This window comes from Silurus meridionalis, chromosome 6 (assembly GCF_014805685.1).
Source record: "Silurus meridionalis isolate SWU-2019-XX chromosome 6, ASM1480568v1, whole genome shotgun sequence".
Classification (NCBI taxonomy): domain Eukaryota; kingdom Metazoa; phylum Chordata; class Actinopteri; order Siluriformes; family Siluridae; genus Silurus; species Silurus meridionalis.
The window spans coordinates 9,200,024-9,268,739 of record NC_060889.1 but is presented as its reverse complement, the minus strand read 5'-3'; the positions used below and the strand labels follow the sequence as shown (position 1 = coordinate 9,268,739).

The 68,716-nt window shown below is 37.8% G+C and overlaps 6 protein-coding genes across 8 annotated transcripts in view; 4 read left to right on the top strand and 2 right to left on the bottom strand.

Annotated features, from left to right (window-relative positions):
- retreg1 (reticulophagy regulator 1) overlaps nucleotides 1–14,242 on the bottom strand; it is a 16,590-nt gene extending 2,348 nt beyond the window's left edge. The window contains exons 1-9 of one of the 2 annotated variants that reach the window (XM_046851781.1): nucleotides 13,935–14,242; nucleotides 13,105–13,211; nucleotides 12,511–12,541; nucleotides 2,484–2,610; nucleotides 2,307–2,391; nucleotides 2,052–2,174; nucleotides 1,872–1,942; nucleotides 1,664–1,787; nucleotides 1–275 (exon numbers count right to left, since the gene is read on the bottom strand). The exon at nucleotides 1–275 is cut by the window's left edge and continues 2,348 nt beyond it. In XM_046851781.1, the coding sequence (XP_046707737.1) occupies nucleotides 1–275; nucleotides 1,664–1,787; nucleotides 1,872–1,942; nucleotides 2,052–2,174; nucleotides 2,307–2,391; nucleotides 2,484–2,610; nucleotides 12,511–12,541; nucleotides 13,105–13,211; nucleotides 13,935–14,200 (1,209 nt within the window). In that variant the 5' untranslated portion in view covers nucleotides 14,201–14,242. Of the gene's footprint in view, nucleotides 276–1,663; nucleotides 1,788–1,871; nucleotides 1,943–2,051; nucleotides 2,175–2,306; nucleotides 2,392–2,483; nucleotides 2,611–7,235; nucleotides 8,230–12,510; nucleotides 12,542–13,104; nucleotides 13,212–13,934 lie in introns of those variants that run through there. The other variant, XM_046851782.1, reaches the window with a different exon arrangement.
- A 5,420-nt stretch (nucleotides 14,243–19,662) lies between these two features.
- Nucleotides 19,663–21,373, top strand: rnf182 (ring finger protein 182). Its single transcript, XM_046852269.1, has one exon. The coding sequence runs from the start codon at nucleotides 19,809–19,811 to the stop codon at nucleotides 20,538–20,540; it is 732 nt and encodes a 243-aa protein (XP_046708225.1). The 5' UTR covers nucleotides 19,663–19,808; the 3' UTR covers nucleotides 20,541–21,373.
- Nucleotides 21,374–24,231: 2,858 nt separating this feature from the next.
- ranbp9 (RAN binding protein 9) lies at nucleotides 24,232–44,514 on the top strand. 2 transcript variants are annotated; one of them, XM_046850948.1, is made up of 14 exons: nucleotides 24,232–24,861; nucleotides 28,289–28,400; nucleotides 28,497–28,549; nucleotides 32,627–32,794; nucleotides 33,990–34,012; nucleotides 34,533–34,717; nucleotides 35,537–35,649; nucleotides 38,553–38,661; nucleotides 38,740–38,894; nucleotides 38,999–39,140; nucleotides 41,095–41,216; nucleotides 41,387–41,535; nucleotides 41,732–41,843; nucleotides 43,196–44,514. In XM_046850948.1, the coding sequence occupies exons 1-14, from the start codon at nucleotides 24,645–24,647 to the stop codon at nucleotides 43,324–43,326; spliced, it is 1,791 nt and encodes a 596-aa protein (XP_046706904.1). In that variant the 5' UTR covers nucleotides 24,232–24,644; the 3' UTR covers nucleotides 43,327–44,514. The 2 variants fall into 2 exon arrangements, with proteins under 2 accessions (XP_046706904.1, XP_046706903.1); XM_046850947.1 differs by having other exon boundaries at nucleotides 24,235–24,861; nucleotides 41,384–41,535.
- Nucleotides 44,515–45,507: 993 nt separating this feature from the next.
- nol7 (nucleolar protein 7) lies at nucleotides 45,508–54,027 on the bottom strand. The gene is made up of 8 exons (XM_046851181.1): nucleotides 53,817–54,027; nucleotides 52,581–52,641; nucleotides 52,433–52,488; nucleotides 52,319–52,344; nucleotides 52,158–52,220; nucleotides 50,193–50,333; nucleotides 47,381–47,458; nucleotides 45,508–45,850 (listed from the first exon to the last, which is right to left on the bottom strand). The coding sequence occupies exons 1-8, from the start codon at nucleotides 53,978–53,980 to the stop codon at nucleotides 45,783–45,785; spliced, it is 657 nt and encodes a 218-aa protein (XP_046707137.1). The 5' UTR covers nucleotides 53,981–54,027; the 3' UTR covers nucleotides 45,508–45,782.
- A 1,142-nt stretch (nucleotides 54,028–55,169) lies between these two features.
- On the top strand, nucleotides 55,170–57,804 carry epdr1 (ependymin related 1). The gene is made up of 3 exons (XM_046850949.1): nucleotides 55,170–55,541; nucleotides 56,568–56,776; nucleotides 57,095–57,804. Exons 1-3 carry the CDS (start codon nucleotides 55,315–55,317, stop codon nucleotides 57,283–57,285), a joined length of 627 nt encoding a protein of 208 aa, XP_046706905.1. The 5' UTR covers nucleotides 55,170–55,314; the 3' UTR covers nucleotides 57,286–57,804.
- A 1,376-nt stretch (nucleotides 57,805–59,180) lies between these two features.
- stard3nl (STARD3 N-terminal like) lies at nucleotides 59,181–68,402 on the top strand. The gene is made up of 8 exons (XM_046852810.1): nucleotides 59,181–59,367; nucleotides 63,496–63,779; nucleotides 64,568–64,645; nucleotides 64,993–65,070; nucleotides 65,343–65,396; nucleotides 65,713–65,830; nucleotides 66,324–66,422; nucleotides 67,420–68,402. The coding sequence occupies exons 2-8, from the start codon at nucleotides 63,579–63,581 to the stop codon at nucleotides 67,470–67,472; spliced, it is 681 nt and encodes a 226-aa protein (XP_046708766.1). The 5' UTR covers nucleotides 59,181–59,367; nucleotides 63,496–63,578; the 3' UTR covers nucleotides 67,473–68,402.
- Nucleotides 68,403–68,716: the final 314 nt, after the last annotated feature.

Genomic DNA, 68,716 nt, shown 5'->3' with positions numbered 1-68,716 from the left:
AGCAATCGCTGACTCCAGTCGCTCTTGTATAGCAGCAGTAACTGCTGCTGTGATGGCGTTCTCGGCCGTCCTCTGTAGAAGTCCCAAAGCTTGAGACACTGCAGCCTCATCCCTTACAGCTGTCCCTTGAGCATCTCTTTGCTGGGAGATGTATGTGATCGGCAGGCCAATGCTCAGATCCTCATCATCCCCATTCGTCCCTACACCATTATCCAGGGAGGGGAAGTCAGTGAGGCCACCAGAGAACACCTCCTCCTCACTGCGATGATCTAAATCTAAATCAGAGAAGAATGTTTCCTTTCCAAGTGCAAGATTGAGTTAATCAAGTCTCACACCGCATGTACACATCAATCTAGGATTATATTTAGGACATTCTTTTGTTATAGTAAAATCATGAATCTGACCACAAATAAGATGTCCTCCCTCAAAAATAGATGTATATCCATAAATCAAAAGTACATAAATGAAAAAAACTACACCGGTAAATTTATTATGTATAAAGTGATTTTGTTCTTTGCTGGATGTGTCAATCACTTTGAGAAATTAGGCAGCATGGAGAGCCTCCAGAGAACCATGGGGTAACTGATATGGTCTAACAACAGATCTTTAAATGCAATTTATATATTAAGGTCAAATGAGCTATGATTGACATGTGGAATGAAAAGTAAGATATTACACATTAGAATGTATTGCCATAAAAATGTACCAAAATAAAAACAATGCTCAGCTAATTACAGTTACTTTCAAATAACTGTAACAAAAGCACAGTAATGAACAAATATATACATTTCTGTCTACCACTGCATGTTTTACCGATTAGTTCGGTGACTAGAAAAAAACATTATCCAAACACATGGAGTGGGTGAAGGAAAACATGTACCACACAAGTACCACACAAGTAGCTGACAGATTGCATTGCATGCGGGTTCCATACAGTTAAAATCTGCTCACATGATTCACCCCATCCACTAGTCACCACTAATTATTCAGCCATCTGTTGTGACTTTGGAAAGCAAGGAAATTTATGCAGCTGCAACAGAATGTTGGTGTGAAATATTGTAAACCAGTGGTGGACAGTAACGAAGTAAATGTAATTAGTTACTGGAATTAAGTCAGTTTTATATGAGTTATTGTACTATACTGTAGTATTTCCATCTTGGGAGACTTTAACTTTACTACTTGTCAACTTTTTACTCAACTACATTGTGTGAAATCAGTCATTTCTTTTAATTTATGAGCGGATAACTGTTAACTGGTTTTGATTGCTGCTTGGTGGTCTCTACTTAGCACAAGCATACAGTTCAGCATCAGTTCAACATCAAGCAGAATATTTTGAGAGTAATAAATGATGGAAGAAACTCCTGACTCAAACGTGCCTCATCACCCGTGGCCTTTGGTATGCTAAGAGTAACATTACAGTCTTTTCACATAAACTGAGTTAAAGCAAGAGTACTTTGGATATTTAAGTAACTTTGAAGGCAAATGCTTTTGCACCAATACTCAAGTGAAAGTTTAAAAGGAGCACTTTTACTTTGACAGGACTTATATCTTACCTAGTGTATCTCTTCTTTTACTCAAGTACATGCTTTGTGTCCTCCACTTGTGTAAACCCACAATCAAAGAGCAAATCGATATATGAAACTAGAAGGACAGGCTAGCTTACCCTCTGAGTCTTCTGTCTGAGGTGTGTGTCCTTCTGATAAGTTAAAGGTTCCATTATCAGTCCATGTTACTTCAGAGACTTCTGTGTCTGATACAGACAGCTCCCTACACACCGTGGAGTCCAGCTAAAACGAAGCATCTGCATCAGTTCCCATCTTGATTTACATTCAAAAGGCTGCCAAAAGTAAAGTAAAAAAAAGTTTGCCCACCTTAGGGAACATTGAAGACAGATCAGCTTCGATGTTTTCTTTCTCAACTTCTGCTTGGAGCAATCTTTTTTCTAGGTGAAAGAAAGACAGGGAATTGCAATTCTCATTTGTAATAATCAGTTACTAATTAATTATAAATCTGTTGTGCATGTTGGGTTGTTCTGGCTAATCAGATATTACCATGATTCTCTTTAATCTTTTGTAGGAAGTGCCCAATGCCAAAGTTCAGTTTCTGCAGAACCGGTTCCAGCCACATCCCAAACTCATGTGATGACACTAGAGGCCACAGGAAAATTCCTAGCACTGAGGCAAATAGATGAAAAGCACATTAACGCACATCACAGTCCGTAAGCAAACTGTGGAAACTGCAGATAATGTGACAATGCTGTCAGGGAATTCATCAGAAATGTTTTTTGCAAGAATCCATCACTTTACCTATAATATAGGAAATAACAACTCCTGGAATGTAATTGCCCAGTATAGCCAAGAAAAAACACAAGCTGCATACCAGAAGACAAAACTGCAACCAGAAAAAAAATGCAAGTTTCAAATACTACATTCCTACTGCTTAACGTAAATATACACATAGTTCAGTATTAGGCATGCCGTCACCTTTCCTGGATTCTGCTTTTTGAAAGAAGATGTCTCCTCAAGGAACAGTTTGATGCTCATCCAGCAGTCTGTAAGCTGAGCTTCTGCTCCAGACCTGCTCTCCTGACCCGAGTCCACCAGCTCCCAGCTGCAGTCAGAAAAACTGGGCGTTAATTAACAGTCTCATCACAGAAACAGGAACTACAGAGCATCTGGAGAGTATTCACAGCGCTTCACTTTCTCCACATTTTATTATGTTATATTCTTATTATAAAATGGAATAAATTCATTATTCTCCTCAGAATTCTTCAAACAATACCCCATAATGACAACACAAAAGTAGTTTGTTTGAAATCTGTGCAAATTAATAAAAAAATAAAAAAACATCATGTACATAAGTATTCAAAGTCCTTGCTCAATATTCTGCTGAAGCAACTTTGGCACCAATTCGAGCCTCAAGTCTTTTTGAGTATAATGCTACAAGCTGTGCACACCTATTTTTGGGCAGTTTCTCACATTCTTCTTTGCAGAACCTCTGAAGCTCCATCAGGTTGGATGGGGAGTGTCACTGCACAGCCATTTTCAGATCTCTCCAATCGGGTTCAAGTCTGGGCTCTGGCGTGGTCACTTGAGGACATTCACAGAGTCCTCTCCTAGCCACTCCTTTGTTATCTTGTCTGTGTGCTTAGGGTCGTTGTCCTGTTAAAAGATGAACCCTCAGCCCAGTCTGAGGTCCAGAGCACTCTGGAGCAGGTTTTAAACAAGGATGTCTCTGCACATTGCAGCATTCATCTTTCCCCCGATCCTGACTAGTCTTTCAGCTCCAATCACTGAAAAACATCCCCACAGCATGATACTGCCACCACCATGCTCCACTGTAGGGATGGTATTGGCGAGGTGATGAGCAGTGCCTGGTTTCCTCTAGACATGATGCTTGCCATTCAGGTCATTCATGTTTCTCATGGTCTCTGAGTCCTTCTGGTGCCTTTTGCCAAACTCCAGGCGAGCTGTCATGCAGGCCTGATTGGTGGAGTGCTGCAGAGAAGGGTCGCCTCTCTCCACAGAAAAACGCTGGAGCTCTTTTTGAGTGTCTATAAGGTTTTTATATTTGTGACTAAGGCCCTTCTCCCCTGATCACTCAGTTTGGCCGGACGGCCCGCTCTAGAAAGATTCCTGGTGTTTCCAAACTTTTCCAATCCATTTACGGAAGATGAAGGCCACTGTGCTCATTGGGACATTCAATGCTGTAAAAAATGTTCTGTACCCTTCCCCACATCAGTGCCTCGATACAATCCTGTCTCAGAGGTCTACAGACAATTCCTTGGACTTAATGGCTTGATTTGTGCTCTGACATGCACTGTTAACTTTGGGACCTTATAAAACAGGTGTATGCCTTTCCAAAATCATATCCAATCACCTGAATCTACCACAGGTCGACTCCAATCAAGTTGTAGAAACATCTAAAGGATGATCAGTGGAAACAGGATGCACCTGGGCTTAATTTTGGCAAAGGCTGTCAATACTTATGTACGTGTGATTTTTTTATTTTTTTATTTTAATAAATTTGCAAAGATTTCAAACAAACTTCTTTCACTTTGTCATTATGGGGTATTGTTTGTAGATTTTTGACGAAGATAATGAATTTAATCCATTTTGGAATAAGGCTGTAACATAAAATGTGGAAAAAGTAAAGCGCTGTGAATAATTTCAGGATACACTGTAAGATGTACTTCCTTTCCGTTTACCTTTCAAACACTACTGGGAGCAACAAATTAAGGTATAAAATTTCATGGTGAGTAACTGATAGTGTGTGTGTAAAAACTATTAAAAAAACTACTAAATTGATTAAGCACTTTTACTACTTTTGCATTTATAACTATCTAATACTGTTGCTGTCCATCGGCGTCATTAGAATGTGTTTCAGTTTCTGTTTGGTTTGTATACTTCAGAAATTGCTGATCTCCAAGGGATTCCTTTGCATAACAATCCCTAGAGATTATACTGAATAGTGCAAGAAAACAAAAATGACTGGTTCCAATTCAGTGGCTTAACCTTAAATAACCACTGTACACAATTGTGATGAGCAAAAAACAAATCTCAGAAACCACATCAAGATTTTATGAAGATAGGCAACAATCACAAACATGCTTTCTCTTCTAACCTTCATCTGTTTATTTTTGAATTGTTTGTGCTTACTTGTGTTTTCTTGGCAGATTTAACACTGATTTAACATTGTTTAGAATTGAAGACCATAACCTATCCGAGTATTGTTGCTGATCGTGTGCATCCCCTTATGGCCACATTTTTACCTATATTCTAATGGATACTTCCATGATGATAATCCACCATGTCACCAAGCAAAAGCCATCTCATTTTTATACCGGAATATTACAATGAATTTTGTGAACTTCAGTGGCCTTCCCAGTCACCAAATTCAATAAAGCAGGTTGTAGGAGGAGACTGACAGCATGAACCCCATGTTTGTTATAACAATAAATAGCAAAACTGGACATTTCAGACAGGTGTCCTACATTAGCTCTGCAAAGAAACTGCTTCTGGGGTTGTGGAAGCTGAAAACAGTTAATGTCAGTTAATGAAATATACTTCTGTTGGAAATGGCCAGCTTTTCTGAAAACAAGATTGTCACAGATTGTTACTATTCCTGTTTACAAACAGTTTATAGTCCCTTGTGTGGAGCCTCCCCAAACTGTTGCCACAACATTAAAAGCATCCAATTGTATAGATTGAATAATATTCTAATACAAAGCCTTTTCACAAGAGTGGAGGCTGGTACAGCAGCAAAGTGAGAATAAACATTGAAATTGGAAATTCACCATGTACACATGGGTATGTATGATAGTCAGGTATCCACATCATTTTGCTCATATAATAAAAAGAACAATAAACTATGATTATGGTTAAAGTAGATGTGTAACCTTTCTACAGATGTCCTGGATCCTAAATCAGATCCTGTAACAGGTTTGCAGGCTAAACAAGCTCTTTTTTTGGTCCTTATAAGCAAATTCTGTGCTACACTGCTACGGCTTAGCTCCAACAAAAATGGTGGAATGCCTACTGGGAACATGCTCAGAGGCCCTAACCACTAGAGCACCCATGACAAATATAAAGTTTGAAATGAACAGATCCCTGAGTGATACACATTACTATGACATCAACCACAACTCATAGACACAAAACAAAATCAGTATCAAGTCAGATACTCTTTGAATAGCCCATTTAATCTTTACCTATCTAGCTATTATATCATATCAGTGAACTTGGATTCAGAATAAGAACTTACCAGGCTTAGCACACTGAATAAATAAAAATAATTATAATTATTTAATGACCCAAGCTAACCTAAAAGATTAATCAAGAAAATAGCAACTTAATGCTAGATTTCTAGGTAAAAAATTGCACCTTCTAGATTCCCAGAACCCATCTGCAAGATGAGATGAAGTATTTCTTGCTTTTCTAAATACATGCTGTTCTCTATTTATTTCAGTGTAGTTGCAGACTCCTAGTAGCTATGGCTTTCCCCATAACACTCCAAGTGTCACCTATCACTTTCCAGGCCATACCACCAAACAGACACAATTTTCTAAGAAACTGATCACATGGGGTGAAATGGCATGTGTGACTATGAAGCAATGTGGCTCACATTAGCATTTCACCATCCACTGGGAAGCTCAAGCAGCAATACATTAGGTCTGGTGCCAGAGAAGATGGCTTGCCCAACAGAGGGCATGATGGGTGGGCAAGCGTCAATGAGGTGTGATTCCCACATGATCCAAAGCGGCTTGTAAAAGCGTTAGGAGGGGTCAAGTTTCGGTACGAGGAAATGGCAGTTGGAGAAACCTGGCTGTCCTCTGCTGCCATGTGCTGATGTATAAATCAACACACCACAAAATATATATCACACAAACAACTGTAACATTCCACATTAAACCATTTCCATTATAACTTTCAATTTAGCTTGTTTGAATCTGACAACCGTTGATCCAAGAGACGAAAATACAAGCAGCTGCTTGTTTTGTCTCATGTACTAATCTTTACATCAACATTGAAAGCAACACATCTGAGAATCTAACAAGCCTAGTGACAGAAGGCAAAAATAGCCTGAAAGCAACAGCTGACCAATGTGAAAACACTAGAACCCTCGCCTACCTCTCAGCTCACAGAGGACATTGTTATCTATAATCACAATAGAAAGTTTCCTTAGTCCAACGCAAACAGCACACAAACTAAAGCTGATTCTGAAAGATTTTACTTACATTTGGCTTCCTGGCTACATGAGTAATGAAAAAGTATATAAAACCTAAACTACACTCACTTAGACTTTGATGCAAGTCATTTCATTAAAGGCATGTGATGGAAAGAGTACTGTCTCTTGTTGATGTTGTGTAGCTAGCTATAACATGGATGTAATGAAGTTTGTATAGTAACACATTATTAAGTAGAAACATTATACATATCGTAACTTACATATTAGTAAGTTACTATAAAGACGGTAACATTTTAGAACAACTGTACACATCTTACAGAAACCTTGTGTGAGTAGTTCTTATATCTGTGAATAATTTACTATAGAAATTGTAACGATTTAGAACAAGTGGCTTAAAAAACGTTGTGTAGACTACCGTCAAAAACATTTGCAATTACAAAATATATCCACACACATTTAACTTCACCAACTTAGCACCTCAATTATTCTTTCCTCCTTAACCCTTTTTACCTTTTTTATTACTAATAGACTGAATACAGTAGGTTTACCTTAAGCCTGATCCAAGATTTTTCTCCATCATCTTCCAGAATATGACCATCAAGTTGTGAAGAAATAGCTCTACGCTCCAGCCTTTGAGTTCAAACCGAAGCTAAGATTAATGTTCAGGGTACTGTGACCCGCTCTGATACTTTACATGCCAATCCAAGCCTCTGTTTATGTAGACCCCCAGCTTCACTTTTTCTACTAGGCTGGTCTAAAAATACCACAGCTACACAGCGTTCCATAACCATCACACAGAGGAAGACGTGCTGGTTATCATGTAACACACAAACACACCCATCCCCCCCAAACATACACCAATGTATAAGATTTGCAGAAAAATTGCATCAAAGATGCCACTTTTCTGTATCCACACAACTCCGGTCTTGTATATGTTTATGACTCTATGTCGTGTTGCTTATACTCCTCAACTGTTATATTTAGTATATTACACCATTCTTATAAATGACATAAGGGTTATTTTAGTTTGCATTTTAAAGGGATCCATAATTACTACTATATCTTATCAAATGAGTCACACCATGGCACCCACCATGATCTCAAAACAAAGTGAAGAAAAAAAATAATAAAAACGCTTTGTTATTTTAATCGACGTGACAGAATCTACTCATATGACAACTGCTGTAATTATGATGAAGAGGTTGGTAGCTAATACACACTGCTTGCTCATCCTTCCACAAATCAAGGCCTGTGTTATACTGGCACACCACTTTACTGAATAGTATTCTTGCTTTTGATTGGCAGAATTGGTAGGCAGCTAAATTATGGTTAGTAAAAAGTGCAAGCAGTTCTCAGGGCAAAGAAATGGCAGTGTCATCGTAACCATCACACATGATACAGGCTGACAGACTGCCAGGCAAATACATGTTGCACATTTCACAACACTACTGATTCTTGAACACACAACAACATTTGTATCCAATGAGTGTTTTTGATCATGTGAAATACTGGCAGACGGCTTATATTCTAATGTTTTACCTTAAAACTATTAAAACCATAAAACGATTAAATTCCACATTCCACAGATCCCCTCAGTGCATACTTCATGAGCTTCAAAATGTAAATTTGTATAATATAGGGGTGTAACAAGGGCTACACAAAACTCACGGTTTGGTACGTACCTCGGTTTTTAAGTCACGGTGCGGTTTAATTTCGGTACAGTTAGGGGGAAGAAATGCAAAATATTAAATTGCTTGTCCTTTTTTTTTTTATTAACACAGTTTATTCTTAACATTTGTGATCAACATTTGAACAGTTTACAATTTTAAAACAATTCTAAATAAAATGCCAGCTTGGTTATATATTATATAGTTTAAATTTGTTAGACCCAATTTGGCTAATTTAGATGTGTGTGTATGTGTGTGTGTGTGTTTTATATTTAATATTCAAAAAGATTTGATCTGCTTAACTCTACTACTAATTTTAGCATAATTTTACAAATGTCTTCATTCCTTCCATCTTTCATTTATACACTCCCTCAATATGTGGAATTGTCAGGATTTTCTACTTCTAAGAGAAATTACTGAAGCTGGACATAAAACGCTAAAGAATCAATAGCGCTAGCGTTAATCACTAGCCACTTCCTGGTTAGCTGCTAGCGCTAGTGCTACGGATTCTTTAGCTTGCGCAAAACAGATCTTATTTCCGGTACGGGGTAAGTAGCCACAGTGACACTGCGCTAACTCAGGTTTCTTTTTTATACCCCTGGTATTTATTTTTTTTTTAAATGCACTCAAAGTGCGAAGCGGTGTCTAAACTAACTTGCGAACCGCAATTTAATACGTTCCTGAGGAAACTCAGGATTTTACCTAGGATTCAGACATAAAAAGGATTGTATTAAACCCCTGTACCGAAAGATTTCGATACGAATGCATACCGTTGCACATTAGGGTCTAAACTGACATTATTTATTTGCTGTTCATGATTTACTATTAAACGTTTTCAGTCCACATGACTGTCAAATCAGCTGTCTATACAAGCATTAAATATAATATTACACATAATAACTTTACATATATTACCTATATTATATTACTTATATTATATTGATTTCTACAATGGTACCAAAAATAATAAAAAAATCGACTCCCTGATTATGCCTCTTGCACCCTCTTTGAGAACCACAAATCATCAGTGTGAAACTGTGTACAGTTCTTTGTAAATTTCATTGCTGGTATTAGATGATCCATCGAACCAGACAATGTTGCTCTAATTCTATACCAGTACAATTGTAACCTTGTTAAAATATAAACAACACGTGTGATTATAAAGATGAATAGATTTATTAGGTAGATACATTTAAGGAGTAATATTTATTTTAGTTGCAGGTAAATCTTACAAAACCTTGTAGCCAACTAGAGCTGTCCCCAGAAATGTCCTTGATTTTTGCTGTGAATTAAAAAAAAAAAAAACACAATTTAAACATATTCTTATAAGTAAGAGTTAATTACAGGAAAGGTTTATGGTAATTGTGTCATTACTGCTTTGGCCAACAGAGGGGGCTGCAAGGTATTGCAGTTTTTCCATTTTTACTGATTTTCCTCTAGTACTTGCTAAAGAACGAAAAGAAAAAACGAAAGAAAGAAAGAAAGAAAGAAAGAAAGAAAGAAAGAAAGAAAGAAAGAAAGAAAGAAAGAAAGAAAGAAAAAACAAAAGAAACAAAGAAACAAAGAAAGAAAGAAACAAAGAAAGAAAGAAACAAAGAAAAAAAAAAAGAAAGACAAAGCCAGCCACCATCAAAGACAAGATTATTGATATACTACTATTACAACTACCCAATTAACTTGCGCTGTTATAGATTTGCTGAATAAAGTTTTTGTAGATAACTAGTCTCATAATCATCTTGATATACGATTATTACAGTGTATATGAGGCTAATAAGCACTTGCACAATAACTGGACAGAAAATGTAAATAAATGTGAATGAAATGTAAATAAATGTATCACACATGTAATGAAATTAATATAGCTACTGTCTCATTAGCTTTTTTTTATTCTAGCTTGTCTTCTAGGTCTTTGAGAATACCCAGAACCTGTATCAGGGTCATGTTTTAAAATGGTTTTGCACTTTACATGACATGTATTTCACGTTTTATTTCAATTGGATTTACTATTAAAAATAATGATTTGCATATTAAATTACTAGAATCTGGATTGTCATTTAAATGTTGCTTTGCTGTTATGCTTGTTATCCATGTGCATGGCCCAATTTCAGCTTAAGCTGCTTGACAGATGGCCTCATATTTGTCTTAAAAATATTCTGGAAAACATTGAAGTTAATCACTGTTTCAATGACAAGCAAAAATTATCACACTTCTACCACCATGCTTAACAGTTGGTTAGAGGTGTTTGTAATGATACTCTGTGTTCAGTGTTTGTCAAGCATGATGCTGTGCATGATGACCGCCCTAGTCTCAGCAGTCCAGAGGTTTCGTGGTTTGTTCAGATGAAATTTGGCAGACCGAAATAATGTTGCTATGTTCTTTTTTGAGAGAAGGTTCTTTTTCTAACCACTTTTCCATTAAAGGTCACATAATGTAGCTCTTGTGTTTTATTTATTTTTATATATTATATTTTTATATCTCTGAGCAGTTAATAGTCTGACTTTAAAACTGTACTTGCAAAAACATACATTCCTGTAAAGATTTGAACTGTCTTGTAAACACTCTGTAGAAATATGAATTTGTAATTGTTTGGATGGCCTTATAACCCTCCCAGAGTGGTGAGCGGTAAAATTTGCTTCTCCAAGATCATGCCTAATGTTCTTTTTACTTGCCATGAAACAGACAAAAACACCAAAATGCCAAAAGCTTTTTTTTCTAAATTTTTCAACTTGGTCATACAACATAATAGTCATATGTATGTTTAATGAGTGTTTTTTATATTATGTCCTTTACCCACAAATCACAGACATATTATGTAGATATGTAAAAATCGATCAAAATTGTATTCTTGTGTTGAACTTTGGATACAACACACACACATGTTGGACTTGATTAGGAATAGGATCTTTTGGGGGAACTATTAGAAGTGAGGACACCAGATTGAGCCCTGACTGAGCTCAACAGTTGTCTGGATAAACAGCAGGAAGCCTGAAGCAATAGAACAGCTGTGCTAAAGCTTAGCTTTAACAGATACATAAACACTGCGCTGAGGATTACTACACTGGCATCCCACCAGTGCAATACAATGGTGTAACCAGACTTGTTTTTACTGCAAGTCCATAAACAAATCACAGGGCAAGAGTGGTCAGTGTGAAGGTCTACAGTATGGAGCAGGATCATACATAATAGGGAACTCAAGGCTTACCATTAACAGAATTCGATCAATTCATCAAGCCTTCTCTTAATCAAATATCTTAATCAACTTATGCGTCCTTTTAAGCCCATGCATGTGTGTGTGTGTGTGTGTGTGTGTGTGTGTGTGTGTAGGTGGATTATAGAGATGTTTGGATAGCATGGTTGCTTGCTCAGTCGTGCTCACACGCATCAATATAAGGGGTTAGCTAGTGATGTTGGAAATGAGACAAAATTAACCGAAAGAATGTTACCAGGTTCACTTTGGATTTACATTAAGATACAGGTATGGAAAGTCTTTACGGAAATGAATAAAAAGTAATAAACCGCTAATCCGAATTACTTCTGATGTGTATATGCCAGCACCCTCTACACTAATAAGTCTTAACCCAGATCCATGACAAGCTACTAGGAGCAACCTACAAACTGTAACACTAGAAAACTACAATCCCACAAATACAAATAAGTCACGCCTAATATTTACTTTAATGTCTGCTTCTCTTTGGTTCAGTTTAATCTTTTGTCGATCTGTTTATTTTTAAATCATCTTGATTTTTAATTGGCATTTACATGTGTCAAAGTACCTTCACACCTGTTGGCTTGGGACTCGTGCAATATAAGCATAATGAAACTAGCATTAGAGCACCAGTGTAACATGTCTATAAAAAGCATGGATGTTAATGGGTTGTGTGGTTATTAAGTGTGGTGTAAGAATCTTCCCGGAAACAACTCAAGCACCCACAACAGCATCATGGGTTTTATACGCATATGTCATAAGTTTACATGGCTGACCTTATGGCTTGCTGCCTATTACCAATAATGCAATTTAGGTGATGAAGTGCCATCTACTGGTCAATCAGCTGGTTGCATATTCCATAAACAGAAGAAAAACCGGAAAGGTAAAGCACTGGAAAAGAAAACATTGCTAATTTTACAGTAATGCAAATCACTCTTAGTTTAAACATACCTGCCTGTCATACTTCGCCATAAACTGGACCCTAATAGGGAAAAGATGAACAAGATGTTAGGTTCAGTCTGTAAATATACCAAGTTAGCAGTATGTACATTGAAAAAAAGATAAATACCGCAACATTTTGAATGAATACATTTACATTTAGCAGACGCCCGTATCCGGAATGATGTACAAAAGTGCTTTGAATAATATACAAATATAATTGTATATATATATATATATATATATATATATATATATATATATATATATATATATATATATTGCATTTAACCCATAATAAACCAATGACCTATTCAGGCGAACCTTTGCATTCAAGGATGAGATTTGCACTTTCAGCTGCCCTCATAAATGACCTTACTTAGTATTGTAACCATACTTAGTATTGTAATTATGCAACTTTTATTAATTACTCTGTATTGATCCAGTATTGGTCAGGTAATAATGCAGCACTTGTTTTATATGACATTCATATATATATATATATATATATATATATATATATATATATATATATATACATTGTTACATTGTTACACATTAGAAAAGTATTCTCAATTAGTAACTGTATAATACGGTAATGCACACCTCTTGACCTGGAATGTACCACATCCCTCATCAACTGTACCAGCAGCAATAGAAGCAGACACAAGCAGAGAAGACAAACCACCCGGAATGGACTAAAGGACACAAACCTGAATAAGGGGAAAAACAAAAAAAAATTTTTCCAGTTAACTCATTAGGCAGGAAGAGCAAAGTTAAATGCATTTCAAGCATGAAATATCTAAAGCCCTTTAAGGTATGAAATGTTGGATACACTACTTCGTGCCTGTTTGTCCTGTTCTGCTCGGGCCAAAATAAACAATCTTCAATGTTCTTTCTATTCAGGCCATATCTTACTTATATGCAGAAATGCCATGTGCAATATATTTGGTATAAATTCAATAGGTCACCCAATAGGTTGAGCAGATTTGAATGAAGCTCCTTTTTGAATATGAACTATTCATAATGCACAAGGAAACGCCAAGGTTAATCTGATTTACACTCATTATACAAAGGAAGGCAGAAAAAATACAAGATCTCTGACTTGGCTTTCTGACCAGCACTGCATGCTCAAGTAAAGTCTTGCATTTTAAAGGAAATGACTGTCTAAATACATATGTTTAAGCTCAGTAGCATGACATGGAGAAACACTAATGCAGCTACAGACAGGCCTGAAGGTTGGATCTATGCATAGATCTATGAGACACATATACATGTATTTCATTGAAAAGCACGCACTTGAAATCAGCATTTGACACACGTCTGAGCAGTGCGGATTCTGCTAACAACATACGCTACATACGCAACATACGCTAACAATATGTATTTTTTTAAATCTCACGTGGGAGGAAAAACAGCTGCGTCACGGCTCTCACCAAAACGCGACGTTCGTCGCTGCGAAGGTGGCGCATGTCTTCATCGGCCCTTTCCAGCTCGCCAGAGCGGTTGTCGGAGGCGGCGGCGGCTGCGGCGGATGGGGCGGCGGGGTTATCGATGAGGGTCGCTGCGCTTGTGTCGCCTCCTGCTCCGCTCTCTCCGCCATCGCGCTCCGTGACTGAAGTTCGCGCTCCTCCCCGCGAGCGCGTGCTCCCAGCGACAGCTGTCCGCGGCTTTGTTGTTGTTGTTCCGCCGCTGACGTCATTCAGAGACTCTCCCACTTGCACTTGTATTTGGGTTCGTGCTCCAGGTTCTACATGCCTCGGAGAACAAGGTTCTCAAAGAAATATAGTGATGAACATATAACATTAAGGCTGTTTATTCAGTCTCCATGTCTTCCACGTTAATAAACATATTAGTGCATATTAGCCAAACCATTCAAATCACCTGCATAATATTTTGCCAACAAAAACGTCTCTGAACCATCGAGGTTCGGACGCCACAAGACCTCTGAAGGTGTCCTGTGGTATCTGATATCGAGCAGATATTTCACCTTGTGTAATATGTAAGCTGTGACTTCTATAGCGTTGTTTATTTACAGTTGTTTGTCCTGCATTTTCCACAAATGCTTGATTGGGTAGGGATCTGGGAAATTAGAGACCAGCACCGTTATCATTTAATTTTATGTCATATCCGTCAAACCAAAAATAGGTGCCTTGTAGCAGGCCACATTATCCAAAGATGGTATAGCCCAGGCATTTTACCTAAGCATACAGTGTCCTACCTGAATCACTCCAACTCTTAATACCATTGTTATAATGCCACAGCTATAAAAAGCATCCATATTATACAGAAACACAATATAAAATAGGGCTGCATCATAGACAGGTGTCTCATGCAGTAAGAATGAATGGCATTACTAATGCAATAACCCAATGAACACAATTTAGCAGACTCCTTTCACTGCATACATCATCTCTAGCAGAAGCATCAATATTAACCTCATAACATGCATTTTCCATGCATTTTTCTGTGCATTATGGTTTTCCTGGGGATTTGAAATTAAGGCAAATTGTGTGTTTTTGTGCAAAGAAAAATACCGACCTTTTTGGCCGACCTTTCCTCACAATGTTCTTATAAATGTCCTTGTAAATATATATCTGTGACCAAATCAATTTCTTCTCCTCTGTCAGCCATTGTGGAATGAAAAAACGCTTATATTTGAGCTTGTGCAGTTTGCAGCAGATGTGGGTTGTGAGCTCTGACAAGCGAGTTCTCTGATCATCAAATCAATGGGCATAAAAATGCTGATGTGTTTATATGGATGCCTCAGAGTGTCCAGTCCGATTGATTAAAGCAACAGCTTCAAGCGAAATGGAGTTTATGATAATAATTTTTAAAAAGTCTGCAGGCGCTGACTTAGCGCCTTACAGCAATACATGTTGTGATGGTTAAAATCTGATTGGATAAAACTTTAACGTATACAGACACTCAGTGGCATTTCACACCCAAGAGAAACGTTTTGAATGATGAGAATAGACTATTGAGAATAATTTAATACATATTCATGGACAAAAATATATTAAAACGTAAGTCTGTGATTCTGATAGATTTTAGGCCAGCAGAGAAGGCTTTGCTGGCCCTGATGGTCAAAGCAGATTAATGCTAGGACCCAAGGTTTCCCAAAAGAACATGGTTCAGAGCATCACTCTCTCTCTCTCTCTACTGGCCTGCTTCTTTCCATAGTGCATTCTTGTGCCATCCACATGATGTTAAAGAAACACATGATTCATCAGGCCAGGCTACAATCTTTCATGCAAACCATCAATAGGTAGTAATGATTTTATGAACTTCTTTAATAATAAAGTTGAAAACATCAGGCAAAAAATCCAGATGATTAATATAAATCCAAACTATTTTATAAATAACCCTGTAGATAGCCCTGTAATTATAACAGACAATCAATTACAAAGTTTTACTGCTATCCAAGAGAATGACAATTTTATTTATTTCATCACAATCATCAACTTGTATTCCCAATCCCTTGCCTAAAAGTTTCTTCAAACAGTTAGTTCCAAAATTAATTGAACCTGTTCTAAAAAGAATAAACTTTTCCATCAGCACAGGTTATGTGTCTAAATCCTTCAAACTGGAGGTTATCAACCCCCTAATAGCCGGACCTTGACCCTTGTCAGCTGATCAAATATAGGCCAATATTAAACCCCTTTATCTCCAAGATTTTAAAAAAGATTGTAGCACAGCAGTTATGCTAAATGTCAGGGAACCACAGCGCCTCGCCTTCATACTAATCACCTTTACCTGTATCCAATCTACACCCCCGTTTTCCGGTACATGCTGCTTCCCAGCTTCTGTTTGTTTCCCAAGGCTAATAAACGTCCTATTCGTATTCTGGTTTCCGAATCTTGATCAAAGCGTGACACTTAAATCTATTAGGAATAAAATATTTGAAATATATTAGTCAGGATTTGGGCCTCATCATAGCACAGAGACAACGCTAGTTAAGGTGGTAAATGACCTGTTATTGGCCTCTGATTGTGTCTCTTTCTTTGTTTTGATCGATCTTAGTGCAGCTTTTGACACCATTGATCATACTATCCTCCTTGCTAGACTAGAGAATGTTGTTGGAATAAAGGGAGAGCTCTCTCCTGGCTTAGGTCTTATCTGACTCATTGCTATCAGTTTGTTGACGTAAATGGTAAGTTCTCCACATTTAAAGAGTTTGGTGTTCTGCAAGGATCTGTCTTAGGCCTACTGCTTTTCTCTTTGTGTATGCTGCTCTGGTTGAAATTAAACATAAACATGGTATTCGCTTCCATTGCTATGCTGATGATACACCCTTGTATATTTCAGCAAAGCCAGATGAGTGAGATCAGCTTAGAAATGTTGAGTAGGGTGTAAAATACATTAGAGGATCGCCTTCTTTCACCTTAGAAATATTGTTAAAACTAGAAACATGATGTCATTACAGGATGCAGAAAAACTAGTTCAGGCTTTTTTTTACATTGAGATTAGACTCCTGTAATGCTTTACTGTCTGGGTGTTGAAGTAAGTGCATAAATAAGCTTCAGTTAGGTTCGAATTCAGCAGCAAGGGTCCTTACTAGTTCTAAAAAAAATGAATCTCACCCCTGCTTTAATCAGTCTACACTGGCTTCTAATTAAATCGCATTGCACATATTATACAATTGATTATAAAATACTACTACTGACATATAAAGCACTTAACAGTCTCACGCCAAAGTATCTAAATTAACTTCTTTACCATTATGATTACCCACGCCTACTTAGATCAAAAGGTGCAGGCTATTTGTTGGTACCTCAAATAATGAAGACTACAGCAGGGGGCAGATCTTTCTCTTATAAAGCCTGTCCCATAGTTATGAAACAGCCTTCCAGTTAGTGTTCGCAACTCAGACACAGTCTCAAAGTCGAAGCTAAAAACATATTTATTAAGTCAAGCCTTTTATCAGTAGATTTTTTTCTTAGGTAAAGGCGCAGATCTGGATGGATCATGGATATAGAGTGTTTGGTGAACTGGGATATTTGTTTGCTGTCATCCTCTCACTCTCACATGTTCACTCAGGTTTATTGACGGTGGTGTGGTGGCGTCTCTTTTCCTAGAGATCCCATAGCGAGTCTTGCTGGAGTCCCCAAGTGCACAGTGTTCTTAACTTTCATACAACAATAAGGATACTTAATAATCCATCTTCTTTCTCTCTCTCTCTCTCTCTCTCTCTCTCTCTCTCTGTGTCAAGTTAAACATGCTCCAGAGGTTCCAGTGACCACTATTTCTGACCCTCTCCTATCCTCGGATCTGCCTGCTTAGTTCTGACCTGCGTCTGGATGGTGTTTTCTTCGTTTGGAGGCCACTCTGTGCAGCTGGGGATGGTTTCTCATCAATGGCCTGGGGATTCATGAAATTATGGTGTAAGAACAGGAGCTTTGAGGATATGGATTTTGATTCGGACTGTAGTTTATGTCAACAGTCTGCTACACTGACACTGGATCACAGTTGGCATCTGATTACAAAGAACATATTTATGTTTAATCACCACATTATCTGTGTAAAGCTGCTTTGAGACAATGTTCATTGTTAAAAGCGCTATACAAATAAAAATGAATTGAATTGAATTGAATTGATCACCATCATTGCACACCTCAACATTGTTTAGCTGTAATAAATAGACATTTGGTGCCACCCCTATGAGGATGGGTTCCCTCTTGAATCTGGTTCCTCTCAAGGGTTCTTACTATGCCATCTCGGGGAGTTTTTCCTTGAAACAGTCGCCACCAGCTCACTCATCAGGGACAAACTTACACATAAAAATGAATAAGAAAGTTCTTTATATCACCGCATTATCTGTGTAAAGCTGCTTTAAGACAATGTTTATTGTTAAAATCTCTATACAAATAAAAATACATTTTTTGGCTTTCAACACAAAGCTTCCTAATAAATCAACCCCATAACATGTACTACTACTTAAGCCAGATCTTTAAAATTATTTACTTCACCTGTCAGTAGTTTTAATGCAAGTGAACAGTTTGTCTTCAAAGTTAATGTGTTAGAAACAGGAAAAATAAGCAAGTATAAGGATTTAAGCGAGTTTGACAAGGACCAAATTGTGATGGCTAGATGACTGGGTCAGAGCATCTCCAAAACTGCAGCTTTTGTGGGATGTTCCTGGTCTGCAGTGGTCAGTATCTATCAAAAGTGGTCTAAGGAAGGAACAGTTGTGAACTGGCGACATGGTCATGGGCGGCCAAGGCTCATTGATGCACATGGGGAGCGAAGGCTGGCCTGTGTGTTCCGATCCAACAGACAAGCTTTTGTAGCTCAAATTGATGGAGAAGTAAATACTGTTAATGCTTGACCATTCAGGACTGTTTGGGCAGCAATAAGGGGACCAACACAATATTAGCCAGGTGGTCATAAAGTTATGTCTGTTCATTGTATATAAATATATAAATGTATACTGGGACACTAAGGAACAATACACTCAAAATGCCTACAATCAGTACACAATTGCTGATTTACAGTCATTAGTAAAATTTGTAAGGTTTAAAAACACTGACTTACACTTTCAGGTGATACATATTACAGTAAATTTTTATCCATTGCTTATTTAGACTGAATTGTCTTTTTGTTGTTGTTTTTTATTGAAAATTTGGCTTTGTTTGTATAAACTTTTTGGATTTTTTTTTTTTGGATTTTTAATGCTTACAGCTATAATTAAAAAAACCATCATGCATGCTAAAAAAATGTCTTCCAGTTGAGCAGAGAAAACAAAACAAGAGAGACATGACCCTTTTTTTTTTTATAGCAAATTGCAATTTGGCTAAACATCTAGGGCAGTTTTCATTGTAGACTCCTGCACTATTCTAAATGAAAAATATATATATTTCTCACTTAGACTTTGGGTCATAATTATGCAACATGGGACATAATGAAATATTTACAACAAAGCAGGATGGACTGAAGGAAGCAGATCACAGCAGTATTAATAGTGTACCAGAATGACCCTAATTGGACTGAAATTTGCAGACAACAAAAGACCTAGCGAGAAAATGCCAGGCCTGGTTTTACAGAGCCTGCTTTGTTGCTTCTGTGTTTGTTCTCTAGTGCTGTGTTAACAGTAATTGTGACAGCCTCCCTCCCCAGCTCATACAGAGCTTGAAACTTTCCCTACTTTAAACTACAGTATGAAAAAACTCTCAATTTTGCATGTGATCCTGAGCTGGTGAAAGTTTCGGGACAGCCTGTCTGCCTGTCATAGATGTAGCATACTAGCTACCTTGAGACCATGTTTACAAGCCTTTTCTTCTTTAATGCAAGAGCGATATGACCAGTGAAGGATGATTAGTCAACTATCAGAGGAAGTGGTGGATGGTTTCAGCACTGAGGAGCTGGAGTGTAAAATTTGCTATTGTGTTTATAATCTGTCCAGTAGGCGACCCAAAATACTTGACTGCCAGCATCGTTTGTGCTCTAAATGCCTGGCAAAAATCCTCAATCTGGGTGAGTCACCCCCAAACTCAGTGGTCTGCCCTTTCTGCCGCTGCGTTACTGGACTACCAAGAGAAGCTTGTGGCAGTCTACCAGACGACTACAACTTGTTGACTGTGCTGTCCCTCCAAAACGAATATCTAAATGTAAAGGGGAGCCAGGGTGAGATTTTACTCAATCCAGGGCGCCTAAATTCTCTTGTAGGTCACTCAGCATTGGCAACGCCTTCATCATTATGCTCCAACTACGTGGTCATCACCATTATGGAACCAGCACAAGAGCATGCCATTTCAGCAGATCATCACTCCTCCAGCCTGGACTCTATGGCCTCAATGATGCACCACTGCACAGTGTGGAACTGTATGATGTTGCTCTGCCAAGCCTTGGCCAGAGTTTTGGTGTGGGTCCTGGGGATTTTGTACTTCAGCTCTTTGCCAACTGGTGTTTACTTACTTATAATGAAGAAGACCATTCTGGGAGTTTTGCTGATCAGTCTAGTGCCTGCCAGTCTTTTCATGATAATGGTATATGGGATTTGTCGGTGTATGTGCCATGAGTTTTGGGACTGTATGCCACCTTAAGGATCAGAACCTGGATACCTTCTAAGCAATTGCAGCACACTTTGGATATGACAGCAGATTGACAGGTCTTTGAAAATCAGTTATTAGTTAAAAATGACTGAACATATAAATGTGTGAATCATAGAGAATATAGTTTTATTTTAGAATATATTTTCTAACTATGAAGTTAACCTCTAGAATGTATATATTTTTATACCACTGTATTGTTGAATTCTCAAACATGAACATGATTTTAACAGTTGTTGACAGAGCAGTTTACAGCTCTACATTTACTTTATTTATCATCACTATAGTTATCGCTCATACACAACGTGTATAGCAAATGCAATTAATACTGCAGATAATTTGAAATATTAATAAACTAATTCAAAAAGTGGTATAGTATGCTATCCTTTTCATAAGAATAATGGATCATTTTCCCTACCAGCACATCCTGCCCTGGTATATTCTATACTTTACTGATCTACCAATATACTGCATGTACACCATGATGTTAAATGGAAACAAGCTCAAAAACAATGAAAACCCATCAAGGCTGGACTCAAGAAGACATCTGAAGGTGTACTGTGGTGTCTGGCATCAAGATATTAGCATTAGATTGTTTAAGTTCTTTTTTTAGATGAAATGTGGGGACTCCATGAAACTGACTTGTTTTTTCCAACATATCCCACATATGCTCATTTAAAGTGACATCTGGGAAATTTGGGGGCCAATCAATATCCCCACTGTCATTTTGTAATACTGTTACCAGGAAAGGGTGTACTTAACCTGCAATGTTTCGATAGCTGCTATGTGTCAAAGTAACATCCATATGACTGGAAGGACCCAAGATTTTCCAGCGGAACATTTCCCAGAGCTCAGAGAGCTTCTATTATAGTCTTCATAATAAATGTTCATGAATTTTTGGTACAACAGTAGTTCGTCTGTGGGATGTCTTTCCTTCTTATGTTGATTGTGGAATATATAGCACTAATTTCATTAATAATTTCATTTGAGGTCCTCAAAATATGGCATTGTAACCACTGGTGGTCACCATTTTCTCTAGCCTTCAATATAGATTTTTTGGCTTGTTTGTGGGAGTATAAAATATGCAAATACATAAATGAGATGGGTTTGATTTCATTTAGGCCTACAAGCTGCACACTTCAATGTCTCATTATTTGATTATAAAATGTAAAAAAAGAGAGAGCTGACACTTTTAACTTCTCACATAACATACATGAGTTCAACTTAAGTATCATAAGTATCAATCTAGAGAGACACGTAGTCTCCTCCAAAAGTATTGGAACAGCAATAGCCAATTCATTTGGTTTTTTGCTTTACACTTGACATTTATTTTTAGATTACAGTTTAATATTACACAGTATGTCAGAATTTCAGCTTTCATTTCCTTATGTTAAATTACGGACGCAATATTTGCTTTGAGAATATTGATGGAGAAGTATAGAGAAGGTCAGAAGGAGTTGCATTGTTTGTTTATGGATTTAGAGAAAGTGTATGACAGGGTGCTGAGAGAGGAGTTGTGGTATTGTATGAGGAAGTCAGGTGTGTAGGAGAAGTATTTGAGGGTGGTGCAGGACATGTATGAGGACAGTGTGACAGCAGAGAAGTGTGCAGTAGGAACGACAGACTGGATTAAGGTGGAAGTGAGACTGCATCAAGGGTCGGCTCTGAGTCCTTTCCTGTTTGCAGTGGTGATGGACATGTTGACTGATGAGGTCAGACACAAGTATCCATAAACTATGATGTTTGCGGATGATATTGTGATTTGTAGTGAGAGTATGGAGCAGGTGGAGAAAAGGAGGTGGAGGTGTGTGCTGGAGAGAAGGGGAATGAAAGTCAGTAGGGGTAAGACAGAGTACATGTGTGTGAATGAGAGGGAGGGCAGTGGAGTGGTGCAGTTGCAGAGAAGAGGTGGTGAAGGTGGATAAGTTTAAGTACCTGGGGTCAGCAGTGCAAAGTAATGGACAGTGTGTTAGAGAAGTGAAGAAAAGCGTGCAGGTAGGGTGGAGTGGGTGAAGAAGAGTGGAAGGAGTGATTTGTGATAGAAGAGTATCTGCATGAGTGAAAGGGAACGTTTATAGGATTGTGGTGGTTCCTGCGATGTTGTATGGTTTAAAGACAGTGGCATTGAGTAAAAGACAGGAGGTGGAGCTGGAGGTAGCAGAGCTGAAGATGTTGAGATTCTGATTAGGAGTGACGACGATGAACAAGATTAAAAATAAGTTAATAAAAGAACAGCGAATGTTGGAGACAAGGTGAGAGAGGAAAGATTGAAATGGTTTGGACATGTGGAAAGGACGGACATGGGGTATATTGGTAGGAAAATGCTAGGTATTAGGCCACCAGGAAGAAGGAAAAGAGGAAGGCCAAGAAGGAGGTTTATAGATGTGATGAGGGAACACATGCAGGTAGTTGGTTTGAAAGAGGCAGATGTAGAGGACAAGGGGGTATGGAGAAAGATGATCTGCTGTGGTGACCCCTAATGGAAGAAGATTTCCTTATGTTAAACAACTTAGTATCTGGCACCTTTGGTTTTCTGACCAGACAATACTTTGGTAAGCAAAAGTATTGGAACAAATAGTATCAAAGTAAACAACACTTACTATTTGATTGCATATCCCTTGCCTACAACACCTGCTTCACCTTTACAACACCAAACCGCTTTCTTAGTTTGTGTTTCTTTTTCAGGCTCGTACTTGTAGCTTTATTCATATGTTGTTTGCTTCTGGGGGGTTCTCCCTTTAGTCTCCTTTTCAAGAGGTGAAATTCATGTTTACTATGGTTAATGTCTGGTGATTGTCATGGCCTCTCTATAACCCCTATAACCACTTTCTAACCTGATGAAGCACTTTGCTCTGTTGGCAGTGTTCGATGTCATGTTCTTGCTCAATGATAAAGTTTCTCGCAATTAGATTGGATGCATTCTCTGTAAAATGCCACGCTACTAGCATTCATTCTGCCGCCCAAACCGTACCAATAGCTCCTATGCGCCTGAACGAATAAGCTTGCATGTTTTAGGTCATGAGCAGATCTGTTCTTTCTTTCTGCACAAACCTTATCACTTTGCTAGAGTTTAATCACAGTTTTACAGCTTGGCTCATCTCCTTATGGTGAATTCCAATTCTCACTGCTCGTGAGTGGCTTCGTTCGGCCTCTTTAATTCTGCAAAGTGGCCAAAAAAACAAACAAAATATTGTCTCTTGTCACTATCACCTTCATGTTTAAACATGCTAATTTGTTCCTCTTTAACTGAGAAATGGAGTTTACTGGACCTGTTCTATAAGCTAAGCACAACTGAACCTATCAGCCTCAACACCCTGTAAAATGCCATATCACTGTTGCTGGCATGCTACAAACAGTTCAACCCAAATGTCCCTGTTAGTTTATAAACAGGTTACATATTGGCACTGCACAAAATTTCAAGAAAAAAACCCAATTGGTACATTGGACAGTTTCATAAGCAGAGCAAGATTCAGGATAATCCTGTCCACCATGTGCCTTGTTGTAGCTCTGTACATATCTGTTAATATGCTCATGACTAAGATGAAAGATCTATTTAGCTGAGACGTTCCTAAAATAAGTGATTAAGTGATTGTGTTTCCATGTAAGCTCATGCTGTGGCACAAGGTGCACAGAGGACATGTTATTGATAGGTTGTGTGTGTGTGTGTGTGTGTGTCTGGGCATGCATCAACTCCTGGAGAAGTGTGACTGGACTCCGCCTCAGCCAATCAGATCGCCGCATTTCTCACCAACAACAAACAAAAGATCGGACTTCTTCTGTCGATGTCTCGGAATTATATTGTAGATAGAGATAGCGGGAGATCGTGGTTTGGGGGGTTTCGTTTGTTCACCTTTGTGCATCGTCTTCGCTTCACTAACCTAGTCTTCTAGTAGGAGAGCTGTTTGTGCCTTGATCTCGAAAAAGCTAGCCAGCTAGCTAAACCCCCTTCGATAAAAAGCGAAAAAAAAAAAAAAAAAAAACAGGATCAGTTGGCGTTTTGTGACATCATATAGAGGACATCGCTGGAGTCTTCCAGAGGGCTGTCCAGCTAGAAGTAGCTGGTTAGCTGTGAATATTAGAGGGACGAATCCGATCGCAATGTCCGGACCGTCATCGGGCTGCGGCTTTCTGATGTCGGTTGTTGTTCACGGAGACTCCGCTCTAAACGAGCAAGAAAAAGAGCTCAACCAGAGGCTCAGACGCCTTTACCCGGCCGTCAACGAACAAGAAACTCCGCTCCCCAGATCCTGGAGCCCGAAGGACAAATTCAGCTATATCGGCCTTTCACAGAACAACCTACGGGTGCATTATAAAGGTAACCGGGCTGATTAGCAAACAAAGCTAGCTAACCCCCACTGCATGTACTGTATACGGAGACAGCTGGGAGCTCTACATGTTATTCACAGTAATCAGTTATGAGTTAGAATAGCTAAATAAATGTCTTTACCATCTGTTATTTACCAAAAGGGGCAGAAATCAGCCGCGATTACTTTTAGCACTTATTGTACGCGCGTCACGGTATAATGCTATCTCTACACGTTTGACAGCTTTGTTAAATGATGGGATATCTACAAATATTCAAGCGTACATTAGTTTTAAGTCTTATTTTCGCGATCCCCCATTTGTTTAATCAGTTAACGATTTAATTGCTACGACAGTGGCTAGTTTTCGACAGCCCAAGTTTTTTTTTTATTTTTAGAACTAGCAAGATGTTTTTGTACACCCGTATTCCGGGAAAACCCCGCCTTATTTCTAATATTTGGCAGCTCATTGGCTAAACCCGTCCATGTTACGTGGGTTAATAGTTGACGAGGCTTTTCGCTTAGCCAATCAGAACACTGGATCTTACGCAAAACGGGTAGAGAAAAATTACATCAGAGGTCTCTTTCTTACTGAAACCCGGAAGTAGCGTTTAGATAAATTAAGGTGTATTTTTAGCTAACCTGTTTTGCAGTTTGATAGCTAGCCAAACCATCGAAATCCTGAAATTGTGCGCGGTTGTTGAAATAGTCCGATACGTTTATTAGAGTTAGCCATGTTAAATGAACGTGTCAGATCTTTTGACTATAAGAATCATGTCGGATATGCTAAGTGAAGCCTGTAGGCTAATAGCATTAGCTCACCAAGGCCTGCTCGATAATGCTGCTTATTTCCTTGGTAGTCAGAAAGCAGCAGTAATGAACATGGTGCTGGTGAACATCTCGCTCCAGACCTGTTTGTTCCACAAGTTCAACAATTTCCCACAAATTAGTGCAGAATTGAGATGTGCTGTAGACATATATACACACACACACACACACACACATATGTATAGAGATATATACGGTTTTCATTGCAAAGTACAGAAACACAGCGACGAAATGCAGTCGAGCATCTACCAGAATTGCATATAGGAGATTTGTGCAAACTGACAAGTGCAAATAAATATGTAAATATATGTACAACAATTAAGTATAAAGGCTGTGGGCTATGAAAAATGTGCAGAAGCTGTTGAGCAAGTGCAGTGTATGTGTGTGTGTATGTATGTGTCTGTCTATCTATCTATCTATCTATCTATCTATCTATCTATCTATCTAATATACACTCGCACAAATATTCATACAAACACAAATATGCATACATGCATACACATAATTTATAGGAGAGAAAACTTATACATATGTATGTGTGTAACATTATTGGCTTTCGAAAGGCAAATCTCTTTGTCTCTGGGTTACTTATGAGTGTAACATAAGAATGAGGCAATGGATCACACTTGAGGTCAAGAGGTTCAGTTAATGGTACCAAATGGGCTGCTTGAATTATTTCAGAACCTGCTGATCTCCTGGGATTTTCACACCCAACAGTCTGTAGAGCCTCCCCATGTTGGTGTGAAAAAACAAAAGACATCCTGTAATTAGGGGGTACTGTAGGGTGAAAGACCTTGTTGATGTAAGATCAGACCAGGCACAGCTGACAGGAACTTGCTAGTAACTCTAGTAACCACACTTTAACAGGGAATTTTCAGTGGTGTGTATATATAATAGAAAAGAAAAAAAAATAGTCATCCCTAATTTAAGGCCTAATAGTCGGATTTCACTGCTGGACCTAAAAAAAAAAAAAAACATACATACACATTACATATCATATTTTATATTTATAATACTTTTTATGACAAGACCCGAACTTTTCAGTTTTCTAGTTGAATGAAACGATAATACAATGAAAACAGAAACAATCCCATTATAATAGAGTACAATAGATACCATTATATTAGGCACTGAACTCTATTGTACACAGCAATTCAAGCTATAACTCAATTCACTTGTATTTGTATAACTGTTTTAACAATGGACATTGTCCCAAAGTAGCTTTACAGAATTAAATAGATTACGAATATAACTTTCAAATTTATAAATCAGTCCATATAAGTTTATAATTTGTACCTAATGAACAAGATATTGGAGACAGTGTCAAGGAAAAACTCCCTGAGATGGTATGAGAAAGAATCATTTAGGCAATACAATGAAAGGCTTCTATAGATAGCATCTTATAAATAAGAGATACGAAACTGGTAATTTTTTTAGTTTTTCCAATTTTTGATGTAGCTGACTTGCTGACAAAGTCAGGATATTATGTAGGTTAGAGTCAGTTAGTTTGCTTTTCAGTTTACACTTGTTTTGGTTTATCAAACTGAAAGCCTGCTTATAGAGGAAGGTGCTGCCAAGATTGTACAGCTGAAATATGAAGCACAAAATGTTAGAAATGAAGATCTGTGTCGGTTGCACCCCTATTTTCCACTCTCTTCTCATAAATGGCATGGGGCCCAAGTTTGGGCATCTCTGGTTTAGAGTGTAGAGATAATGAGATATGATATGGGTGCAAAACTAAAGCACGTTGTTGCCTCTTTTTAAGGGGCTAGTAGCTAATGCTAGCTCAGAGAAGTAGCTATGATTTGCACAATGACATCATAAACATATATTGTTATTATTTGAATTGAGTCGCTCTTATTTGCACATCAAAACAGTAAATGAAGAAGGAAGATTGTCTCAAGACATGTGGTGTGGAAATGTAGAGTTTATCATTACAAATATATATATATATATATATATATATATATATATATAATGTATGTTAACATTTCTTATGGAAACAAGTCATCTTTGGTCAAGGAACCACAATCTGTCGATGTAATTAGAATATAGGAAATTATCATATAAAATAATTAACATTTCTGTTTACCCATCTAGAACCAATGAATTAAAAAGACAGGCAAACAAGCATTTTCATTATTTTAGGTTTATGGAGAGAATTGGAAGTCTGGTTCATGAATATCATAGTCAGTAACTGCTGGCTGGCAGTGGCAATCACACAGAATCAGTTGGAAGATGGATTTTTTTTAGGTGATTTCATAGCAGTACATTTTTGATGGAATCCGTTTCCCTGTTGGTTGTCTAATGTCCACATGACTGACCTTATATTCGAACTGTTGACCTTCAGGTGTTTGAACTTGGCTGATCTCTGAATGGCACAAAAGGTCACCAACTAAAAAAGCCACATTATATCTGTTTATTTATCATTTGTAAAGTGATTCATTAGTTGTATTCTTTTTTATGCAAGTAGTCTTTTTATGTCTTGAATTTGAATGTATTATAGGAACATTTTAATATCACACGTTTTCTATTTTATTGGATTACCTTGTATTGATTTTAAACCCAATCCATTTACTGGGGCTTTGATTGTATATTTTATCTGATTTTCAGGGCATGGAAAGACACCTAAGGACGCTGCATCTGTTCGTGCGACTCACCCTATTCCAGCTGCCTGTGGTGTCTATTACTTTGAGGTGAAAATCATCAGTAAAGGACGAGATGGGTAAATAAGCTGATCAACATTTATTTAGCACAATCCAGAATATTTAAAGAAATAAACCTCGTGTATGTAATTTTCTTTCTTTCTCTTTCATATCAGGTACATGGGGATTGGTCTGTCTGCCCAGGGTGTCAATATGAACAGACTTCCAGGTAAAAAAAATAAAAATATACTATTTAATTAGATTTGATGAGGAAATTGTCTGTCTAAAGCAGTCTGTGAGCTGACGTGTTAGCTCAGTGGTTAAGATGTGTGAAGTCTGATCGGAATATCATTCGTTCAAATCTCTGCACTACCATGCTGCCGGGTGCTTGAGCAAGGCCCTTAACCTTCACCTGTCCAGTTGTATAAATTAGATGAATTTACCGTAATTTCCAGACTATTAAGCGCACCCACTGAATTTTACAAATATTTTTATTTTGAACATAAATAAGCCGTCTACACTGAAACTAATGAACTTTACACAGGCTTTAACGAAAGACAGTGCCTGTTACACGGTGTAACGTGAAATATGTTGTGGCTTCTTTAAGAGCTTAGCAGCATTTTGGGAATAGCCTGCCGCCGGTTTTGTCCGGTATTACTGCATGTGTGCAAGACCGAGGATTATGTCCTTATTATTTTCTGATGCTCATTTCTAAGTTTCTTTGACTAACCCATAACGCTGTTGCCAAGAAAAATAAAAAAGCACGAGTTTTGGAAACCTGTCTGTGCTTATATGATTTCTGTTGCAACTGGAGTTAGTGAGCTATCCCTTGACCCTGATACAACACGTTACAACGGCTTGTATCTGAACAGTAGCCTACCAAGAAAGTCATTGTTCACTGTCTTCCTCCTTCCTTTCACAACAATTTCTCTCGGGAGTTTATCTTTTGGCATCGTTTTTCTCCCGATGCCGTGCAGCTCAGGACACAGGTGAGGTGCGTTTTTTTTTTTTTAATTTTTTTAATTTTTTTTTTTTTTTTAATTTTTATTTTTTTTTTGTTTCCGTTCGGAAATTTCATTGGTCTAATGTTATGTCGCTCAGTTTTTTGGCTTGAAGTTTGTAAAACCGGGAAAAACCCAGGAAAAATCCATAAATTAGCCGATTTGTTGTTTAAGCCGCGGGGTTCAAAACGTGGGAAAAAAATAGTGACTTATAATCCGAAAAATACGGTAAGTTGGTAGTTTTCTGCCAAATGCCATAAATATAAATGACTGCATCACACAGGAAAAACAAGATGTGTGTTTATGTTAAGTTTAGTGGAAAGACAGATGCTTTCACATTTGGATAAACTGGGATGCTTGGAAAAAGAAAATCTTGCTCTTACACTCCATTTTCACAGACAATTTCATTATAGGCATAGAATTATGACTTTAATAGATGTCTAGATTCTCAGTAGTGCCTTACCATTTGTCATCAAACTATTTTTATTAACACCAAACAATCTACTGCAGTCTTGATTTTTTTCCTGCCACTACCAATATTCCCAAGCTATAAGAATTTGAATACCAAATTGTTTCCATTCATTCAAAATTGGTATTATAGTTCCACTGGAAAACTCCAGCAAGTTGTGGCCTGAGGGAAAATGTAAGTTATTTACTGATTGTATCTGTCAATTGACTGAGCAAAGTAGTGCAGGTGTGACTATTAATAATGTGTCGAGACTTTGTGCCGTACTTATAAAAAGGATCTATGTAAAAAAGGGTGATAACTACAATTTGTTGATTTACATGTTGTTTATTTTTCTGATTAGTGGAGGTGGTAGCTCAGTGGTTGAGGCATTGGGCTTTGGATTAGAAGGTCACAGGTTAAAATATACTTAAAAAAAAAAGTATAATTTAAAAAAAAATCATTTCTAACTGCTACGGATCTCCTTTACCAGGGCCAAATTCAATAAAATGTCACTTTATAATACAACATTACTAACATTTCTGAAACACTTTTGTAATGGGTTGAGAATATTTTTGCTGACGATCTTCCCCTATATGAGTGCAAGGTCACATTATTCTGTCCTACTGTTTCCACAAACATTTCTGCGACTACGTTGAACAATGACCAGTCGATGAATGTTCTAAATCACTGGGAGAGGTTCCTGTGTGAAGTCCTGACATGTCTGGTTCCCAGCAGTCAAATTTTACTCACTTTGCTTTTACAAAAGCCAAAGAAATAAGATGCATGTCTAATTATTTCTCACATTCTTGACTTGATATGCTACCTCCTTATGTCTTGAGGCAAATATTGAAGTGTAAAGTGAAGTGTTGGCCACAGCATTTCCTCTGTTGTAAATTTCATAAAGTTTACTGACATCTAGCTGCATATAACATACAATAAAACATAGGTCAACTGAATGATGGAAATTGGTCAGACCTTTTGTTAGGAGTAAAATAATAAAGTTAGCTCTCTTTTAGCTATCAGTAGGTGAACAAGTAGAGGATAGTCAACAACCTGAAAACACAAACAATCAAAAAGCTTGAAATGAACATGTTACTTGAAAACTTGTGCTTTTATTTCTATGTTTCCTGCATGTGACTCAGTGCACTTCCTCTAGTACAACAAAGACAGATGCCAGTGTTGTCATTGTGTGACAGATGCAGTCAGTCACAAAGATCCTGTAAGCAAGCATGAAATATATAGAATTCCTGGATGTATTCAGTCAGCATGCCATTATACATTTTGAGCACTGTTTCAGGACGACGATTTCTGTATATGTATGATTTCATTTAAAATTGACATTTACAGCATTTGGCAGATTTCCCCCCCTATCCAGAGCAACTTAAAATGATCTCATTGATACAGGGCCTTGCTCGGGGGCCAAAGTGCCATCTTGGTGTGGATGTGATTTGAACTCATGACCTTCAGATCCAAAGTCTTAATGCCTTAACTACTAAGCTACCACGTCGTTTATAGCTTCTGAGACATGCACTATATGGACAAAAATTTGGACACCTGCCCATGAGACTTGTATGTGGTTTTTGAACATCCCAATCTCCATTTAGTCCCCATTTGCTGTGGCGCCACTCTTCTGCGAAGATATTTCGCTAGATTTTTGAGGGCGCTTATAGAGATCTGCGCTCATTCAGCCACAAACGGGTTGGTAAAATCAGGTACTGATGTAGGGTGAGAAGGCAAGGGGGGTGCAGTCAGCGTTCCAATACATCCCAGAGTTGTTCAATATGGTCAGAGCTTCATAGCAGGCCACTCAAGAGCTTCCACTCTGACTCATGTAAACCATATCTTCATGGAGCTGGTTTTTGTGGGATTGTCCTGCTGGAACAGGGTCTCTTAGTCCAGGTGAAGGGAAAATTCACATCCAAACAGAATTGTGTGCCTCCAGCTTTGTTGTAACTGTTTGAGGAAGAGCCACATATGGCTGGAAAAGTCTGGTGTCCCAAAACTTTTGTGTGTATATAGTGTAGGTAAGTCAATCTCTCAGCTGAAAACAACTTTGAAATGCATTTTTTTCATTATTTCACAAATGTATTATGTAGGTATGTGAAAGAATGTGAAATGCTCTTCGTTAATGTCTGTCCTTAAGTATGACATTTTAAGAATTCAAATTTTATGGAAATTTCACTTCTTGGGAAACTTTTTTTTTGTTTTTTTTTTTTGTTTTTTTTTTTTACTATAAAATGGACACCTGAGCGTTCTCTTTTTCTCTGTGGTGCCATTAGTCCATTTGTGTGTTTGTCTTCGTGATGTTTGACAGTGGGCGTCTTGATGCTGTTCAGAATGTGTGAATGCTTTGTGACCGTCAGGGTGTGTTGTATAGAAACTCATTCTTCGCTTTAAAGGGACAATTATGTAATGTTCATATGTGATGTCGGTGTTTTACGCTGACATCCAGGGTATATCCGGCAGGCGGGGAGGATCATTTGTGGCTTGCTTGAGAGATAAGACTTTAACTGCACACGTTCCTACTCCCTGGTAGGCACGTTTCCATAATTGGGTGCATCTCAATTCCTGATAATCTTGTTTTTTTATTTTTGTGTGTGAACGTGCCAAATATATCAGTTCTATCCAGACGTTTCGGTGAGTAGACAGCCATGATGAATGACGTTTTTTACTGTCCATAGTGCAGCGCTAAAAACGATTGTGGTCAGAAGGAACATTCACTGGAACTGATGGCACACAAGAATTAGTGTCCGGGTGCCTTTTTTATTATTTTTTTTGTCAAAATTATATGCTGCAAAATAGGTGAATTTTGTCCCAGCATGTGCTCTTGCTGATTACTTTACATTTGTTTTCTCAGGCTGGGACAAGCACTCGTATGGCTATCATGGAGATGACGGGCACAGTTTCTGCTCTTCAGGCACAGGGCAACCGTACGGCCCTACGTTCACCACAGGTGACGTCGTTGGCTGCTGCGTCAACCTTATCAACAACACCTGCTTTTACACAAAGAACGGACACAGTCTAGGTACAGGACCGGTTGTGTGGTGTCTTACTGAGTATTAACATTCACTATTCTGTATATCAACTTCTTTCCACACTTCTGTCTATCAGCACTTTGGCGTGCTGATTTTCTCAATTGGTGTGGGTTTTTTTTTTATTATTATTTTTTTATTTTTTTTATATATAAACAAATGTTTATCACCTCACCACAGTGTGCACCCCAAAAACAGCTATCCAGTTGAGTGTCTATATGTTTAGAAATCCCAAATAATGAACACAATCATACAACAATAATATTCAGTATAGAATCTTTCCATTTTCTAATATTTTTGCAAGAGCATTTAACATTTTTTTCTTAATACTGTTAAATAATATATTTTACACATATCTTTGCAGATGTTAAGTATTTAAATCACAGACAGTGCCCAAATTATTATAATTATAAGACTCAAAATAATGGCAAGTATACTGTCCTTTATAACATGTATATTAATTTCCAACACGCTGATAATTAATGAGGAAATTTAAATAAAAATAAGACACTTCACAAGTACTATTATGTTTCTGGCTCTCAAGAAACATTATTGCATGTGTCTAGGTTTTTAGCCTGTAGATTTCTAATAAAGATAATTGTAACAGTGTTTATTAATTTCCATGAACAATATGCCTTTGACAATCATTCGCTTCTCTTTATGTTAATGTGATGGTCCAGATAGAATCTTGCTTCTATAGTAAAACTAATAAAAAAAAAGAACCAATAATCATTGATATGGTGAAGCTTAGTGTAGAGATGTTTTGACAATATGCTTCATTGTCAGTGCTTTGTAACTGTCAGAGGTTTCCAGGAAGCCTTTTTTCTTTTTTTTTAGAACAGATTTTGTGCCTTGTGGTTTCTTGTGTTTTTCTTTAAAGAAAACAAACCTTTTTTGTTTTGTTTTATTAACTTCAAACATAAGTAGAAAAAGAGACTGGTGGAGGAACGACTGCTAGTAGCTGTACACAGGAAGTGAAACAGGAACTTGTCTAATGGACCTTCCAAAACATTGAACGTAATAGTGAACGGATAAGATCTTGTCCTTTAATAAATACATTTGCCATGGTTGTAAAACATTATTGGAATTTAATGCTATGGTTTGTACTTTATGTAGGAATTGTTAGTGACAAAAATTAACTTTTACATTAATTTTATTAATGTTTTTTGTTTTTGTTTTCTTTTCTAGGTATAGCTTTTACAGATTTACCAGTAAGTATCTTTCTTTCTTAAAATGTTTAGCTGTATATATATATATTTTCTTTCATCCATAATGTTGGCATGAATAGTAGTGTCTGTTGTAAATATTACTTGTATGTTAACCTGCGCATTCGACATATTGTTTTAAGAGACTTTTGATAAAATGGTTGGACTGCATGGCTTTTTACTACAAAACAAATGTCTTTTTGCGCCTAAACAATCAGCCATTGAGGAGAAAACAAAGTCAGACTAACTTCAGCATTCATGTTTCTCTGATTATGCTGTAAAGTGCGTTGGCTTTTCTGCTGTGACCTTTCGTTTTATTGGATCATGAAAAACCGTTGCTTCATTTTAGTTATTTCTCTGTATTTCTCCTTATATCTTTTACAACCAAGTGATTGAACCATATGCATTTTATTTCCCAGAAACCATTTAATGTAGAGGCATTTTTTTTTTTTTTTTTTTTTTTTAACACCATAACCTTGCTGATAACAGAGGAATTATTTAACAATAAAATGTTGTCTATCTCCAGCCCAACCTGTACCCGACGGTGGGTCTTCAGACCCCAGGAGAGGTGGTGGACGCAAATTTTGGGCAGCATCCATTTGTATTTGACATAGAGGACTACATGCGTGAGTGGAGAACCAAGATCCAGGCTCAGATTGAGCGTTGTCCTATTGGCGAGCGAGAGGGCGAGTGGCAGGCAATGATTCAGAAGTAGGTGGCTTTCATTGTTTTTAATTCTTTATAATGTATAGCCACTGAAATTAGGTTGGTTTTATTACAGTTCACATTTTTAATAGCAGCCAAGTTTGTAGTGTTGGTATTGCAACACCACTTAGAAAACCTAATTGGGCAATAAAAAAAAAAAAAAAAAGCATCTTTAAATTGAAAAACTGCATTTGAATGTATATTATACCACAATGCATTCAATGCTTGAATTTGATTGGTCAGAAGGCGTGCATCATTTTAGTATAACTGCACAGGTTGTCCTGGCTGTAACATAAACATTAATATTAATTCAATTATTCAAACTATGGTAACAGCTAATATATGTAGACTTGTACAGCGAACAGTTAATATTTAATACATTAAAATGTATTAAGACATTTAATAAGCTGATTTAAAACCAGGTTGTTTTGTCTAAATAATTGTCAATGTAATGAAGTTTTGCATTTCAGGAACATTTCCCTGTCACTTATTGATTAGGTCTCTGTATGTAAGAGAAACGGTTAGAAAACAGGAGCTAAATTGATTATTGGCTGTTCCACACCTTTTTAATCTAAAAATAGACTGTTGAAATTAATGTGTTGTTCTTAATAAATACATTTTAATCTATGGTAAAATGTTGCGATGTAAGCAGAAAAACACCCGCAAATCTGTTGCACAAAAATGGTACAATTTGTTTATGGATGTCGGGAATTACATGACCCTCTACCGGGTATTTTATTTGTATTAAAGCACAGTCTGTCAAATGTTATTAAATGCTGCAGTATTGCATGGACACAGGCATTGAGCTCTGCTCTTTGTTCACAGAATGGTGGCCTCTTACTTGGTCCATCATAGTTACTGTGCCACGGCTGAAGCTTTCGCCAAGTCCACCGACCAGGCCGTGCACGAGGAGCTTGCTTCAATCAAAAACAGACAGAGTGAGTTTGCTCAAATCAGTCATATGATCCAAAGTACTGATTTCTTCAGTATCAGTCCCATGCAGAAGTTTTGGAACACCAGCATGATAAATATGAGTTTATACATCAGAATTTTAGCCTTTATTTTTTTTGCTTGAAATATTCAACTGTGTTAAAAAAAGAAAACTAGGAACATGGTACCTCTGGTTGCTTGCAATATTTAATACATTTGACAACCCACTGATATGAGCCAACTGTTACATTGTCCTGTTGTGGTGCTTTTCCAGGCTTGGACCACAGTATCTTTTTAGTTATTAGTTTTATTAGGGGGTAGGAGTTGGTCTTCTTGACACCTACTTCATGCAGTAAATTGTGACATCTTCATCCCAGAAGGATGTTGGAGAAGTCACTGAGTGTTGTTTCTTCACAGACCTCACAGTGTAGTTGTCATCTACTGCTGTTTTCCAGGGCCAAAGTTTTGATGTATGGTCGCTAGTACAACAGTATTTTTTTTTTATTTCTTCAGGACATTGTTTTATTGGCTATGCCCAGTTCAGTGGCTCTGATCAATATTTCTTTCTTTTGTCAGCTTCAAAATGACTTCATCATCTCTCTGCCTAATCCTTTAACAGCAAATGCATACTTCACAGGTTCTGAAAGTCAGTGCTCAAACTAAAATTAGACATTTATATCCTTTTAATTGCTTACACAGTCAATCTATCGTTTCAGACTTTTCAAACACCTGCCAGAATTTTTGGTTCCAGTATTTTTCTTCACTTTCTTCACCAAAAATTTAGTGGGCTCAAAAAAATCTAACTTCTTCTAACTTTTTAATGCATCAAGATTTAGATTGAAATTATGATCAATTGTTTTATATTTGTCTGTTGAGCTTAACCCTCAGTGTCCTCCATGTAATGCAAAAATGAAAGATTCTGCCTTGTTCCAATACTTTTGGAGGAGACTGGGTACATTTTTAGTCATGAAATGCTCATTGAAAGGAGAATAAACAGCACACATCTGGGGTGGGTAAATAAGGACAGATCAGGAAAAGCAAATTTTGTGTTTGGGTTTTGTGTTTGTTTTTGCAGTTGTTTGGCATGCAGGTAGATTTAACAAACAGCCCATCCTTTTATAAATTTAGCAAAAAGAGAAAAATTCATTCGGTTTTATTCACTATGGTGCAATACACCTTATTGTTTTTGTCTCCCACCAACTGCCGCACTAGACACATTAGCAGATGCATAGTGTGCTCGATTTTTAGAACAATCAACCATTGATTAGCTGCGTTAATTAGCATGCATGGATGCCAGATCTTTTTGGAATCAGGAGCACACGGGAATGTGGAAAATGTGAAACCGGAGTTAAAACATAACTGTCATGTAAAACTGTTGCTGAGTACACACAGCCACCTCACAATTAAATAATAACAATACTATGCTACATACACTATATATGGACAAACGTAATGTATTTCCAACCCTTACCCAAACTGTTAACACAAAGCTGGAGGGACACAAATGTATAGGATGTCGTTGGATGTGGTAGCATTATTAAGTGTTTTTCCCTTCAATAAATTAGGAGACTCAAACCTGTATCGGCATGACTGTATCCCTGCGATTGCACCCAGGCCTCCCCACCCTACAGCACTACCTGATTTAACTAATGCTTAAACTTAGTATGCTACATTAAAAATTTGGTTAGAAGAATCATAAAGGTTGTGTATGGTGCTTGTCAAAAGTTGGGAAACATCGTCTTTTATCATTTTAGAAAGACACGTTAAATTTTCTTTTGTTATGCGCAAGAAATTAGGTAATTTAACGTTATGAAGATTCACTTTGACCAAACAAATATATAAATATACAGATATTAAACTTTATTTTCTTAGAAAAATCCTCCATTACCATTAATTCTTCACACTCTTGGCAGTTTCTCCAGACATTTAGCTGAAATAAGCCATGCTTCTTTTAAAACTTGCCAAAGGTGTTCTAGTTAGTTATTAGTGCAGTTCAATAGGATTTAGGTGTGGTGACTGGTTAGGCCGTTCTATAATGGATAACACTCCAGCTGACTGTTTGCTGTCTAATTAACTCTTACAGAGCTTGTACATATGCTTTGGTTTTTGTTTTGTTTTTTGCATGGAGAAGTTGGTTAAGGTTCCCTGGTGGTCTAGTGGTTATGTTGCGGTGCTCTCACCGGGTTCGATCCTAGGTCCCGGGTTCGCTCCCCGGTCAGGGAACCAACCCCAGCCGCTCTTAGTGTCGGTCCCAAGCCCGGATAAATGGGGAGGGTTGTGTTAGGAAGGGCATTCAGCGTAAAAACTTGCCAAATCTTGCATTTATCCACAGTCCAGACACAATTGCAATGCCGTGAAGTATGGAATGGGAGCCATGTTGGTTCAATATTCCTTTTAACCTAAATAGGTCTCCAACCCCTAATGGGAGCAGCCGAAAGAAAAAGAAGAGGTCTCCAACCTTGCTCAAACCATAAAGCTTCCACTTCAGTGTTTAACTATGGGTGTAAGGCATTTTGCTGACTTATCTTTTATGTTTTTCATCTGTTCGAGCCAAAAATGTCAAATGTCAAACCCAGAATTGTCCTCTAGTCATGCCCTGTCCAATTATTGTGTTGTTGCCTTTTCCCTAGTTTGTTGCATATAAACAATTGAAACATGCACGTGTCTCAAAAACCATAGGACTTGGGGTTTCCAAACCTTTTACAGGCACTGTTCATGCACTTAACTATCCAATTGCATTTTTAGCTTAGACAATTTGTTTAGATGGAACAAAACACCAGACTTGGTGCTTTTACTCACTTTTTCACTTTCATTTTATGATGAATTTATGATTTGTTAACTCTAACACAATTTAGAACCAACTTTATTACGGATTTTCTTTCTTTCTTTCCCAATTCATCTGTAATTTTAGAAATCCAGAAGCTGGTTCTGTCTGGTCGAATGGGGGAGGCCATCGAGACCACTCAGCAGCTCTACCCTAGTCTGCTCGAAAGGAACCCTGATCTGTTATTCATGCTAAAGTACGTGCTTCTTAATGACATTGTCGGTTAAATGTTTTACGAACGAGTAGGCATGACTCCTCATTTTTGCACACATAGAGTGAGACAGTTCATTGAAATGGTGAATGGCACTGACAGTGAGGTACGCTGTCTCGGTGGGCGGAGTCCTAAGTCCCAGGATAGCTACCCTGGTTCTCCCCGCCTTTTCAGTAGCCCCACCCACAAAGCCACTGGCTCTCAGGCTTACCAGTCAGGTATGTATTCCCAACATGTCTATTGCTTGAAATGTATTCTGATAACTGTATGATAATCATCATATGTTCTGGATCAATGTCTTTGTGATGATTTTTATTTCCAGGTTTTGAAAGTAACTGCTGTAATGGAGTGTCATCCAGTAAAGCTCACTCCTCAGCACACAGCCACAAACCATGTCCCGTAACCACAAGCAGCAGTGAGCTGGGAGTTCTGAACGGCAGCCGCACACAGCAGTCCAGCATAAGGTATTTATCAATAATGCCACATAAAACGACTTGATGCTCTTATAATTTATAGTCGTTTACATTTAAAGCAGATTCTAGAAATGATAATAATATGAATTTTGCACTCAAATGTATCTTCCTCCTAAAAAGCTTCTCAATTATTAGCAATGCAATCTGTAAACTGTTTTTACACCTCGCATTGGTGTATGCCACTGTTAAACCACCCTCAGATTCGTGGCTTGTGCTATATAACAATATTATCATCTCAGCATGATGTTACATTATCACGATATTCAGTGATGTTTCTACTGATTTACATTTTATTTTTAGTGCTGTAGTCCCTTTTAGTAATTAAGAAAGTATAAAAAATGGAAAGTAAATTTATTCATGTTAAACTAAATCTGTTAATAGACACTATATTGACAATATAGGTTGAGGTGGGATTCCATCAAGGATTGGCTCTGAGCCCTTTCCTGTTTGCAGTGGACAGGTTAATGGACAGGTTAATGGACGAGGTCAGACAGGAGTCTCCATGGACTATGATGTTTGTGGATGATATTGTGATTTGTGTTGAGAGTAGGGAGCAGGTGGAGAAGAGCCTGGAGAGGTGGAGGTATGCGCTGGAGAGAAGAGGAATGGAAGTCAGTAGGAGTAAGACAGAGTATATGTGTGTAAATTAGAGAGAGGGAAGTGGAGTGGTGCGGTTGCAGGGAGAAGAGGTGAAGAAAGTGAATGAGTTTAAGTACCTGGGGTCAACAGTGCAAAGTAATTGTGTTAGAGAAGTAAAGAAAAGAGTGCAGGCTGGGTGGAGAAGAGTGGCAGGAGTGTATCTGCATGAGTGAAAGGGAAAGTTTATAGGACTGTGGTGAGACCTGAGATGTTGTATGGTTTAGAGATTGTGGCATTGAGTAAAAGACAGGAGGTGGAGCTGGAGGTAGCAGAGCTGAAGATGTTGAGGTTTTCGTTGTGAGTGACGAGGATGGAAAGGATTAGAAATTAGTTTTAGAGGGGACAGCGCATGTAGGACGTTTTGGAGACATGGTGAGAGAGGCGCAATTGAGAAGGTTTGGTCATTTGTAGAGAAGGGACATGGGGTATATTGGTTGAAGAATGCTAAGGATGGATCTGTCAGGCAGGAGGAAAACAGGAAGGCAAAGGAGGAGGTTTATGGATGATACCCTAGACATGCAGGTAGTTGGTTTAAACGAGGCAGATGTAGAGGGCAGGGTTGTATGGAGACGGATGATCTGCTGTGGTGACCCGTAATGGGAGCAGCCAAAAGAAGTAGTAGTAGTACACTATGTTGACAAAGCTATTGGGAATATGTAGTTCTTCCAAGCTGTAACCACAAAAGTGGAGGCACATAATTGTATAGGATGTCTTTGGAGAATAAAATTTGGCAATGTCTCTGTGCACAAAGCCAGCTCCATAATGATATTCTTTACAGGAAGATCTTGGGTGTTCTGCAGTAGGGTTGATGTCAGACCTCAATAGAACCCCTTTGGGATGTATTAAAACATTGATTGCACCCCAAGCCTTCTCACCCTACATCAGTACCTGACTTTACCAATATCCTTATGGTAGAATGAGCAAATATCTTCACAACTACACTCCAAAATCTATTGGAATACCTTCCCAGAAGAGTGGAGGCAAACTGGGACTGAATGTGAAATAGTATATTTAAAAAGTGCATATAAAGCTAACATAAGACGAGTGTAAATATAGCATCATTTAACTATATTTAATAGGTATGCCACATTAAATGGTTTATAGCAGTTTTTTTGAAAGAAATATTCAAACATTTAGCCTCATCAGGGGTAAAAAATTTTAGTCATTGCTATGTAATGCTGCATGTTTGAAAACTCAGGTTTTTTTGCCCAAAATTCCTCTATCATTTTTTTTCTTTCAAAGTATTTATTAATATTGTAAAACTTTTATTAATATTGTAAAGTTTTAAACGCTTGGTTTTATGCAGTAATGATGTAGACATGGAGGTGGACCACATCTCTAACGGAGTGTCCGAGTCCTCCTCGAACGGCTTCTTGAATGGGAGCACAACGCACTCGGCAGACATCGAGGACTGCGAAGGGGAAATGGGTGAGACTGCTAATAGTTTTTTATTTCTTAAGATCCATTACAAACATAATTTGTAATAAAACAAATTTCTTAAGATCCATTACAAACATAAAGAAATGGCGTGTAAAAAATTTGGGGATAAATTCCATAACCATCATTAGATAATCACATCGTTGCCTTGCACGCAGAAGTAGAGTCGGCTCAGTCCAAGAGGCAGCTCTGCGGGGGGAGCCAGGCCGCCATTGAGAGGATGATCCATTTTGGCAGAGAGCTGCAGAGCATGAGCGAACACCTTCGCCGTGAACATGGCAAAAACTCAGCCAACAAAAAGATGCTTAAGGTAGCAATGCCAACTATGTGTTATAAATGTAACGTACCCGTTGTGCAGCTATGCTTGGATTTAAAGCGAAACTATGATGAAAAGGGAACACAAAGTTCTCCAGTTTGAATTAATAGAATAGTAACCTTTCTGCTGGTTTTGGTTGTTCAAATTATCTTTGCAGCTTTAACCTGTTTGTTTGTGTGTGTGTGTGCAGGATGCTTTTAGTTTGTTGGCATACTCAGATCCTTGGAACAGTCCTGTGGGCTACCAGTTGGACTCCATCCAGAGAGAGCCAGTCTGCTCCACACTCAACAGTGCAATATTAGGTAAGACTGCAATACATATTTAGAGCAAGAACATTTTTAGACAGTGGTTTTTAGAAGTTAAAAGCAGGCAAACTTGCCACCCTCAAAAAAAAAAAAGTATAGTGAACTTGCAACAGGATAAACCATGTACACAAGTGTCAATTCTAGTGAAGGTTAGCTTGGCTTAGACCTGGAAAGGCCATTCAAAGCCACTGTGCTATTATAGAAAAAGCTTTTGTAGCTTTTGTAAGAATAAAAACATTATCTAAGAGTTTACTGTGAAAAGCGACAACAGAGGAGATCTGAAATTCATGTTTGCAAGCCCTTGTAAGGCTTAATGCAAGACAAAATGTAATGTAAAGCTAAACAGCAGTTTGCTCATTTTTTAAGTTTTGCCTTTATTCATAGACTTAAAAATAAAAACAATTTTAAACCGCTAATAAAACCTTCATTTCTGGTTTCAACTTTGTCCTCAGGCTCATCATTATTGCACATCCTCGTAGAAAAGTAAACAGCAACAAGTTTCTTTTAGGAACAGTCCATTTCGAATGTCGCCATTGATCATATTGTTAGTGGACAGTTCTATGTTCAGGCGTCTACTGTATGTCAGAGATATGGTTGAGTTGGTTTCAATAAATGTGGGAAAGACCTATGAATGTTATCCATAATATCAGTGAGTGGAAATCCTTGTACATCATTTACCAAGCATTATGTCTACCTGCATTACACTGAAAGGTAAGCGAGTACCTGTAGATCTTGACATGCCAATCATTTAGACTTTGTACATGGCTTTACTGTTTAAAAAGGTTTTTACAAACAACTGATAATGATATAATAAAAACTGCCCTTGATTTTACCAGCCTATTGACTTCAAAAAGCCTGGGATGGCTGCCCAGATGAAATAAACCGATGCTTTAAGATGCATTACCATTGGCAATGGTACACCCTGAGCTCCATGAGTAGATTAAATGTAAACTAAACTACAAGACCAAGGTCAATTTTTTTTATTTTAATTTTTTAATGTGCCTGAGATCCTCAATTTAATTTCAAATAGTGTTCTTGGTCAACTTTTTTGTAAGCAGTTCAGATCTCATGGAAAACTCAGAACAAGTTATGAGTCATTATCCTGGAGCAGTAAAAAAAAAAAAAAAAAAAAGGAGTTCATGCAACCATTATGGCTGAATGTAGTACTGTGCAAGGAGTGGCCTCCTTGTCCCAAGAGAAAATTTTGGTCAATCATGAGTTGGGATGGTGTAGTGTAATTTGGAATGCTCATAAAAAATGAAAAAAACTGGTCCACAAAAGTATATCCGAAGAGTGATCTGAGTGATTACAGTGATCTGATGTCTGTCCCCTGAATGTGTGTGTTGCAGAGACTCATAACCTGCCCAAGCAGCCCCCTCTGGCTCAGGCCGTGGGTCAGGCGACTCAATGTCTGGCACTTATGGCTCGCACAGGCATCGGCTCCTGCGCTTTCGCTTCAGTGGACGATTACCTGCACTAGCCCATAGAGAAGAAGTAACCCTTTACAAATGGTCATGCAGCACAATCTGCATCACCTTGACTCAACCTGGTCTCCAGAAACATCGGGCCCGTCTCTAATCGCGACCCGGAGCGCCTCATAAGCCGGACCATTCCAAATCCTGACTCTCGCTCTCCTCTAAGAGACTGGATCCTATTTCCTGCAGGGCATCTCGAGTCTGTAGGACAACATTTCGAAGGATCCCCCGAACCAAACCAATTCCTGAACCATCACACCTTTTTGATTTTGATTTTTAATTTGGGATAGGGGAGGGGTGTGTGTGTGTGTGTGTGTGTGTGTGTGTGTGTTGCAGGCTCCGATTGTTTGTTTCCTAGTTTGAGGCATGAGACAAATTTATTCTGATTCTAATCAATGTTATAATTAAACTTGCATATAAGATTCTATTTGTTCTCGATTGAAAGCTGGCTAAAGTGAGCACCAAGGCCCCCCCACCCTCTTTACAGTTAACACCTAGCTGTTTTTTTAAGGTGTCTGCTTGTGTATTTGTTACACCCCCACTTCACTCCTACACCTATTTTTATTTTTTTTTTGAAAGCTATATTAACATGCAGAGTGGAATATTTTAGTTATCTAAAGAAAAAAAAAATGCAGTCCAACAAATCTGGACTCCTTCTTAGTGGTGGTATTTAGTATAGAGAGTTAGTGTGAGCTGTATTTTGAGTTAAGCCCTTCTTTGTGCAAGCGTGCCCTCCCTCTGCAGAGTCTGCACAGCAGGTTTGATTCACGTTTGGACACTTGGACTTGTAACCGTGTGGATGTCTACGGGTGTCCTGAAGTCTGTCTCCGAACTGTTTTCATCCAGGCTGACGCTCAACACACTCACGTTTCTGTACAGTGCAGCTCTCTGAAATATGCCTAGGCTTGTATTTATCGATCGGCCCCCTAGTTTTGGATAAACCTCCATTGTGCATAGTAACAAAAACATTTGAAGATTGAAAGGAAAAAAAAAACTGTTTATTGCTCATTGCTTGATATATACAAGCCCTGGCTAAAATTAGGAAAGCCTGTTCCTGGTTTTCTCCTGTGTTTCACCAGCCAGCCCTTATTGACCATCACTACGTTACAAAAGCAAGGAGAATGATACAGTATTGTCAACAGCACTGTCTTATCATTTTCAGTAATAAAATACAAATACCCAGGTGGACAAGACTTGTGTACGGACTGCGTTCTTCTAGACACTCATCACGCTTGTAGTAATCAGATGCATGTCTTCGGTGGTGGATGATTATATTTTTTTTGTGTGGATGCATGAACCTCATCAACAATAATCCACTGGAAGGGATGACCTCAGGTTGTAAATTACTCTTACAGTCTATGCATATTAAAATTGTGACTGACACAGCTCTCCTAACCGAATCCATCCAATCTCAAATATTTATTGTCCCACAATTTCTGTAGAAACACTGCATTGGGTTGTTCAAACTCTTTTATTCACTTATGAAATGAAGTATTTACATTCAGCCTGAAAAAAAACAAACAGAAAAAAACAAAGCATTTGACCTGGTCTCTAGCAGCACTTGCTATAAAGATTGTACATTTACATATTCCCAAGGCCTTTGCAAAATAAAAAAAAAATCCACCATGAAAACACACAATTTTGGTGCTAATAAGTTACTGTATATTTCTAATATGGTGACAATACATACAGTATAGGGAGACATTTAACTGGTGGTTAATGGGAGAAAAAATCCTCTAACATAACCTTTTCCAGATTCACTGTTAGATCCCAAAAGCAAAAGAGGAAAGGTTTTCTACACTCCCCATTTTTTATATTCATGAAAAATTCAAAGTAAAACTGGTGGAGATATACATAGGTCTCTAATATGCTGTAACAGCACACTATGAGAAATCAAATGAGAAAAACAGTGGGATTGAAAAACTTTGGGAACTAATCTGTTCCAGCAGAACATATGGATGAGAGAGCTGGCCAGATGGCAACGTAAACACTACAGCATCGCTTTCTCCAATTGCAGAAGAAGCAAAAGGCACATTCCTACAATCATCAGGTAGTCAAATAACAATTGTGTATAAAGTAGGATACTTTTTACCAACATGTAAATAAAAGCCATTTAAACAACAAAAATCGGTGAAACAAAGTAAATATTAGATGTTTTTGAAAATATCATGTTTAAAAAAAAAAAAGTTTTTTTTTTTTTTTAAATACTCCATAGAATGCTAACAATAACGAAAACAAGTCTGTTCAAGGTTGGTGATGCCAATGCTTAATGATTCGTTTAGCGACAAGCTGCTTCCAGACACAAATCAATGAGACAGTGTTTCACAGCAGTGTGTCTCAGTTTGGTCTATACAGCAGCGTGTAACAACGCTGACTGAAACAGCGGAAATCTGAGCAGGCAGTCGTTGTCATGTTGCTGCACCAAAAGAAAAAAAAAGAAAAAATCAAAAGCGTGTCAGCTTTAGAGGAGCTTCTGTCTGTGAATAAACCTCTCGTTGCACTTTACTGCCTTGGCCTTCTGTTCAGCTCCTGCACAGGAAAGTTTAATGGTTAAAAACAGCATAATTCCAAATGTACAAACTATATATATATATATATATATATATATATTTAAAAACAAAACTTTCAGCAAATGTCTCTTGCAGTCTCTTTCACACAAACACTTTCTCCCTCCCCCTTTTTTATACATGATCATTTATGCTAGATAAACAAAAATTAGTTGGACACCTGACTTTTCCAGCTATATGTAATTCTTCTCTAAACTGTTAACACCAAGTTGGAGGCACACAATGGATCCAAATAGGATGTCTTTGGATGCTGTAGAATTACAAATTTCCCTTACCTAAACTAGGCGACCCAAACCTGTTCCAGCTTCACAATATCCCTGTGCACAAAGCCAGCGCCATGAAGATATGGTTAAGTTTGGTTGGAGTGGAAGTGAGTAGCCTGATTTATAAGCTCTGACATCAACCCTATTAAACACCTGTGGGATGAATTATAACACTGACTGCACCCCAGGCCTCCTCACCTCAACTACATCAGTACCTGACTTTACGAACGCCCTTGTGGCTGAATGAGCAAAAATCTCCATAAGCGCACTCCAACATCTAGTGGAACTTCTTCCCAGAAGAGTGAAAATATGGATTGAGATGCTTGAAAAGCACATAAGAATCTTATGGTCAGGCATCGGCAAACTTTTGTCTACATAGTGTACTTGCATCATAACTATTGATCACTCCTCTTGGGTTCTGGAATTCTGAGTGATAAATGCTATCTGAGGAAACCTCATGTAATGAACTGGGGAAAAATCATTTTTTAAAATGCTGGCTTTACACTGTTCAATTTTGCAGTAGCAGCCAATAAACCTGCACATCGTAAAGTAATTATTTGGCTGCGAATTCAGATTGACAGCCTTAGATGATAATGTGATGTGTTCACTGGTGGCTGGTTCATTCGCTTGTATAGTTGAGAATTCCCTCGGGCTGAATGCAGGGTCTGGCAGTGTCAAAACTCTTTGGGTTTAAATCTCATGTGAGAGCATTTCTATGCCATTTACCTAAACAAAAAAAGCAATAGAAGAATCGCTTTGGCATGATTCTTACGGTTATTGGTCTTAAAAGAAGAACAAATAGTTGAATTGTAATAATGGAAAGAAATCTCTTTAATATGCCTCACTATACATAGCACACAATGCTCTTATCTATTGTTATTACAAGGGCTAAATCCTGATTATATAAATCCGTTGTCTGGATAATCCTGGTTCACTTTTGTATTCATGGATCTATCTTTAAAAATGTCATCTTTTAAGTAATAATCATGAAAACTTGGTCTAATTTACAGTAATCCTTTAAATTTTTCCCGTTTAACAAAACTTCTACCATCCAACATGTTACACCCTTCAGAGAATAAGACATCAATGGATCAGACTCCGAATGTTGTGTAGCCCTGAACTGTTACTATTAAGTTTGAGGTCCAAGATATTCCTGAGAAAGAGCCTTTAGCGTTTGCTGATTTTTGATTTTAAACTGCCAGAGATGAGCATTCCATGTTTAAACTTACCCAATTTCTTATCCACAAACTGCACTGCAGCTCCTTGATTGGGTCCACGTTTCTTTTGTAGAGAGAGAAGTTCAGCATCTAAAAAAGACACTAAATAGTAAGCAAGTAACAATAACCAGATGACTAGCACATTTCACACTAATCATGAGCTGGGATTCTTATAATGGCCACATTACAAACTGTAAATACAGTGCATCTGGAAAATATTCACAGCTCTCCACTTTTTTCCCCAGATTTTGTGTTATGTTGCAGCCTTATTAAAAAAAATGGATTAAATTAATTATTTTCCTCAAAATTCTACAAACGATACCCCATAAGGACAATGTAAAAGAATGAAAGAAGTATGGTTGGCACCAATTACAGTCTTTTTGAGTATGATGCTACAAGCTGGACACACCTATTATTGGGCAGTTTTTCCCCATTATTCTTTGCAGAACCTCTCATGCTCCATAAGGTTGGATGGAGAGCATCAGTGCACAGCCATTTTCAGATCTTTCCAGAGATGTTCAATCGGGTTCAAGTCTGGGCTCTGGCTGGGCCACTCAAATACACTCAGAGTTCTCCTGTAGCCACTCCTTTGTTATCTTTGCTGTGTGCTTAGGGTCATTATCCTGTTGGAAGATGAACCCTCAGCTCAGTCTGAGGTCCAGAGCGCTCTGGAGCAGGTTTTTATCTAGAATGTCTCTGTACATTGCTGCATTTATCATTCCCTTAAAGCTGACTAGTCTCCCGCTGAAAAACATCCCCACAGCATAATGCTGCCACCTCTATGCTTCACCGTAGGGATGGTATTGGCCAGGTGATACGCGGTGCCTGGTTTCCTCCAGACATGATGCTTGGCATTCAGGCCAAAGAGTTCAATTTTGTTTATCATGGTCTGAGTGTCCTTCAGGTGCCTTTTGGCAAAATCCAGGCGAGCGGTCATGTGCCTTTTACTGAGGAGTGGCTTCCACTATACAGGCCTGATTGGTGCAATGCTGCAGAGATGGTTGCTCTTCTGTAAAGAGAAATGCTGGAGCTCTTTCACAGTGACGATCGGGTTCTTGGTCACCTCCCTGATTAAGGTCCTTCTCCCCTAATTGCTCAATTTTGCCAGGCGGCCCCCTTTAGGAAAAGCCCTTGTGGTTCCAAACTTCTTTCATTTACAGATGATCAAGGCCACTGTGCTCATTGGGACCTTCAATGCCTCACAATTTTTTTGTACCCTTCCCTCTAACCTGCACTGTTAACTGTGGGACCTGATATAGACAGGTGTGTCCCTTTCCAAATCATATTCAATCAACTGAATTTACCACAGGTGGACTCCGAACAAGTTGTAGAAACATCTCAAGGATGATCAGTGGAAACAGGATGCACCTGAGCTCAATTCTTTTAATTTTTTTTCTTTATTATTTTGGAATAAGGAAGTGAAAAAGTGAAGCGCTGTAAATAATTTCCAGATGCACTGTAAGAGGTGTGATCTGTAGCTGCAATTCGAATGCAGTGTCTCTCAGCACTCACAACTAAGAGTTTCTTACAAAAAGGTTCACACACACTCAGTTTACAGTATGTATGCAGTACATATTGTGAAATTACTACATTTCCATATCAGTGTTTATTTTGGCCATGAACCATGCCCTATCATTTTAATTCCGCGGGTGTAGCACGGCAAAAATTGACTTCGCTTAAGAAATAATTACTGAACCACACTAGTCATGCTGTATCCATGTGTAGATGCCAAAACTAGATCATGGGGGCCAATGCTTGGCCCGACATGCCATTTTTACCGAGTACAGGGGGAAGAAAAAAAAAACACAATGTAGGCAAATCCTACTTTATTGTTTTATTTTATAAAACAATCTTTGGGACCCCATTAAGTCTATTTCTTTTACTCGTCAGGGTAATACCTTATGGGGGGGTCCTGGATCCTCGCAACCCCCCCTCAATTCGAGCACTGGAAGTAACCTATTACAAGCTTATAATTGTATTGCCCCAAGGATTCTTCCTCATACCATTTCAGGGAGTTTTTTTCTTGCCACTGTTGACACTGGCCTGCTCATTAGGTATAAACTCAAAGTCATTAACTTATATGGAGCGATGTATAAATGTGAAAGTTATATTTGTAATGTATTTAATTAAAGGTTTAAAAGGTACCTTGGGACAATTTCTGTTAAAACCTCTGTACAAATGAAACTAAATTATAGGTTGAATAGCTATATTAGGCATTGTACTATTATAATGGGATTATTTTGTTTTCATTGTTTTATAATTTCATTGAACTAGAAAATGTTAAATGTAAAGCTGCATTAGTTGAGCAGATTAGAGCAATGTTTTAAAATGATTATGAAATGATAAATAGGGGGAACCATGTCAACTTTTTTTTTTTCCTTTTCATAGAATAAAGTAAAAAAAAAAAAAAAAAAAAAAAAAAAAGGTTCGGGCGTCTCTGTTTTTGCTACAACTTTATATTATATAAATAAAAAAACAAATGACAAAGTAATAAATGAATGTAAATTCATGTGGAATACACTAACACACATTAAAGGGAAAAATGCATGTTGAGCAACTTTTATATCAAACTTGTATAATAATATACTAAGTAGACCTTTTAATTCGAATTTTTCTATTCTAACTATACAACCTGCAAGGGTTATGCTCAAGATAGCTGAATGCTTTTGTCCTGTAAAAAGCCACTATGAACAAACTACTAAATATTTGCCTGAAAAAAAAAAATCTTTATGCACTTCACAGATATTTCAATATAACCATATTTAACATGTCCCCGAATGCAGTTTTTGGTTGAACATATATGCATTAGCTTGTGTTTCCTTACTGGTTGTTCTCTGGCTTCCAGGGCCATACAGACGTTCTTTGATGAAATCCATAGCCGACTTCTGCATTGAGGTATCGGCAGAGCTGTCCTTCACCCGCATCACCTTGCAGTTGCCCTGCAACCTAAAGCAAGCTGTGAGATCTGCACATTATTGTGTCTGTGTCATTTTAGAAACCAGTAAAATTATGGGGAAGAGCAGAACTCGGAGCTGAACTCTTATGACAGTCAGGTATGATTACTAACATAGAAGAGTTCAGTTCAGGCTTTTCTATTTAGCACTGGAGTAAATGGTAGGTGGTCAAGATTTTCACGTTTTCCTCAGCAAAATGCGACCTGAAAATTACAGCTGAATCACAAAAAGCTTCTCTCATGAATCAACATCAACATTATTTTATTTTTTTATCAATTCTTCCAATCTCATTATTTTGACACAACACTAACATTTGAGCTTTAGCTACGAGCACCAATCAAATACCGATATCCTCACAGCAACAGTGACAGCCTTCTGTAGTGATTTTATGCCAAAATTCACAGGTGTGTTGGCAGTTTAATACAAATTGTGTCGCTGTGCAGAAACACTGCTGTGCCAGTCAACATCACATGCATTCTAGGCACATGGATTGGATTGAACATATCAAATGTTCAGTGTGTCAAATGTTTTTCTGGTTTTTAAAACATGCATTTTCCTTTTATATCCAAAAAAAAAAAAAACGAGATAAAAAGCAAACACACAGAATTGAACAGGGGATGACAGGGGAAATTGTGACATTTTGGCTCCAACAGAAGACAGAATAGGAGAGAAGATATTAGCAGACTGCCTCACATTTACAGTCAAACATGGAAGTGGAAGTTTAATGGTTTGGGGTTGTTTTAGAGCAGAAAAGGTTGGAGACTTATTCCAGGTGAAAGGAATACTGAACCAACATGACTACCATTCCATACCTCATCATCATTCAATTCTGTTTGGGCTGCAGCTAATTGGAACCAACTTTAGTTAAGTGTTAAGCAGGTGCACACTGTGATTTTGGCCAAGATTTGGTCATCCGAGACATTTTTTAAATCCTAAAAAGATTATTATAATCTGTAGTCTCTGATTGCTGTTTTGACATGTTCACTGACAGCCAATTAGTAGCCGTCGCGATAACGTTTTCCTCCGCTGAACTTCTGGCAGTGTGACTTATCCGACGATAAAACGAAGAACCGATAGGAGTGCCGAACCTGATAATGCAATTAGCGCGATGACTTCGAACCATCACAGGAAAAAAATTCGAAAGCCAGCAGGTTTGTATGACATTTGTATTATCAAGGCATGTCATGAACAAAATGAATGCTTGGTTGTTTGCTGCTAGCTACCATCAGCATGGTCTGAACGTTTTACGGAGCAATGACGGAAAAACTTCCGACAAGTTTTTTCTTGTGTGTGTGTGTGTCGGTTTTGACATTATGATCAGCTTTATGATTAAGATGCTACAGTGTGATGTTGGGACCATGTTCATACAGTCTGCGAGCAACAATCACAAAAGACTATTCAAAGTTGCCGAGTCACTGCACCGAAATCCGATTGAACTGCTCTGGAAAGAACTGGGTCACAAAATCATAAAGAAATCTTCAACTAGCAAAGAGCCCCTTTTGGCTAAGTTTTACATGAGACATGGCAAAGTTTTTCAGCAGTTTGTAGAGTGTGCCAAGAGTGTGTAAAGCTGTTATTCATGGTAAGGAAGAATTAAAAAATATATATATATTTCTAGTTTACCATCTGTACATTTATATATTTGTTTGGTCAAAATAAATACAGTTAAATGACCTAGTTTGTTGCATTTACAAAAGAAACATGTATGCGTTTCTCAAAAACCATAAATGTTTCCAGGCACTGCAACTATATTGTGTTCATGGTTGTGTTCTGTAGATTTCCTCATAAGTGAGCGTATGAAAATCTGCTTCGAACATTAGTCAATTTTCACCTACCTTTTAGGGCCTTTTTCTTCTTCTTCTTCTTCACCTTTTCTGCCTTGCTCTCCTTCTGATTGCCTGTAGGTAAATGTAGCCTTAAGCAAACTCACACCCAGATTACAGAGATGTAGATGATCAGAGATGGAAAACAAGCCAGGAGTGTTTTCAAATCTTACCTTTCTGCTCTGCCACCTGTGGTTCTCTAGAAGGAACGGAAACAACGAGAAAACTCGTTAAATAAAGCGAATGTAATTAAATGTGCGCATATTCTTAGTAGGAGCATCACTTACTTTTGAGCCACGGTCTCAAATTCCTTCAAAAGTGTTTCTGGTAAAAGTCTGCTTTTCTACACAGCCGGAGACATTATATTAGTGAATAAAATTCATCCCATTAAAAACATTCAGCAATAAATATGATCTCGGATGCACATGTTTGTACCTTTTGCTCTTGGAAAAGCAACTGTCTTTTTCGCCTCTTCTCTTTCAGCAGCTCTTTTCCTCTGATAAACGGAGAATAAATTAAATAATAATATTACAAAAGTCCTGAGATGGCATGCATTATAATATTTTTTTCTCGTAATCTCACCATAAAAGTTGTCTTCTCGTTATCACAAATTAATTTCCTAATTTTTCACGTGCACGCTGCCACAAATGGTTATTATCCGTGATGCTGCCTCTAGAACAGGGGTCACCAACATGGCCACATGAGTAGCCCACGAGCCTTTTCTAAAAATAGCCGTTTCCTACTTTGTTAAATCAGTGTTGATAATTATTGTGAGAAATCATTAACATGATCAGTGTCTTACCATAGATGAATATCATTAATTAATAATAACAACATATAGTAAAAGGTACATCGAGCAAATTTGTTATTTCAGATCAAACTGAAAACTGTTTACATTAACCGGTACCCAAGAAGTAGCTCTCAGTTTCAAAAAGGTTGGTGACCCCTGCTTTTGAACATGGGGAAAGTGGCAGCTCAGTAGCTAAGGCATCGCCAAGCTGCCACTCTGGGGCCCTTCAGCGAGGCCCTTAACCCTCTGTGCTCCAGTGGCACTGTATAATATCTAATCATGCGCTCGAAACCCAGGTTTCAAATGCAAAGAAAAGGATTTCACTGGACTGTAATGTATGTGACAATTAAAGGCCATTCTATTCTTCTAAAATGCTCTTATGCCGCATAGACAGAAAATTTAAGTCGTGACCACGAGAAAAATGATGTCGTGATGACGAGAAAAAAACGCTTTCTATTGATTTGGAATCAAGACTCAAACTTTTTTTTTGTTTACCAGGTTTTAATTAATAATCAGAATTTTTGATGCCTACGGGTAAAGTGTAGATTAGAAGGTAAAATATCCCATTCCAGTAGTAACAGTGTAGTGTTGATTGAAATCTATTAATAAAGGCTGTAACTATATATTTCGTTCAAGTTTAAACCACACTGCACATGTAACACGTGCATAAAAATGCTTGCTCCACTTTATAAACACGCTAGGATTGAACAGTGGGCCTGAGTTCTATAATCTCTACTACCCTAGATAGTTTTCCTACAGAGGCTGAATATATACTGTTTACATGTGCTGGGTAGTGCACTACACTACTAAACACGAGTGATTTGGGATTGAACCTAGATCAGCGTGCTATACGTAGAGAGAGCAGCGACAAACCGGGGTACCTTTTAACTGAATCCCTCGCGTCTTTAACGCTCTTCAGTGCGGTTGCTTTCGAGTCGATAAACGTGACTTCTTCCGGAGCTTCATCATCGCTCAGATCCGACATTTTCTCGCCTAAGTCCTTTTCCGATTTAGACTCTGCCTTCCCACGTTGAAGTATCGCCATATTAAAATCGACGAAACATATTAAAGACGAACAAACTACTGCAAAATGGAACAGCAGGTACATTAAATATTGCCCTCTAGCGGTATGGAGTGGGATTGTCTTTTGAACTATTGATATTTTTTTTGTTTGTTTTTATAGGAGGGTATGATTAGCTACGTATATATTTTAATTATATACAATTATATTCAATTATACTTATTCATGCATTCGCATATATAATATAGAGGGAAAGCAGTGAGCCTCGAATGGTTTTCATCTAATGGTTTCCGTCTAACCATTAAAACCATAACCAAAATAATTATAATGGAATCAAAGATTCAATTTAGCTTGTAAGTACATACACAAATAAATAGAATATGACCACAACTAGTGACTCTGAGGTTGTGAGGTAGCAACATGCATGCATGCATATCTATCTATCTATCTATCTATCTATCTATCTATCTATCTATCTATCTATCTATCTATCTATCTAATATAATATAATATAATATAATATAATATAATCTTCTTCTTTCGGCTGCTCCCATTAGGAGTCGTCACAGCGGATCATCTGTCTTCATACCCCCCTGTCCTCTACATCTGCCTCTTTCAAACCAAGTACCTGCATGTCTTCCCTCACCACATCCATAAACCTCCTCCTTGGCCTTCCTCTTTTCCTTCTTCCTGCCGGCATTCTCCTGCCAGCATTCTCCTACTGATATACCCCATGTCCTTCCTCTGAACATGTCCAAACCATCTCAATCTCCCTCACCTTGTCTCCAAAACGTCCTACATGCGCTGTCCCTCTAATAAACTCATTTCTAATCCTGTCCATCCTCATCACTCCCAACGAAAACCTTAACATCTTCAGCTCTGCTACCTCCAGCTCCACCTCCTGTCTTTTACTCAATGCCCCTGTCTCTAAACCATACAACATCTCAGGTCTCACCACAGTCCTATAAACTTTCCCTTTCATTCTTGCAGATACTCTTCTATCACAAAACACTCCTGCTATCACTCTTCTCCACCCACTCCACCCTGCCTGCACTTTTTTCTTCACTTCTCTAATCTGATCTAATCTGATCTAATCTGATCTGTTTTTGTGTGTCGCAAAAAAAAAAAAAAGATGCACGTTCTGAAGCATGTTTCAGTGACTCCATTTTATTTGACCAATCACATTCCGAGTTGCCGCTGGCACGCGCTGCTCGGACTAAGCTCCTCCCTGTCGGTCTCGCGCTCCTAGTTACATCGCTCGCGCCTTCCCTGCACCTGCGCAGGCGCTGTCTGTACTACGCAACTAATCGCAGTTGTTTTATTACTGTATTGCTTTTGGCAGGTATTTACGTTGCAGAATGCGGATCGGCTCTGTGCATGTGTTAGCGGTGTGTGTGTGGGCGGTAGGGGTGAGCTCGCTCGGGCTCCCTGAGCAGCCGTGTGTCGCCCCGCTGCAGTGGGAGGGCCGCACCGTGCAGTATGACCACAGCACCGGGAGAAACACGCGCGCCGCTGTGGCGTACGATGCACAAAACCAACGCATACGAGTGTTAGAACAGAAGACGGGACACACACCGTGTAAGAAGTACGTACATCAGATTTCATCTTCTTATCATTACTACTCTGAAGCGTCTTGTTTAACACTCAACACAATACAAGATGTATTATCATGTTTCATTTTTTTAAATGAAATATTAATGTTTCAGTCTCCCTAAACGTTTAACAAGCTATTTCACTATACACAAAAAAAAGCGTAATCCCGTTATGTCAACGAGTCGGCTCTTTGAATCGACTCTTTGAGTCGGCTCTATATAGTGAACCGAACCTTGAGAATTGACTCGTTCTTATAGGTCTTTTTTGTAGTATATTTATATTAGGACTTTTTAATGTAAATAATCTCTAACTCTAACGTGTGTGACGCAAATCATTGTGTATATATGGAGTAGCTGTATGACAGGCAGGATCTTAAATCTGCTGAGTCAGGTAGGGGCCATCATTTATCAGGATAAATGTTTTAAATGGTGTTTAGACCCAGCAAGCACAATTATTTATGATCCACAATAACATGAATGAGGTGTTAATTAGATGTTAATGTTAATTAGAAGATGATGACATTCATAGGTCCTGTTGAGAGCTGTAAATAACTGTTAACGTGTCTATCATGTTATTGTTAACTTTTTGATGATTGTTTTTAATACATTTATAAAAAGTACTGATTAATAAAGGACGTGCCTTTGTGTGGACAGCAATGCTTTCTAGAAAATGATGCTATCATGCACTTCTCCCATTACAACTAAACCCTTGAGTACAGCCCAAGAACTGTGATTAAATGATTGTTTCTCCCCTGCGAAAAAATGAACTGATGTGCAATTGTGAATTACATTGAGTTCAGACATTAATTGAGCTTACTATTGACATAAATGCAGTATAGTATAAGTTTTGCTTTTCACTGTGTCATTTTGTGTTCAAGGCACATATGAAAACTGTTAGTGTAGAGTATTTCACATTTTCCTCCAATGCGTTATCTTTTCCTCTCGAAATCTTCTCATAATACCCGTCCTGCAGTTCACATAAGCTTGTACCTCAATTAACGTTGTCACTCTTTCCTAAGGTTCTTTGAATACATCTACTTGTATACCAGTGGCGTGTATTTCCAGATTGAGCAAGTCACCAAGGCGTGCTCTAAGCTCAATTTGACTGAGGTCTGGGACCCCTATGACATCCCAATGAACTCCACATATGAGGATCAGTATTTCATTGGTGGGCCTGGAGATATGATTGAGGTCCAAGAGTGGTCCGACCGAAAACATGCTCGCAAAGGTTAGTCCAGAATAATAAGTTATTACTTCGTCCATCCTGCTGAATAAATTTCAAAATACAAACAGGGTCACAGCGAGGTCAAATGTCTGAAATAGTTTTTCGGCAATATCCTTTTTATGATTCAAATCTACTTTAATGCTTTACATTAAGGTGTATAAATTAGTGACTTGTTAATGGATATGTCTGTATAGACATTGATAATGTCATTGTTGCATTAAATCTAGTTTTGGTGGAGTTTGGTTATTGACCCAGAAATGTCACATTATGTATATCTTTCTAAATATTACCACAGTGCATATATTTGTGTCTTCCTCACAGATGAGACCTGGGTGGGAGTTTACACCCTGAAAGACTGCTACCCCGTGCATGAGTCATACACCAAGAACAGCAGCGTGACCACGACCACTCGCTTCTTTGACCTTGAACTAGGCATCAGTGACCCTGAAGTGTTCACCCCACCCAGCACCTGCATGTCCGCTCTGCCTGAACGTATGGCCTCTGACTGCTGAAGCTTTTATTCTCAGTAATCAGGTTTGTGCAGTCTGCACAAGTAAAGGAAAGGAGTAACCTGTACACAGTAGATTTTCTAGGTGGAAAACTGCTTCTGGGCTGAAGTCATTGAGACAGAATGAAGTGTAGGCTTAACTACCAGAAAAGCACAGCTGTATCTTTATGCACCAAGGACCTCATATTTGGGCTCAAATAAGAGTGTGCATGCCATTGCTAGTTCTTTACCTCTAACGTTAGTAATTTAAAACAGTCAGAATGTTGACTTTAGTACACTTTACTACCTCCTTCTAATTTTGTTATTTTTGCACTGTGCCTCTACATCTGTTTTAACAGTTAATTTAACTTATATTTATTTTATGAGGTGGAAAAGATTAATTGTGTTCCGGTTTGTTTAACTGACACTCGTACTTGTTTAATTTGATCCATTTAACTTATATAATATGACCGCTTCAGTAATCATTGCTTCATGCTAAAATCCATAACACTAAGACATTAATAAACCAATGTTACCAAAGGAATTATGCACATTTTGTCTTTTGTTTATAATACATATGCAATACAACTATGGAAATGAAAAACATTTAGAATTACATGTATGAAGGTTAAAAGCCACTCAATTAATAACAAACAATTTCATTCAAGTACCAATTATGTCACATTTGTATTTAAATTGTTTGGAACGAACCTCAATGGAATGCAGTTTTTTTTTTGGTACATGTTAAGAGATGCAAGTTTGCAACTTTTTTTATTTTTAATTAAGCATCTTTGTTAGTAAGAGCTTATGGCCATAGATTTAGCTTTGGATGATGACAAAAAACAAAAAAAATGTCTGAAGTATGTTCTCACTCGCTCTCTTTCTCAACAACCTTGGATGAGAAACCAGGCCACTTTTGGTAACACATTTCTAATGTAGAGACATAATCCAACTTTTCCTTTCACAAGCTTTGATTTATTTACACCATGTCTTAACATTATTAGATTTAATTGCCATGATTTTGTTTTATAATAGCTATTATTTGCTATGAACCAGATCTTGGTGACTGCTCAGTCTTCGTAACTAGCCCACATCTCGCAACCCTGTTAACTGTACTGTCCTTGGCTTTTTCCTCCAGTATGGAGCAGAGGGATTTCTGCCCCATTTAGCCTCATCTAGCACTTAGTGCAGTTCCCATTTTTAATAGCAACTTTAGAATAGGAGCAAAATTATGAAACCTCTGCTTTGGTCTGTTAAATAGTTACTTGAAAACCCATGTAATATAAAAGCGATTAAAACTGCATGGAGGTACAAATGAAGATATGATGAACCTTTTTATTATTTTTTTTAACAGGATATAGGTTGTGGGCCTATCTGGTTCTCTAGATGAACTACCACTGATTTACTATAGGTAAACATATGAGGCAATACAATATATACATATATATAGATAGATAGATAGATAGATAGATAGATAGATAGATAGATAGATAGATAGATAGATGTGTATGTATGTATGTATATATGTATGTATATATGTATGTATATATATATATATATATATATATATATATATATATATATATATATATATATATATATGTGTATGTATATATGGGATATTAATATTCATAATAATATTCAATAAAAATATTCATTATTTAAACCAAACGAACTTAAATTAGAAAGAAAATTTGTATTATTTTGGGTAAATATGCCTCAAAAATGGATTCTACGGAAATAAATAACTGACTAACTGCAATTGACGGGGAAACTACACGTCCAATAAAGCCCTAGGCCGAAACGCTGCTAGGTTACTTCCGGGTTGGTCACGTGACCGACGTGCCGGAAAGAAGTTTCGATTTGATGCTGACTCCAGAACTGCGGTGCGCGACTTTAACCTGCGCTCAGCCCCTGCACCAGAAATTAAGAACTGACCTGGGATCAGCATCCCGGCAGCCCAGCATGGGCGAACAGACGGCGCAGCCCCGTGTCCACTTACAATAACATTCACATTATTACACGGGCATTCAGCAGGTTTATTCGAAGGGTTAGGTGAAGGGCTGGAACCTGAACTAGTTGTACAGCGGACTAACAGTAGTGTAAGGTAAGTAAACACTGCAGCTTTTCTCAATATAAAACACAGTGTGATTTGACCTGGCGACGATGAAATAGAAGATGATAATGACCACCTAATCAGACCTGGTTAGAGGTTTGTTATTCAGCGTCCATGTCCCTAGTTTAGTAATTTATATATGTAGTAATGTAGTGATCAGATATCTGTGTGCACTAGGATACTATTAAACTTGTATATGAGTTGGTTTCCTTGTGATAACGCATTTATTTTTCAGGATGTACATTAAGGAACAATCTTCTAACGTGCACCAAAAGCAGAAGAATGGCAAACACATTGTTTTGGGGTTTTTTTGTTTTTAATTTATTGTACCATCATATTTAGTACACTAACATCTCAGTTTACTCTTTATTACTACCGACAAAACTTCCTGTAGTTGTTGTTTCGATTGTGGTTATTTTTGTGATTCACAAACGGGCACTTTTTGTCATTGTCACCGCTTATAAAGCTTTCCTGGTTTCCGCGATTATTGTTATTACAACACAACACAACACTAACGATCTGATAACCAAAAATGCCTCCTACATAAAACCGCACTGCATTTTGATAGACTGACTTGTGATTACAGAATGCCTGCAGCTATTGAATACGAAGTGCGCATGCGCAGAAGTGCTACCTTAAGTAGGGCGTCATGATGGGGAATGACAGCTTGTCACACACAAATTTGTGTAGATACATAGATAGATAGAGAGAGAGAGAGAGAGAGAGAGAGAGAGGGGTGCCAAACACCCCAAACACATTCTGGAGAGTCTCTGGGATCTACATGTTGTGCTTCATATTCTACCAATAATATAACCTGTGTTTTCAGGCATGCTGAAAGTCCCTGCTGAATGTGTTATTTCGCTTTGTGTCATGCGAACAGACTGGTTTTACGCCTTCCTTACCGATATCCTTGCTGTGCTTGTTTTATGGCGAGGAAGTGCAAGTTTCTAGAGCTGAAGAACATTTTCTAGAGCTGAAGTATAGGTAAATGATTTACATGGAATCTCGGTCTGATTAAGGTGCTTTTTAAGGATTAGTCTGATTAGTCTTACCTGACTGTGTGTGTGTGTGTGTATACGACACAAACCTAGAATTGAAATGCTAGAGGAAATACTACAGAATTAGATAAGATACCAGGAGGTATAATAGAAACAGAACATCAAATAGAGAAACAGAGAAAAACCAGAACATTGAATAGAGTTTACAGGTAGTTTACAAAATGACAAGAACATTTTAACTACTGGTTTTTGTGTCTAAATATTTAAAACTGAATATGGATAATGTTAAGTAAGTTACTTTATGCAGGTGGATGTTATTTACAAATGGGTTCTTCCAGATTCATTAATTCTTTCAGACATTTTTAGTAAACACTGTACCCAGGTCAGGCTTGTGGTGGATATGCAGTCTGTTCTAGTAACACTGGGTATGCGGTGACAAAACACCTTTGATGGGACACTTATCTATCTCAAGGATATTACAGTGAATTGACATGCCATTAAATGAGCTTTTTATCAGAATCAGATGATTATGTGTCTTATATGTGGCATTTTATTGGAAAAATGGCAATTGGTATTGTCATATTATTCCACACATTTTATAATCTTTTGGCCTGGATCATAGTTTGTTCATAGGTCAGTGGCAGCTTGTATTTTTTCCAATAATGGAAGTGTCTGTTTATTTAAGTATCTACACTGTATAGCTAAAGGTTTGTGTACACCTGACCATCACACCCATATGTACTTTTTGAACATCCCATTCCAGATATAGTTCCCTGTTTTGTTCTTTTGAGAATTTAGCCACAAGAGCATTATTAAGGTTAGACACTGATGTTGGGTGAGGTGACATGGCACATAGTCAGAGTTAGGTTGATACCAAAGGTGTTCAGTGGGGTTGAGGTCAGGGATCTGTGGAGGACACTCAAGTTGTTGGCAAAAGGCCCTTGTGGAGCTCACTTTGCACACAGAGTTACTGTCATGGTAGAAGAGGAATGAGCTTCTTGGTTTTAGTGAAGGGAGATCGGAATGCTTCAAGCATACAAAGACTTTCTATTGTGTTACAGTTCCTAATTTGTGGCAACAGTCTGTTAAAGAACCTCATATTGGTGTGATAGACACATATATATGTATATCTCTTTGTTTCATTTGATCTTATATATATGGTATTTTATTTATTGGTCTGGCCTCCCAATCGCTTAATCTTCCATCTTAAGTAATAGTATCAAAAATCAGAACCAGTTCAAGAACGTTATATCATATAATGACAGCTAGAAAGTATGCAGTATATTTACAGTTGTAACTGATTACAGCTGTTATGGACTACTGACAGACACTCTGTGACACTCACTGATATTATTCAGTTTAAGATGTTGTTTATGTTTATATAAATTTCAGTGATTCGCAGTTGTTTATTGGTTCCACCCCATTAAAAGATCTCCCAATCATGACATGTAGAAATTCTCTTAATAAAACACAATGTATACACTGACCAGGAATAACATTATGACATGATAACTAGGGCTGCAGCTATCGATTATTTTAGTAATCGAGTTTTCTACCGATAAGTTCATCGATTAATCGAGTAATCGGTTAAATATTCAAGAGAAAATAAGTTTAAAAAAAAAAAAAAATCAATTTCAAATGACTTGTTTTATTTTGAAATGATCCCAAACTTTGGAAACTTTCTGTTGTGTTCTTTGGCCTGAATTCCCGATCCTCTATTTTTCATTCTGCAACGTCTTCTGTGTTTACCTGTCCAGGGGTCTCATTTATAAAGGTGGCGTTTTCAGCCTTGTTTTGTGCGTACGCCACCTTTTATAAATGAGACCCCTGGACACTTTTTACGCAAAGGTTTTATTTACACACCTGTAAGGAAACTCTGAGCCCTGCGTACGCAAAACGTGAAAACGCAGAAGGCGAGAAGAGGAATTAGCGTGTAAAGTAGCGACAGGGTCATGGGCAGCTGAGGCTTATCGATGCACGTGAGGAGCGAAGGCAGGCCCGTGAGATCTGATCCAAAAAACAAGCTGCTGTAGCTCAAACTGCTGTAGAAGTTAATGCTATTAATGCTCGAAGGGTTGGGACTGTTTTAGCAGCTAAAAGAAGACCAGCACAATATTAGACAGGTAGCCATAATTTTATTCCTGGTTTATATCTGCTATATGATTTATTAGAAGCTAGCGGTTTCTGGATTCCTATTGTCCAAGACTTCAATAGAGATATTTTTTTTCTAGGTTGTATGTAATGCTGCACCTAACTGTGCCTGTAAGTTGGCAGGCTAGGTTAGCTAAATACAGAATTAAAGACTGTGTTTAATCAAACAACCTTGGCCCAAATAAGCCTCTCAGTGCTTTTCTTTTTCACATGATCAATTTTAATAGGTATGAAAGGAAACCCGGTTTGTCTGAAATTCCCCATTACTTCTATTTAGATGGTTCATTTTGCAGCATACAGAAAATATATTGATCAAGGCCCTGCATTTTTTCTTTGGCATATGCCCTAAAGAGCCCACTACATCCAATGCAATAAGCATATGATGTCTTTTTAGTGTGATGCAGCATCTAATGTTGGAGATATACAGGGAAAACAGGAGGTGCAGGCAGCATTGTTCATTGTTTGGTATCCTGAATATGGAAGTGCATTAATCATGGATGTGTCTGCCCCAAAACACACAGGCAGTGTGGAATTAAATGCAATAAAGTAGTACTCGGTCCTGCTTGTTTTCTCTCAGTTATACACTGAAGCAGGTCTTGGGCTCTTTTAATTGCGGGTTAGAGATGAGCCAGTATCAGCCTCTCTATGGTCCTTAACATTTTTTTAATATAGTATTTTAAACCTAAAACCAATCTTCAGGAATAACACATTCACTGAAGCAGAGAGCCATCATATTACTGAAAATAGATTTGATTTGTGCGTGTGCATGTGCATATATTATATTCTTGTTAACTTGACTACTCATTTTGTTTGTCTTTTGTTTTAAACCAATAATGCAAAGCAAGAAGTTTCCCCTGTCAGGCACGTCTTGCCACTATAAGAGCAGTTGCACTTGTTCTTGGCCACTTCCTGAAAGAAGTCTGCTTCAGTAGTGTGAAATGTTTTTGCTTTTTGTGTCTCTGTGGTTTAGCTTGACCAGACATGGCTGCAAGGGGCCACTTCCTTGACTGGTGAGAGAAAGCAGTGGGTCTATCCTGGTGTCCTTCTCAGGTCATGGCCAGTCAGTGCAGCAGCGTGGACTCGAGAGCCACAGCAAGGGCTGTGGGCTCCATCAACTCCACTTCTGTGTGTGCCCGCATCGATTCCTATGAAGGGGTGGAAAAGAAGTGCATCTCTGACCTCCGAAGAACCTTCTGCCTCTTTGTGACATTTGACCTACTCTTTATCACTCTGCTCTGGATCATTGAGCTCAATGTAGGTTTGCACATGTACATGACAGATGACTAAAAGTCACTAACACAGAGATTTTTAGGTTTATATAGTTGGGATTATATAGTTAGTATTTACTAACAATAGTAGTTCCTTATTGACAGGAAAAAGCAAAATAGTTCAGTTGCTAGAAAGAATGAGAATGGCCAAACTGGTCCAAGCTGACAGGGAGTCAACAGGAACTACCATTAACAGCTGTGGTGAGTAGGAAAGCATAGCAAAATGCACAACATGACAAACCTTGAGGCAGAAAGGCTACAACAGCAGAAATCCACATTGGATTTCACTCCTGTCAACTAAAAACAGGGCTCTCATACAAACGTGGGTCATCAAAACTGATTTGGGCTTTTCCCATCATTCAGTTGCTCATTTCCAGTGAACCTTTAATATTGAGATATATAAATCTTAATATTTTTAATTAGTTGATAGAAACTTGATATTAATTCTAAAGTCATTTGCTTCTATTTTATGACATTTTAATTACACTTATAAGGCAGTGGTTAAGATGGTAATCAGTAATCTCTACATCTACGCCATCTAGGCCTGCGGGTCAAAGTTGGCTTGTGGTGACCTTTGATATTGTCTGCCATGCCATATATATAAAAAGGGGGAAAAAGTCCAATTTGAAAAACATTAAAAAAAAGGACCTTCTTATTTAAATTTTTTTGCTGTTTAGCATAATTTAAAAAAGGATTTATAAAATAAATCCTATTATGTCAGAGAAGTGCTTTGCATTAATGTGTGTGATTTTCTTTTTGTGTTCTCTGTTTCAGGTCAATGGAGGAATACAAGAACAGCTGAAAAAGGAGGTGTTAGAATATGACTACCACAATTCTTTTTTTGACATTTTTGTACGTAAGAGTTATTTTTTTCCTTCTATTTTTATTAAAATTCTGCTTTTACTTTGTGATACTCTTGCTGATGCATTAGTTTTCAATAACTATCATTATGTGTTTGTATATGTGACCCTATTTAGTGCAAATATGGTTCAGAAACAATCTGCTAATAGCCTGATCTCCTGATTAAGATTATATTACAGTGCTTTTTGACGTTCGAAACCGCTAGTGTTCAGTGTTCTCTTGCTTGCTCCCTGTCTGCGTATTGTTTTTTTTATCCAAAGAAACTATTTCACCTAGTGAACAGTTGATTTATTATATATTTCTAAAGCACATTTTCACATTCTTTTCTTTTTCTCTAGTTATTGGCTGTTTTCCGATTTGCAGCCTTGATATTGGCTTATGCAGTATGTAGATTGCGCCACTGGTGGCCCATCGCGGTACGTCCAATTCCACACAACATACCTTAATGTTCCACTTATTGACACCAGGGGGTATTAGTGGTCTGTCTTATGGGTGTCATGTGTCTGCCTTCTATGTTGAGCGACATAAGAGTCGCTAGATTTTCAGTCCTTGTGTAAAGGAGCTTTAAAAATATATATATAATTTATTCACTAGGATATAAAAGATTGAATGCATTGCAAACAAAAGACCTGCCATTTATGACCAGTGCTATTTATAAATCTTTTATTTTCGTTCTTTTTTTCTGCAGATAACAACAGCAATCACCAGCGGTTTCTTAATTGCAAAAGTAATTATATCAAAGGTATATTTTCTCTTTTCACTGGATAAACCACACACTCTTTTTGTAAAGCCAAAACTATTACACAAACCTGCTCTGCTGAAATGTCTTGCAAAGTAATATCTGAAAAAATCACTATAATAGTGCATAGATTATACAGAATACCACCTGAATAGGAGACCATATCAGTGCTTTATTCGTCAAATTTGTATGATCTTTGTTTAGCCAGCTGTAGAGTTTGGCAGTGTAATGTCTATTGCCGGCTGATATGAAATGCATCTCAAAATGTAAAACAAAGCATTGACATTTTAAATGCTTAATGCTCCATGTCCTTGTCTAGCTGCTGTCTCAGGGGGCATTCGGTTACCTGCTACCCATCGCCTCATTTATCCTGGTCTGGATAGAGACGTGGCTCCTAGACTTCAAAGTTCTGCCACAGGAAGCCATTGATGAAAACAGTGAGTTTGTACCATCACCGATGGTAACGTACACTACATTGTATACAAGTTTGTGCACTCCTGACCATAAGATCCATTCCACATGAAGTCTCCATTTGCTGTTACAATACAATACAAACTCCACACTGCTGGTTCCGCTAGATTTTGAGAGTGTGGAGATTTGTGTTCATTTAGCTACAGTTCAGGGACTGATGTAGGGTGAGGAGGCCTGTGGTGCAGTCATTATTCCAATGTATCCTAGTTTTTCAATAGGTTAGGGTCAGAGACATTTTAATGCTAGAACAGATTTGGGTCTTCTAGCATTTAAAGTCATTCTATACAATTTTACACCTCTAACTTTCTGGTCAAATTTTAGAGAAGAAATATAGTGGCTAGAAAAGTAATGTGTCCTAGTATTTACCATATAGAGTATATTGTGTTTAATTGTATTTAATATATTTTTTTTTATTGGTGGAAAAAAAAACACATTAACAATTGCATATATATTTGACAGGGTATCTAACAATACAGAGTATCTCAGACAGAGCTCCACTCTTGCTACCAGGGCCTGTCTCAGATGGGCAGTTCTATTCACCACCAGAGTCTGTAGCAGGTAAGAGATCACAAATGCACAATGTGACATTATAAAAGGTATAGTAAGAAAGTCATTCTGTGGCGTTTACATAAGGATTAGACATAATGGTACTTGTGAGCGAGTACACATGAGGTTATTAAGTGGCTGTTGAACCACAGAGCTCGTTTCCTGGAAAGTAATACCATCAGAGCCCAGGTGCACCAGTATTAATTCAGATACATTTAAATAAATGAAACCACATGGTACATAAGAATAAAACCTCAGCCATATGTGTGTTGCAAACTCATGAGGTTTCCATGGTAATGATGATGATGATGATGAGGTGTGCTCTGCACAGACATTTACTGTGATAAAGATACTCAATGGCCATTGATGCATTGGGCGGATTCTGACCACAATTTGCAGAGCTATTCAAAATCTAATTCCTTGTAAATGAGTTGTTATTACAGTAACTATAAGATCTTTGACACCAGCAGTATTGTTCTGTGCAATCCATGTTGTGTATGATAAAGATATGAACTTAGCAATGTGTGTACAACAGGTGTGGATCACAAAGCCAGACAGAGAAATGTGGAGAAAGAGCAGTAGTATGATTTAGGAGGAGTCCAAAGAGAGAGGGTTTGCATTTGGGGATGTAGGACGATTGTTACCAGATATATATATAAAATGCAGTTTTCATCCATATTTTTTCAGTTGGTAACCATCTGATCATACACTATAACATGTAACAGCCTTATACCTGACCAATCACTTTCAAGATTTCTTTGAGGAAACTTTGAGGACAAAATGTTCATTTGCTACTTAATATATCCCACCCACTAACAGATGCCATGAAAATGAGATAATCAATTATATTCACTTCACCTGTTAGTGGTCATTTAGTTATGATGCCTGATCATTCTATAATTTTTACTTATAAATATACAATTCTTAAGTGAGAAGAAACTGTTCTAAAACAATTCATATTATCCCTGTGGTTTTTTTTAAATAACAAAAATCTGTTTGGACCTTTCAGATTCTGATGAAGAACTTGATGACAAGCATGACCTTGAAAAACCCATCGTCTAGGAGGAGTTTCAAGCTGCACATTTGTTGGAATGTCCAATTTCGCTTCATGTAAAGGGTGTGTGTATGTATGAGTATCACTGGGTTACTCAGGAGTAATCAGTACTGTGCCAGCAATAAGATCTTGAGGCTTGAGCAAATGATATTGACATCCACTCTGATTCCACAACTGCAAACAATCAGAACCATGTTCCACTGTTTTAATTAATACTTTCCCAGACACTGCAGAGTTTCCACATTGTTTTTGATTTGCTCATGTACACATATATGAAGGTTAAAATCGAAGAACTGCTATTCAACATGTGCTGCACTGTGATATTTTCTTGTTCGGTTTTTTAAGACTCTACTGTAGCAAACTGTTGCAATCTTGACTCCGGAGGTATCATACATTACAAGGGCAGTTAAAACTTCTTGTATTTATATAAAAAAAAAAATCCAAAACATCTCATTGTTCATTCTGTTGAGTTGCAGAGTTCCAGATTACAGAGGAATCACATTTATTTACATTGTTCTTAATGCTGTTTAAATCAGTCACCATTTTAACGTTTGTTGCCAGTTCTTCTTTATGAAACAGACTTTCACATATTATAGGAAATTATATATTTCACTTATAACATGTTTGGAAGTGTTTGCTAACCCACAGACTAACATGCACCATAAAAGGGCTTACATGATTCTGCATGATCATAAACTGTTCACTATAAAATATGCATGTTGTCTGTTATTAGACATTACTAAATACCATGTGTGCATTCATTTGCAAGAGACTTTTTGGTTGTTTGGTTTTTACGTTTATATTTTAGGCGAGACTTTCTGTATGTGGGGATTGTGTAAAACCCTCAGCCTTTAAAATTGTAAAATTATTTTGTGCCATTTTTTTTTCCATAGTAAATGGAAAATTGTTTGTTTTAATTAAAGTTTCTGGTTATTTCAGATTGCGTTCAGTCATGTTCATTGATAAACAAAAAAAGTTTTTGATATACACTGATCAGGCATTACATTATGACCACTTGCCTAATATTGTGTTGCATTAACTTCTTCAGCAATTTGACCTACAGGAGCTCGTCTGTTGGATCGGACCACACAGGCTAACCTTTGCTCCCCACGTGCATCAATTAACCTCGGCCGCCCATGACCCTCTCACCGGTTCACCACTTTTTGTTCCTTGGCCTACTTTTGAAAGATTTTTTGAGATTCTCTGACCCAGTTGTCTGTTTACACATTAACTTTAAGCATAACATTTTCAC

Excerpts from the sequence above, each read along its gene's own strand:
- rnf182 (XM_046852269.1), top strand. The coding sequence starts at position 19,809 with ATGATTAGTCAACTATCAGAGGAAGTGGTGGATGGTTTCAGCACTGAG.
- ranbp9 (XM_046850947.1), top strand. The coding sequence starts at position 24,645 with ATGTCCGGACCGTCATCGGGCTGCGGCTTTCTGATGTCGGTTGTTGTT. Across the intron at positions 39,141-41,094 it reads ACACAGCAGTCCAGCATAAG|TAATGATGTAGACATGGAGG; the intron begins GTATTTATCAAT and ends GGTTTTATGCAG. Across the intron at positions 41,217-41,383 it reads GGACTGCGAAGGGGAAATGG|AAGTAGAGTCGGCTCAGTCC; the intron begins GTGAGACTGCTA and ends CCTTGCACGCAG.
- nol7 (XM_046851181.1), bottom strand. The coding sequence starts at position 53,980 with ATGGCGATACTTCAACGTGGGAAGGCAGAGTCTAAATCGGAAAAGGAC. Across the intron at positions 52,642-53,816 it reads GCGAGGGATTCAGTTAAAAG|AGGAAAAGAGCTGCTGAAAG; the intron begins GTACCCCGGTTT and ends TCCGTTTATCAG. Across the intron at positions 45,851-47,380 it reads GTTTGTGGATAAGAAATTGG|GAGCTGAACAGAAGGCCAAG; the intron begins GTAAGTTTAAAC and ends TTTCCTGTGCAG.
- epdr1 (XM_046850949.1), top strand. The coding sequence starts at position 55,315 with ATGCGGATCGGCTCTGTGCATGTGTTAGCGGTGTGTGTGTGGGCGGTA. Across the intron at positions 55,542-56,567 it reads GGACACACACCGTGTAAGAA|GTTCTTTGAATACATCTACT; the intron begins GTACGTACATCA and ends CTCTTTCCTAAG. Across the intron at positions 56,777-57,094 it reads CCGAAAACATGCTCGCAAAG|ATGAGACCTGGGTGGGAGTT; the intron begins GTTAGTCCAGAA and ends TCTTCCTCACAG.
- stard3nl (XM_046852810.1), top strand. The coding sequence starts at position 63,579 with ATGGCCAGTCAGTGCAGCAGCGTGGACTCGAGAGCCACAGCAAGGGCT. Across the intron at positions 65,397-65,712 it reads CAAAAGTAATTATATCAAAG|CTGCTGTCTCAGGGGGCATT; the intron begins GTATATTTTCTC and ends GTCCTTGTCTAG. Across the intron at positions 65,831-66,323 it reads GGAAGCCATTGATGAAAACA|GGTATCTAACAATACAGAGT; the intron begins GTGAGTTTGTAC and ends TATATTTGACAG.